This window comes from Procambarus clarkii, chromosome 40, assembly GCF_040958095.1.
Source record: "Procambarus clarkii isolate CNS0578487 chromosome 40, FALCON_Pclarkii_2.0, whole genome shotgun sequence".
NCBI lineage: Eukaryota > Metazoa > Arthropoda > Malacostraca > Decapoda > Cambaridae > Procambarus > Procambarus clarkii.
This window is the reverse complement of record NC_091189.1, coordinates 2,539,028-2,601,094: the sequence shown is the minus strand read 5'-3', so window position 1 is coordinate 2,601,094 and position 62,067 is coordinate 2,539,028. Positions and strand designations below refer to the sequence as shown.

At 41.6% G+C, this 62,067-nt stretch overlaps 1 protein-coding gene across 2 annotated transcripts; it reads left to right on the top strand.

Annotated features, from left to right (window-relative positions):
• The first annotated feature begins 14,106 nt into the window (after nucleotides 1–14,106).
• LOC138349730 (polypeptide N-acetylgalactosaminyltransferase 5-like) lies at nucleotides 14,107–37,374 on the top strand. 2 transcript variants are annotated; one of them, XM_069338605.1, is made up of 7 exons: nucleotides 14,107–14,241; nucleotides 15,184–15,361; nucleotides 17,425–17,605; nucleotides 22,816–22,955; nucleotides 23,637–23,735; nucleotides 28,039–28,173; nucleotides 30,464–37,374. In XM_069338605.1, exons 1-7 carry the CDS (start codon nucleotides 14,201–14,203, stop codon nucleotides 30,608–30,610), a joined length of 921 nt encoding a protein of 306 aa, XP_069194706.1. In that variant the 5' UTR covers nucleotides 14,107–14,200; the 3' UTR covers nucleotides 30,611–37,374. The 2 variants fall into 2 exon arrangements, with proteins under 2 accessions (XP_069194706.1, XP_069194707.1); XM_069338606.1 differs by lacking the exon at nucleotides 17,425–17,605 and adding an exon at nucleotides 16,154–16,334.
• Nucleotides 37,375–62,067: the final 24,693 nt, after the last annotated feature.

Sequence of the window (62,067 nt, the reverse complement as noted above, 5' to 3'; positions counted from 1 at the left end):
AGACGCCAGTCACATTCGGGGTACTGATATAGTGTATATGCTGTATTCCGTGTTTAATATAATTTCAAAAGTAGCTTATCTTATTATACTTGTTTGTGCAAGAACAGATTGTGGCATCCCCCCCCCCCGGGATTACTGAATCGAAGCTGCCACATTTTCCCATCAGCTGTGTAGTGTTTACTGCACAGTGTTGACCAAAGTGTTGATCAGTCTCATACCAGTTCCCGCCCGACCCGCCATCCGCGCCGAGCACATACAATTGTGAAACAAATTCTCGGGCTTGCTCCCCACCTCCCAGTATCGTGTAGCTCGATATGGCCTTGAAATGTAAGACTGTGTGGCCTCTTTATGTCGTGATTTGGTGTCGCCTCCATGTTGCCACGCTGTGGCCTCTCAACGCGAGGGTTCTCTCTCAGAATGGCAAGGACATACTAAGTTGTCGGAGCTGTCGACTTAGCTGTGGAGGTGTTCCTGCAGTTCCACGGAACGTTAGATGGGGAAGAGCCGGAGGGAGGGGGGTCGGAGCTTGTGAAGGGTAAGGAGAGGATTTGGGGGCGGGGGATAGTGGAGAGGATGGGGGGTATCCTTGCAGGAGGGGCGCTGTAGTTGGAGGGGGGGGCTTGCTGAGGTTGACTGTTGGGGGTGACGGGTCGTTTTGGGGGACATGGGGATGAGCTTTATAGAGAGAGAGGGGGACAAGTTTGGGTTCTTCTGGAGGGTGAATGGTAGTTTGTATATTTTTTTGTTTCTGCCAGAGACGTGGTCCTTCACTAACACCAGTATATAACATGTTATTTCGTCTGTGCTAAAATATACAATGTTGTGGGTCTGTTCCACTACACGCGGCGGAGTGAGTTATTGACCACTCAACTGCAGAATGTGATTGAAGTGCTTTTGTAATGGCACAAATGCAATGGGGCCTGACGGCTGATTGGACAGTGCTCGGGACTCGTAATCCTAGGGTCTATCCCCGGTAATAGCGGAAACAAATGGGCAGAGTTTCCTTCATCCTGATGCATCTGTTCACCTAGCAGTAAATAGGTACCTGGCAGTTAGAGAGCTGCTATGAGCTGCTTCCTGGGGGGGGGAAGTTAATCAGTTGATTGATTGACATTTGAGAGGCGGGCCGAAAGAGCCAGATCTCAACCCCACAAGCACAACTAGGTGAAAATACATACATACATACATACATACATACATACATACATACATACATACATACATACATACATACATACATGCATGCATACATTTGTATGTATGTATGATTTCGAGGCAATGCAGTGACTTGAACTCCCGTTCTGGTGCTTCCCCGACTCCTGCCTTAACCGACGCAGCCACGATGGTACACAAGTCAACCACCCCAGAACTCTCCTGAGTTCTCTGGAAGGTTCTGGAGGCCCCCGAACCACCAGAACGCGAGGTCAAGTCACTCCATTGCTTCAAGTTGTTGTTGTTATAGATTCAGCTACTCGGAACAGGTTCCAAGTAGCACGGGCTATGGTGAGTCCGTAGTGGACTTACCTGGCATGGGAGTGGTGCCGTCTCTGTACATTGCCTCAAATTAATTAGCACTGATATATCAGTGCCAGTGTGTTGTATCACGATGAGTTGGGCATAAGAATATGAACCCTAGAGCATTATGTGGTCGGGTGGCTATTCATGCCCGTGCCACCTTTTGGTAGCTTAATCTTAATCAATCAATCGACTATACAACCCTGGTTGGGTTCCGGTTCAGGGGTCTCCAGACCTTACACATTCTCCATAGTGTCACGCTCTCCAGAGTGATCACAGGTGTGAAGTACTTTGTGATAAAATTTACCTCTGTCATTAAGTCCCCAGGGCTGCGGTAGGGTAAGTAAGCTGCTCTACACTAGTGTGTCGTTGTGGCAGCACCCGCCTCTCCTGCCGGCCTTGTCGCTCATAAAATGTTAGTGTTAAATGGGTTAAGTTTATCTTGTTTACTGTTCTTCCTCCTCGCATGCTCTAAGTTTGTATTTAAGGCCTAGTAAGGCTTAGAATTAAACCAGTGTTCTTTGGGGTAGACTTAACCCTCCCTTCGGCCTAGTCCTTCACTCAGCCTTGCGGGATATTTCTTGAGTGTCCCAGCTACCCTGGTGGTGGCTGAGGACGTTCAATTCTCCAGGACAGCCACTGGAGAATTGACGTGGCTGTCCTGTAGTGGGTCCTGGTTGTCTTCACCTGCGGTGTTGCTCCCCGTGGGCCTCCCCTGCCTCCCGTGGGCCACCCCTGCCTCCCGTGGGCCACCCCTGCCTCCCGTGGGCCACCCCTGCCTCCCGTGGGCCACCCCTGCCTCCCGTGGGCCACCCCTGCCTCCCGTGGGCCACCCCTGCCTCCCGTGGGCCACCCCTGCCTCCCGTGGGCCACCCCTGCCTCCCGTGGGCCACCCCCGCCTCCCGTGGGAACAGAGATTGCGTGCTCTGACAACCAGGAGGCGGTTGAGTGAGGCTTGTGACGCCTCTCTTCCGGCTTAAGCTCGGGGGAGACTGTTGTATACAAGGAAGTCACACTAGCGTAATATGAGAAAATGTTTGGAGCAGTAACCCCAAGCGTGACTCTGGGGTTATCCAGGATGCTGGTTCGATCCCCGTCCTACTCTAAAGATTTTTTTAGAACTGTTGTAACCTTCAGGAACCTTTAGTCCTGTTGGTATAGTTAACATATCAGTCTTGTTTAAAGGAACCTTTAGTCCTGTTGGTATAGTTAACATATCAGTCTTGTTTAAAGGAACCTTTAGTCCTGTTGGTATAGTTAACATATCAGTCTTGTTCAGTCTTGATTCTCCATTCTGCATAAACCTAATCTATAGGTTAGGGAAATGTTGTGTTATATTGTAATGACGTCGTTGTCCTGCGGTCAGACTTAAGTTTCAAGTAAACCTTTCCCATCTTGAACTTTGGAGGTGCCCCCCCTCTTCTGTGGGGGGCAGTCTCGCCCCCCACACTTCCACTGGAAATAACACTGTGTAACAAGGAAGGACTTTTAGCCTAAATAGTAGATAAACACACAGGAAGCACGTGCTTCATAGGTAGTGGAATAGCACACACATGACATTAAAGAGAAGCACCACTCTGGCAAGCCACTAGACACAAGAAGCACTCGTTACAAGCACACACTTCAGAACGTGCTACACAATACACTCAAGAATCAAACACACACATTAAGCTGCTGCGAGAAAATTGTTGGAAGACGATCAGAAGTTGGTGGGTCGGGTTAAATAGTTGAGGCAGTGTGTTAAATACTTTGGTCACTTCCTGTGCCTTGTTCCCAAAGTTAGGGCCTCAGTCCCTGGAAGTTGTGGAGGGAGAACTGTTGCTGAGAGGTGTGGGTATTGTGGTCTGTGGGAAGGGTGGGGGGGAATGGGGGAATTGCTGGAATAATGGGGGATTTGATATTGCTGCGTGGAATGGGTAGATGCAGTGTGTCAGTCAAAACAATTTATATTTTATGGCCTTTATGGCAGTGGATTTGCTGGAAATTCGTAGTGGCTGCAGCTGTTTACAAGAGCTGTGCAGTGGTTGTGCTCATCTCGGTGCTTGACTTCCCCATCACGAGAAAAATTAGGAAGACTAAAGGTCACCCTGAGGAGATTCCCAGGATCAATGTCTGTGTGTCTCCATATTTGAAGCTTGGCCTCCTGGTTGGTGGTGGCCTGGTCAACCAAGCTCTCGCTGTCTGACATATAAATTACAGCCCAAGCTTGTCGTTAGCTACGACCGTATATCAAGATCCCTATTGGAAAAAGATGGGTAGACTAGTATCGCCCAATGTGTTTCGCGAGAGTAAGGTAATTATCAGTCGAGTGACAAGCCATTGCAAGTATTTAGCACTTGCAAGGGATACGAGAAGGATTTGGGGTAGGATAATGGTTAGAGCCTTGTGGCACTCAACTGTTTTTTATATGAAAGATGACTTGGCTGTGGAATGATTTTTTGTTGACTGGTGTTGCACTTTCTTCAGAGCAATATGTCTTTCTGAAGATGAAGTCTTCATGCTTTGATTCAGTAATCCAAATGGGGGCGCACCATAGTTGAATCACTACCTTCTTTTCCTTAAAGTCAAAGGTGCGGTTGATTATTCCAAGAGTATAAAATCATCCACGACACCGCGTCCAGAAGCATTTCCTTTCCCGTAGCGAAGGAATTTGCAATTTACGTGGATGTTGTTTTACGCCGCCCAGTGAAACACTTCATGCGAGTGTTGCTGCCGTGTTTCTACCTCGGTGACCTTCATTCCCAGCTTGGTAGCATCTGTAAAAGATAACACTCAAGTTTGTGGTCTCGACTGTGCTTGGAAGGCAAGGAGAAAAACTATTTTTGCTTTGACTATTTACATTTTACAAATTCAAATATTTTCGGGTTTTGTATATTGAATATAGTTTTCCACCCCGTCTCGTGGCCACCCAATGTTCACAGATATTCCCAATTCTCGAACTGTCATCGCACAACTGTCATAAAACCAAACCAAAAAGAAATGAAATTTACGATTTGGGGAGAAAAATGGCGGGTTTTGGAGAGCAGAGGCGCCGTAAACAATGGGCGAGGGCAAGAGCCTTTTAGCGTCCACGATTTATATGTACAGGTGGCGGAGGGCACAACGAATCCAGACTGGCTATAGTTGAGTACCACTTGTTGGCCCCGCCCACCGCCCGCCCTCAGCTGGACTTTCCCGCCCGCCGCCCCCCCCCCCCTCCGCCCTCGGCTGGACTTGCCCGCCCGCCCGCCTATTCATAGTGTGTTTTGGATGTTAGAAGGCTGAGACGGGTGTTGTTAGTGTTTAAAAAGTGAAAGAGATTTACACTTTGCAGGGTATATTAGAACAAGCTACGCAAGTGTACCAGAATCTAGATGACGGCACTTTACTAAGTAGATCTAGATATACTACAAGGCATCACATTTCCATGTTGCGCCTGGGTGTACAAGTACACAAGTGTTCTCTGGGGTAGCGAGACCACGGACACTCGACTGTAATGTTAGTTAAATTTGAAGTAACAAGTAATTGTTTGATCAACAAATTCAGAAGGCAAGCTAGACACTTAAGTACAAAATGCTAGAGCTTGTACTTAATATAGAATTCAAAAAACAAATTAATCCATAATGGTTACAGTTTATAGTTGGCCTTAACTTGGAAATAATTTATTTACGTCGCTAAAAGATCTAGTACTTTATAGCTTCTAAATTAGAACATTCCAATTTTTATCCAAATTTAATAGTATTTTTGGCATTTTATTAAAGTTGGCAGGGAAGTTGAAAACTATTTCCACACGTGAAAGATGCCCGATCTTGGCTTCACTTGGCCTCGTGCAGTAAAAACGTTTAACAGTTCCGTGTCAGAAATTTACCATCCTTAAATGTTTGAGATTTACCGTTGCTATTTCTCCCCAAGTCTACTTGGTTACTAGCATTTGCTGTGTATCTGTCGAGGCGTTCATAATTTACAGAAATAATTTCAAGTTAGAACTAAGAGTACGGTTCTTGAATTTCTCGAAGCTCCTTAAACCGTAATGTAATCATCGCGGCTGAGTCCAGGATTCTTGCTATTTGCAGGAAATAAGTTTGGATCTTAGTGCTCAGATAAAACAATGTAATTTAAGCTTGTTTTAAGCACTCGTGAACGCGTACGTGTCTTTTGATACTCTTCTATTCGATATCATTATCTTTTGCTGCACCTAGGCAGGAAACCCCTTCACTCTGTGGTGACAAGCCTCTCAAAGACGTAACTAGCAGCGCTTGAACAAGTGCACTCGCTCTTGTAGCTTCAAAGTGAAAACATCTAAATTACAAGTCGAGCCTGGCATCAGGCCGGGCTCGGGGAGTAGAATAACTCCAAAGACCCTCTCCAAGCAAGATCCAGATAACACCAATTAATATGCTGAAATAACGATTCATTTAAAGCTTAATAAATTACAATCCATCACAGACTACAAGGGTATTGTATCGGTTTCATTATTTCCAGAGGCGGATTAAAAACCCAGACAATTTTTTAACTCGTATGATAACCGCATTACCCTGTGAGCCAAACATTGACGATGATAGCTGTTTAAGGGCTAAGCGGAGGGTTTCTGGTGATACTGTAGTTTCTCCAGTGTGCAGGACTAGGGGGGGGGGGGGGGGTAGTTAATGGCTTCGTGACAACGACTGAAGACGGTGAGACGCCCAACAAGTCTGTCCTCACCAAATACGTCACAATTTTTACCGACTCGACCAATCCGTTAAGAATGCGACATATTAAGTTAAAATTAAGGCGCCGTTATATTCGCGTTTTCTACGCTTTGGCCTCGATAAGGGTTCGCAAGTTCCTGGTTAGGCAATAGTTGTATTTTTTAAGGAGTGGAAATTGTCGCAGCGGACAGGTTGTTGTGGCATTGTGGTGGGTATTTTGGCCAGCATGTGGGAGAGATCTTCCGCGTTTTGGCATCATGGTGGAGGAACTTATGCTGCGTCGCCTCCTGCTGGTGGGAGAGCCTAGGCTGCGTCGCCTCCTGCTGGTGGGAGAGCCTAGGCTGCCTCGCCTCCTGCTGGTGGGAGAGCCTAGGCTGTGTCGCCTCCTGCTGGCGGGAGAGCCTAGGCTGCCTCGCCTCCTGCTGGTGGGAGAGCCTAGGCTGCCTCGCCTCCTGCTGGTGGGAGAGCCTAGGCTGCCTCGCCTCCTGCTGGTGGGAGAGCCTAGGCTGCGTCGCCTCCTGCTGGTGGGAGAGCCTAGGCTGCGTCGCCTCCTGCTGGTGGGAGAGCCTAGGCTGCGTCGCCTCCTGCTGGTGGGAGAGCCTAGGCTGCCTCGCCCTCCTGCTAGTGGCAGAGCCTAGGCTGCGTCGCCTCCTGCTGGTGGGAGAGCCTAGGCTGCCTCTCCTCCTGCTGGTGGGAGAGCCTAAGCTGCGTCGCCTCCTGCTGGAGGAGGAAGCTGTCACCTCGCCTTGTGCTACTTCCTGTTAGGGGTGCCGTGACAACTGGCCTCCGCTTCAGTCTTATTGGCATTCTCCTTCAAAGTGAAATTAATTCTTGGTGCTGCGAAATTGCTCGCGCCGTGTATTTTATAGGAGCTAGCCGAGCACTCCCAGCACCACCACTCAGGGGCTGGAGTGCACAGAGCCCCGTCCCGGCTTGCTCTAGACAAGGCAAGAGTGCGCCGTCGCCACACAGTTCCCGCGGTTTTCACTCATTATTGTGGCGTTCGATGCTGGCAGTGTTGTGAAGACAAATTGGAGCGACATGAAATTTTAGAGAATCCCTCCCCGCTAAGATTCTTTAAAAAGTTTCCCTAAAATGTTTTTGAATGGTCAGAAAAGTATGCAAATTATATGCAGAATTCAGCTAAGTTCTTAAAATTTTTAATACAAGCTTTGGGGTTTATATTATTATTATTTTGTCAGTATTATTACTAATATTATGATGATTTCATCCTCGGTCAGTCAAGAGCCTTATATCAAGTGTCAACCTGTATACTTAACCTCAGTCAGTGTAAGGGGCGTGCTTCCCTCCCCTAGTTAAAGGCGACTTTCTTGTTGTTGTTGTTTAAGATTCGCTACTTGGAATAAAAAAAAATGCAAGTAGCACGGGCTATGGTCTAAAAGGGGTTTAAAGGGGCTTCGTAGCCTGGTGGATAGCGCGCAGGACTCGTAATTCTGTGGCGCGGGTTCGATTCCCGCACGAGGCAGAAACAAATGGGCAAAGTTTCTTTCACCCTGAATGCCCCTGTTACCTAGCAGTAAATAGGTACCTGGGAGTTAGTCACCTGTCACGGGCTGCTTCCTGGGGGTGGAGGCCTGGTCGAGGACCGGGCCGCGGGGACACTAAAGCCCCGAAATCATCTCAAGATAACCTCAAGAAGATGGTGAGCCCGTAGTGGACTTACCTGGCATAGGAGCGGGGCTGTAACTGTGGCTTTCCTGATTGATTGATGATTAATAAAGATTAAGCCACCCAAGAGGTGGCACAAGCGGCTTTCCTGCACCCACGAGTCCATTATACTCCAAATCCCCACCCCTCGGTGCTCCTATACCCCCCCTCGGTATACCTATACCTCTCCCCCCCCCCTCGGTATACCTATACTCCACCCCCTACAACCCCCCCCCCCCCCCCTCTCCTAATCCCTGACAGCCCACCGTGCACGGAATAAATTTCATTGGCGATGTTTAGGGTCGTCATTAATTGCTGGAGTTGGTTCTCGAGTTATGGCAACTACAGTCAAGCGCCATATTTACAAGGTTGTAGACTAGCCGCTTTAACATGCAGTGTAAACCCGGGAAATTAATTTTGGTGGGGATAGTGGTGAAGACAGGCTAGTAATGGGTCAGGGCAGACACATTCAAGCGCACAGAAAACAATGGCAAGTGGGAAAATGCGTGGTGATCAATCTGGGGGTATGGCGGGGGAGGAAGCTTGGCGCCCTCTCCAGGCTGGCAAGCCTAGTGCTGCCCTCTCCCTGTAACTCCACCCACTAAGTGGTAGAATATTGGGTAAAACAAAGGGTTTATCCGGAGCTATTTTGTGCTGCACCGCGAAATAATTAGTATGATAGATCTTTGTACCTGGGTTGTACGTGGATGGGGTTCTTGGAGTTGTTCTACTCCCAGGCCTGGATTGACTTGAGAGCTTGGTCCAACAGGCTGCTGCTTGGAGAGGCCCCGCAGTCCCACATATCCACTACAGCCCGGTTAGTCCGGCACTTGTTGTAGAAATCTATCCTGCTTTTTCTTGAAGACTTTCAATTTTGTTCCGGAAATATTTAATATACTTGCTGGGGGGCATATTAAGAGCATATTAAACAACCGTGGACCTCTGATGCTCATTCAGTCCTCTGATTGTGCCCATGGCACCTCTACTCTTCACTGGCTCTATTCTTCATTTCCTTCCATATCGTTCGCTCCAGAATGCTATTTTATTGTGCAAATTTTGGAGCTGACAAGCCAGTATTTTCCCATGTATAAATATTTTGGTACCTTTCTTGTCTTCTTTCTAGAATACATTTTGAGAGCTTTGAGACGAACCCAATAGTTCAAGTGCTTGGTCGTATCAATGCCTGTCGTATATGTTCTCTATATTCCCTCTTTCACGAGTTAAAATTGTTGTTGCATTTGAATAGTTCAGAGGGGTAATCATAAACAAATTCCGTATTGAATTCCATCCACTAAGAAGTAAAATATTCATAGCGACAGTACTAACAGACTTCCTTAGGCATTTATGCGAGGGCGTAATGCTGAGCTCCCTGTTGGCCCTGTGCAGTGTAGCTGCTATACCTATCGTACAGTGTAGCGCCCCCTCTCCCCAGCATTGTAGCGACCCCCCGCCCCTCAGTGTTGCCGCCCCCCTCTTTCTCATAGTTAGCCGGCCCCCTCCCTCATAGTGTAGCCGCCTCTAGTACAGTCTTAATTCCACCGTCTCTGGCAAAGTGAACATTTATTATTGTGGACGTTGAAAGCGTTTGTACGCGAGGGATGACATCGTGGCGGGTATCCTGGCCAAACTTGGTGATACCACCCTTCACCACCACCGGCCGATGTGCTCGATAATGTTCAGAAGACCTAAAATTTAATTAAGACCAGTTAATGGATATATTTTTGTTCAGATTCCTTGTTTAATTTGAAATATGTTTAGAGAGAATTACTTATTGGTGGTAAATATATGCTCTGGGACCGTATTTAATAAGTGTGCGTTTTCCACATCATAAACCCCCTGGTGGGAGTTTGGAAAACTATAGTTTTTTGTTTTGAGGAGTTGGGCCAACATATGAAAAAAGTTCACACTACATCGCCTCAAATTCGATATACCTGTTCAAGTGAACCACATAATGTGGGATTTGATAAAAACGTTACAACAAGTGACAAATAAAATTTAAAATCGTGTAAAATTTCTCATTACCCATTTTCTTGCTGCTCCACCTCCCTCTTTCCTATAGTCCAGAGTCTTGCACCCTCGTCCCACCTTTTCCTTCCGTCCCACTTTCCGCGTTGCAAGTTGGCGCCATTATAGCTGGGAGCCGGGGCCCCAGACGGAAGGGGCTGACGGAAGGGACTGACGGAAAGGGCACCTTGAGAAATGTAAATCACGTAAAACGTCGCTTCATCAGTGCGTCCTTATCGCTGCATCTAGCCTCTTTGACTTCGGTAACTGGTAAGGGAGAGAGGGAAATAAGATGCTGAATTAAGGACAGATTTAGGATCGATATTGACATATATAAGGTAAAGACTGGTAAAATTAGGATCGTGGCCTAACCACTTTAGATGGATAGTTGATTTTGAAACTGTGGTAAGAGTTTACCAAGTTTCATTTTACGAGGAATTCGTTGTGGCAAGATAATTAAATTATGAAAGTGCTAAATCAGTACAATTACAGAGCACTTGGAAGGGCTTATAAGTAAAATAATCCTGAACATGATGGAGGAAGGAACTGTACCTAACCACTTAGACTGTCTGAACGCCTGCCAGCAAGAAGCGGAACCATCACAATATCTACCAGTCAAAGTGTGTAGGTCTCCACAGTAACCGTACTTTAGTCAACTGCAGCTGTATTAGTTTCCCAGAGTAGAGCAGGCTACAGGTTTTCCTTTTGAGTCTTAATACGGTAAAATTGAGGTTTAGGAAGTCTCCTTTACTCGAATTTGGTAAAATTTTCTCCTGCATTAATAATTAAACACTCGGTAGCTATCACCGTATTAATTACGGAGCTGTCATTAATTACGGCGCTGCTTACTGTGTGTGTGGGGGGGGGGGGATTAGTAGTTAGTTACAGTTGATTGACAGTTGAGAGGCGGGCCGAAAGAGCAGAGCTCAACCCCCGCAAGAACAAATAGGCGAATACCGTGTAGTTAAGGCCCTAGAAAAATTACAATACAATAGATTTTTAATATTGTTTGCGATATAGTATATATAAAATAGAATATGTCCAAAGTACAGACGCCAAGAACCCAAACGCTTGGGTTCTCGTCCAAATTTCAAAGATAATAAATACATGGGGGGAGGGGGTTGTGAGTGCCATAGACCAGTCAGGGTTGGCTCCTCCAGTGCCATCTTTTAAGACACACTCAGGCATCTATTGCTACCTCACCTCCCCCCCTCCCTCCCTTGCGATTTTCATTGTCTGAAATGTGTTCTTGACTATATTTTTCAGTGCATCATCATAAATATTCTGAAGGGGCAAAGGAAAGAGAAGCGGGAGAAAGATGGGGAGCGGTGAGAGGGGAAGAAAGGTGAGAGGGAAGGGGAGGAGGGGGAACCCCGGGAAACATAAGGCACATTTTACATTATCACTATTTTTAAGCAATCGTTCTTGCGATTGTGGCAAATGAGCAGTTAAGTATTTTATACAAGTTGGTTAAAATCATATTTTCAGATCCGGTTTCCCCATAACATGACAGTGTGACAGGTTGGATAAGAGGCCCTGTAGGTAGAGCTTTCAGAACGCCATATATCCTATGTTTGGCTTTAAACTAACCCAGCTTAATATTAATAATATCTGACAAAATAAACTGAGCCTAACGTGTCCTTAAATCTGCCCAATCTAACCTCGCTTAATTAATCACAACGCAGTGTAATCTTCCCCAAATTTAAACAAACTTTCTGGCGAAGTCTTGAGTTCAAAGTTCAGAGTCAATTAACAGTGCTTCGCCATCGTTAACATTGTACCGGCGTTTATGGCATCTGAAATATGTGAACAATTAACTTAATCTAACCAGTCTAGCGTAATTTTAAAAGTAAATCATATCCTAGTTTAGAGTAAACCTATTTAGCCAAACATGTAGCCTTAGAAAGAGGGGGCGTGGGGGCGTGAGGGGTGTGGGGGCAGGTGATGGTAGCCGCTGTATCGATCTCTTCACCTGAGGATCATCATTCACCAGGCTGTCATATGCCAGGCGAGGCCATCGCCCCTCTCACCGTGGAAACTGGTTGAAGGGCTCTGCTGTTCATCACGAGTGCTTGCTTGCTTTCAGTATTTATCGAGTGGATGTTGATTCTGGTGCTTGATATGGCTGCAGTAGAGTGAAGGTTTAATATTAGCAAAATGTTGTCATTGTTTTGATTTTTTGGATGAATTTAGGCTGAATTTTGTATATTAGGCTGATACGACATTCATGATTAAATTTCACAAATTTAAGTTCGTGCAACAGGAATCACGCAGACGGGGTTGTGGAGCCTGGAGGGTGAGGAGAGTTTTAGCAATTTCCTCACGAGGGCTGAAGGCGGGTTTTTCTTGAATAAGTTGACTTGTAAGCAATATTTTGGTGTGGAGGGAAGGGTGGGCGCTCGTGTACATATGCAAGCACAACCAACTTATAAGTACGCCCACAGGAGCAAATAAGTACGCCCACAGGAGCATGCACGTACATAGTGCCTATCAATGTGTTTGTATGGGGGGAGGGAGATAGAGATATCATGTTGAAGATTATAGAGATATCCTTAGGTAAGGGCAATAACTGCCTTTGCAGATCCAGAGCCAACAGTGCTTGACCTGACTGACAGTGTCATTCGCGTCATCCACTTCGCTACAGCGCCACACACATGCGAACATACACAATTTAGTTATGTGGTGGAGGCTGACTCCATATATAGTTTCAAATGTAGATATGATGAAGCTCGGGAATTTGTACACCAGTTGATTGACGGTTGAGAGGCGGGGCCAAAGAGCCAAAGCTCAACCCCCATAAGCACAATTAGGTGAGGACAACTAGGTGAGTTGCACACACGCACGAGTGCCTATCCATCTACCTACTCGTCTAGCAATCTATATCTGTCTACCCAGTCATCAATATCTCTCCATCCAACCATCTAGTTTGATGAATATGTGGATGGAGAGATGAGTAGATGAATATGTGGATGGAGAGATGAGTAGATGAATATGTGGATGGAGAGATGAATTTGATGGATGAATAGACGATAAATTAGAGGCCGGGCTCCGGGAGTAGAAAAACTCCCAGAACCCGCTCCAGGTAGTTGTACATAACTGAAATTTGAGGTACTTTATTATATACTGTATTGGGCTTATTTAGCATAATAAACTTAATTTGATACATAATTTTTGGGATCGCAAACTATGCATACTACTACTTCATCATCATCTTCATCTTCAAATTCAAATGTTTATTCAGGGAAAAGTACATCAATAGAAGATGAGTTACAAACATAATGTTGGATTTATAGATAGTGCTACTTCATGCAATACCTAAAGCCACTACTATGCACAGCATTTCGGGCAAGAAATGCTGCCTTCATTTTCATCTTCATTTTCATCTTCATCCAAGTTACTGGGATACCTTTTGGTTTCGTAATTTGTTTTCCTTGATTTCCATGAATATCATGAATACTTCTTCATATTGGATTGAAACTTGCTTCATCTGATCTATTTTTACAGAAGGAATGTTCCCACGGTGACTATTTTTTTTTGTTTTTTTATAACCAATTAAGATTTGCTAATGGAAGGAGAATTTGACTGAGCTATGTTGCAAAAAGTAAAATAAGTGCATCTTCAGTAAACGTTCAGCAAATACTCCCATATCTTCACTCCTCCCTACTCACTGGCGAATTTCGTAGTGGTTACTGTTGTTAAACTTTTATGTTAAATGTGTTTATACAGAGCTGTGTATTTGAAGTTCACGGAGACAAAAATCTGGATAATGTTATTTAATATTAATTTATATTTCGATATGGTTTCCATATTTCATTACTCTGAATAGGACCTTGCAGAATAAGTTTAGTCACAATCTGATGTCTGGATTTGTTGTTTTAAGATATGCCGCCATCGAAGGCTAGATACCTAGCTAACTTATTGTTCTATTTTTGAAAATAAATACATTAGTGTCTTCTTAACAATATTGTAATTTCATTGTTACTGTGTACAAGTGCATTTAAAATATACAACATAGCTATAATCCTCCTTGGTACCATTGTTTCCCATTTGCAGAGTTTAAAACAATTGTATTCATTAAAGGTTATTTAGGGATATTTAATAAAATTCTATGCACATTAAATTGTAATAAGGTTGAAGAGCTCACTTGATTTATTTGGCAAAATTAAATCTTATCTAGGTATTGTTTGCTAATATTATTACCACAAGTAAATGAATGACAAGTTAATATAGTATTTCTTCAAAGTCTGTTGCATTGATTCTCGTCACTTTATTTCAGGACTCGTGTGGTGTGTCCAATTATTGATGTCATCTCTGATGAAACCTTCGAATATGTAACGGCTTCAGACATGACTTGGGGCGGCTTCAACTGGAAACTAAACTTTAGATGGTAGGATGAGAAACATGTTTAAATAACTTATCTGCTTGAAGTCGCTAAATAGAAATTAGTATCCTATAGGGCGCCTGACAGCTGTGAGTGGACAGCGCTTCAGATTTGTAGTCCTGAGGTTCCGGGTTCGATCCCCGGTGGAGGCGGAGACAAATGGGTAAAATGTTTTTTCACCCTGATGCCCTATTCACCTAGAAGTAAATAGGTACCTGGGAGTTACACAGCTGCTACAGTCTGTTGCCTGGGGGTGTGTAACAAAAAGGAGGCCTGGTCGAGGACCAGGCCGCAGGGACGCTAAGCCCCGAAATCACCAAGATAATGGTACCTACTGTCATTTACCTTCAGTTCAATTGCCTTTTGACAGAATAACAAACAACTAAGCACGCTACAATTAAAGTTCTTACATTGAGCAAATAAATCCTTACTCGCCTGAATTATTTTTCTCCTGTTTAAGAGCCTGCAATTCTTGCTGTATAGGATAAGTTTTTGCTGTTTTGTGAATTTGAAGCAGATCAGATCAGAACCTATACTCTCTACAAAAGTTTGAAAGAAGAGGAAATTAAATTCCTACAGAAAGTATTAGTTCAGCTGGGTTTTAAAGTGTTAGTCTGCATGCTATGACCAGCAATAGCCTTTCAGATAATGCAATCAAAAGAGAAGAGTTGCATTTCCCTGGGCTGCACGATTATACAAATTTGTGAATGTTGCCTCCAGGTAATGAGGGGGTAAAGGAGGTAGTGTTAAATTGGCAATAATTGCACCTTGCATATATAAACAACAGGCCAACTATGACAAATGAGGTGCTGATGTATTGGTAACTGTGCATTTGGGTTATGGTAACTGGAGATTAAATTTTTCCATTATAAAGTAATGTATTGAATATCTACAGTAATTATTTTAATATATTCTGGAGACTAGTTTCTCATTTAAGTTTTTAATCAGGTACCGAGTTCCTCAGCGAGAGATGGAGAGACGAGGGGGCGATAGAACCCAACCACTGAGGACACCTACTATGGCTGGTGGATTATTTGCCATTGATAAGGATTATTTTGAAAAGATTGGCCGCTATGATGAAGGAATGGATATATGGGGAGGAGAAAATCTGGAAATGTCATTTAGGGTAAGTAATCTTGTTAGTTATATATAACAATAGTACAAGTACTTAAAAACTCTTACTTTCTTTAGAATTTGTTCTTTAATTATTTTAATGTGCACATTTCATACAAAATGTTAGTGTTTACAAGATGCTGAGTATCATCACTTGTTACATATTTATAATTGTTTTTAAATTGTGTTCATTTAGGAATGTTGAAATGGTACATAGGATTAGTTGTGCAATTTAGTTACCTGAATACCTGAAGTTAATAATATAGATTCAATAATAAGTCTTTTATGGTACTGTATTCACATAAGTTGAAGTTGGTGTTATTTTATGTTGCAGAATGGGTACAGTTCACTATTTTATAGCATGTACACAAAAGTGTGCACACTTTGTAATTAGAAAATCACTTATAAAATTAAAACATTTCACCAAAACTATATCTTGGACCTTGGTTTGAGCCTATCATTACTATTAAAAATGTTTTTATTGACATGATTTTACACAAGTATATTTAATTTAGATTGGCAGATTAAAGTTTTAAGTACTACAGGTCTTATATGCATAATGACTTGTATACTGTACATTGATACAAAAAAGCTAACAAACTTTGTAGTAAAGAAAAGTTTGTTTCTGGCAATTAATGTTTTTAAAGATTGTTGCATTAATGCAAGACAAGAATTTGTAATAATGTTTTTTGAATACATCGCTAATACAGTGTTGTCAAAATATGCAACATTAAGATTAAGGGAACTAGAGAAGAATTTAAGAAATAAGGCAGTTTGATAGTATGCTGACATCAATGGTGTTTAGATCTGGCAGTGTGGAGGCACGCTAGAGATCATCCCCTGTTCACATGTGGGCCATGTGTTCCGCGACAAGTCACCTTATTCCTTCCCTGGAGGAGTTGTCAACGTGGTCATGAAGAATTCGGCCCGTGTGGCTGAAGTCTGGATGGACGAGTGGAGGGACTTTTTCTTTGAGATGAATCCAGGTACCCTCCCTTACCCCTAGGCCCCTTGACCCTTAGATTCCTGCCTTCCCATACCCACTAAGCCCACAACCTTACCTACCAAATGGGTTGATGATGACCCTGAGTGATTCACCTCTCACCAGACAAGACCTATCACATTGGTCTCCATTAACACTTTCTTACAGGGTTGCATTGAAAATGTTCACTCCTGACTTTTGGCTGCAAACACTGAAATACAGCATCCTCTTTCTATCACTAGTCCTCTAGTTGTTTGTAAAAATCGGTAATCATTTAACATACAGGTATGTAGCCACTATGATGCGTGTTGTGTGTCTGCTTTCACATAATTTCCTCTGCTGTGACTTGACAAGTTTTTAAATGAGAAGCATTTTTCCCCATCTTGAAGAGTGAAGTTGATAGGGGTTATAGCACACACACACAAATGCAATTGTTTACAGGGCAGTGGATGAGCAGAATGAGAAGCATTTAAAAAGAATTACAATATTCTTGATAACAAAGCAAATAAGTACCTCGTAATGTATATAAAATGGTTATGAAATAATATCCAGAATGTTGTAAATGCATACCACTAACAAATTGATATTGCCTTACTTACATAAATGCATCTCCTACTAACAAGTATTTGATATCCTTACAGATAATAGACTTAGATTAGTGGATGACAATTTAATTAATTGGCTATGGCTGGATGAGAAACTGATTTCTATTGTCGCTTTTTATTTGAGTATTGAATGCGTTAATTTGAATTTAAGACAATTTTCAAATATTTTTCATTTAATAGTACAGTATTATGTCCTAGTTATTTCTTTAATATTATTGATGATAATCAGAGCACCTGAAAGCAATGGCCACTGTATACTAGCATACACTTAAATGTTTTGCAATGGTGAACTGTATAAAATTGTATAGATGTTAAATATAGCAGCTTTGGGAGGTGAAGGACTACTGAGTACAAGCTTAGTCATGGCCTGGGGGCCTCTAGGCACTTTGGTGAGAGGTACTGTACTGTGTATGGATTTCCATCAGTCACAATCTAGCAACCTGTCCCAGCACTGCTTGGCTCATGTGAGGCTGAATCATCATCCTACAGGTGTGGATGTGTGGGGGAACGCTAGAGATCTCCACTTGCTCCCATGTGGGTCACGTGTTCCGCAAGTCTACCCCATACACGTTCCCAGGGGGCACTTCCAAAATTGTAAACAAAAACAACGCGCGTCTCGCCGAGGTGTGGTTGGACGACTGGAAAGAGTTCTATTACAGCATTAACCCAGGTCAGGCTGCACGCTTGCCTTTCACCCTGGCCTCTTGCACATACCTCATCCTTTTACCACCATTACAACTATTACCTCTTCCATTGCACTGCAACTTTCAATACCCCTCCCACTACCACCATAGCACTGTAGATATTATCACTATCACTGCCATAGTACTACTGCAAGCTAGCACACACCCTACCACATGCCCATTCACATTAATATGGCCACCTTCTCACTATTATCACTAGTATCTAGGGTGCAGCACTGTTATTAATTGGCACACCATCTTGTAGTTTGCAAGATTTGTCTTTAGCTGTGTTTTTAATACGCTATACATGATTCCATGATATTTTGTTTCATCAATTTCACAAAACTTTGACTATACAGTAGAGTACTGTTCTGTCCTTTGTTCTTTTTGTTTCATAGCTACTTACTAAAAATCAAGAATTATTTAAAATCAGTTTCTACTTTCATATCCAAAACCTGTAGAAAATTTCAATGATTGCCAATATATGGTGTGCAAATACTGGACTTTCAGGGGAACAACGAAAGGTTCATGAAGTGGGTGTCCACTGGAACTTGCCATAAAGGAATTTAGAAGTACCCCCTGTACAATTTTTTATTACAATTTATGTTGAATGTAATAAAATGCCTCTTTCTGGAGGATCCCCAGTAGCTCCTTGATTCCCCCACCCTCCCTCCATCAGCTCGAGAAATGAGGTGGAAAGGCGACTGAGAGCTGGTGTATGGCCGCCTGGTGGCAATAATCAGTACTAAAGGATTTTGAGGTAGTTTGAGTTAATCACTTGTCCTCTGTGAATAGTTTGTGGAGTTTTGGCCATTTCCAGGCTTCATTTTCTGTGAACCCTCCTGGTGGAGTGGTGAATTGCCACTCAATTCTTGCACCTGTGAGAGGGGAGGGGGATCCTGGTTCTTGCTCTGGTCCCTGAATGGTCAATCAGATCTTTTGTGACTGATGACTCTTTAGTATATAGACTGCAAGATCTGTTGAATTTCCTTGCTTAACTTATTGTATTCACTAAAGCCTAGATTCGATTTAACTTCTTTAGAAGCAATTTTTAATGTGTGGGTGTGTGGGACTGGGTTGTGTGTGGGGGGGGGGAGGAATAGAATTTTATAGAATTTGTTAAAAGTTAGTGCAAATTTCAGTGGAAGACAATATTAGAAAAATGTATAAATGTTTTCCTTGACTTTTAACTACAGTACAGTACAGTACTTTATTTTATAATTTCAGAATGGCTGCAGGTACTATATTACAACTATATTACATATAGTTAATTTCAACTACATGTGAAACACTCATCTTTCAAAATGAATTTCCCCATTTAAAATAATGGAAATAAAATTAATCCATTCTACCACTGAAAAATATCAACATAATATTCGATTTTGTAAATAATGGGGCAGCCTACCTGACATACAGTGAACAAACCTTCCTTTGACATTTTTCTTTCTTCAAATTTGTTAAATTAAATTTTTTTTACACTACACTACACTACACAGAAATCACAATAGTGTGATGCATTAAATGAACAAATCCATAAGGGCCGTGACAAGGGTTCGAACCTATGTCCGAGAACATCCCAGACGCTCAGGTAGCCTGCTCCAATTTTGTATAAAAAAAAAATTTGAAAAAATTTGAAAACAAGAAAAAATGTTATAATGGAGCATACTACCTGACAAACACTGAACGAACCTTTATGACATTTTCCTTTCTTCAAATTTGTTCAATTTTTTTTTTATACAAAATTGGAGCAGGCTACCCGACATACAGTGAACGAACCTTTTTCTATTAAAAAAATGAAAAAAAAAAAATTGTACAAATCTGAAAAAAGACGGTCATAAAGGTTTGTTCAGTGTATGTCAGGTAGGCTGCTCCATTATTTACAAAATCGAATATGTTGATGTTTTTCAGTGGTAGAACGGATTAATTTTATTTCCATTATTTTAAATGGGGAAATTCGTTTTGAAAGATGAATGTTTCACATGACGAGCTAGGTGCCGGAACGAATTAAATTCGTTAATCGAGGTTCCACTGTATAAAATTACTGTAAAATAACTTGGCTGTTTGGTGATTAAACAAATTAACTATTTGGTATGAATGGCACTGTATGTTGTGGCATGGTTTAATAATTAAATTTGTTAAATACACTATCATAAATTGCTAATTACAGATGGCTAATCAGATGGCTTTTAGACGTTTGGAGGTGATATGCTAACTTGATGCAGATTTACTAGCTGTTAATCTGTCACTTCTGAGCTTGTTAATATTCTATAGTTTACTTCATGCTTGCTTGCTTTTTTCTTTTTTTTTAACCCATGCAGTATCTTTTAAAGCTTTACAACTTATGGATGTTGCATAAATACAGCAGAATTTTCCACTTCGTATTTTGTTTTTAAGCAATAACTCTATACTACACATGTTCAAGTATGTACTAGACAATAACTTTAAGAATGAAATAAAGAATTTTATTAGTCTGTACTTATGTGGAACTGTGTCTTTCTGAAAAAGTTCCTCTCAGTTGCTCAACAACCGGGGTCCACTCCCAATATTGCAAAAATGCCAGGTTCTTGTGGATCTTTGACGAGGAACCTTCTAAATTGTCTTGCTACATGTTTAAGAAAACATGGTAGAGTATATGTAATCCAACACCTAAGATGTCTCACTATTATTCAAAAGAGCAGAAACACACAACTCAAAACCCCCCTATTAGATTGTAATTCTAACTATTCTAACTATGATAAGAACAGATTTCTGATATATCTACCACCTGACCACCATGTGGCAGCATCAGCCAACAAGAAGATTGGAGGTACCAACTGCGCTTAGTTTTCACCTGATGGTCTATCTGTATGGGTTCCAATTCTGCGCACACATTAAAGTAAACTGACCTAATTTCTGTGAGTGTTCAGGGTGTTCATTGCATTATTGTTCACTGAATGGAGTGATTTCCACTTGTATATATGTCTCTGGCTACAGTTTCCTGCTTTATCATTTTGGGGGGTTTTCTTCCCTAAAATAATAATGGCTCCTCAAAGTTATCTGCTCTGCAGCCATTGGTAAGCTCTGGTTTGATCTTGATCCTTTTAGACTGGGTGGGGCCTTTTAGGGGACTGTCTCTGGTCGAAGCCTTGGTAGTTCTACAGGTGGATGTTTTGCAAAATGACATAATTTGACTTTATTTGTATTTTCTGGTGGGGTTACTTTTGTCCTTTTCCATCATAGTGTACATGGAGTTAAGTTAGAGCATGCTGAGTCCTCTATTCTCACATCTAGGTTGCCTCTTTTGACTTTGTCTTGGAGCAGGTTGGTCTGGTTCTTGTAATTACCTAAGTGTAGTTACAGGATAAGAGCTTCGCTCGTGGTTTCCCATCTTCCCAGTACTCTCATATAACACTTTAAAACTACTGACAGTTTTGGTATCCACCACCTTTTCGCCTGACTTGTTTCAATCTTCGACAACTCTGTTTGCGAAAGCGGTGCCCAATCACTTGGACGGTCAAGGATTGAACACTAACTCATAAAGCGAGACTGTCGCTCTACTGTCCACCCCAAGAATTTACCTTAACCTTTAGACAGCGGCTATGGAGAAATGATCGTACTCCATAGAGTATGTTTACTCTGTTACTCTATAGAGTAACAAATTATTATTACCCCCTTCATTATAGAATTATATACTTGTACTGTATGCAGAATGTATGAAAAACACAAAAATAGGTGAATACAGTATTTATCGTTTCACTGGGTGGAGACGCTCTGCAAGGCTGCGTCTGGCACTTGTCAACGCTTGGAGTTTGACTTTGCTGACACTTCATGTTTTATCCTTTGATGTCTTGCTGTTCTTTATTTACATCCACAAAGAGCTTTTATTTACGATCTTTTATATCCATATTTGCATCATACATGTAAAACCCAGACAATAATTTTTAACTCTTCATATGATGATAACCGCATTACCCTATGAATCAACAATTGATGATAACCGCTGTTTAAGGGTTAAGTTAGGAAGGCAGCCAACTCCTTTGACATCATTGTATTGTTAATGGTCAGGTAGCAGGCAGTAGTTAGAAGATTAATTTACTGTCCTGGTGACCCCCAATATCATTTGAGAAGGGTTTTGTGTAGTTTTCTGCTCCACTGTATTGCAGCCAATATTGAAAGCCAATTTATAAGGGTTCTTCTTAAGATTCTAATGTTGATGCGACCTGGAATTTATGCAGTGTCCAGGGTAGATGGACTCTGGCTTGGGAAGTCAGAGAGTTGCTGCAAAGAAAGGAATATTTCACATTACTTTAAGTCCTGTTTTTTTTATATATATATTATTCATTCTAATTCCCTTCAGAAACTAAATTGAAGCTTATCCATAAGACAATTTATTAAGCAGTGGATCTAATTGACCAGCTCATTTCACACGACCTTTTCTAATATCGTGTTTAGTCTTGCAGTTTTATTATAAAAAGTCTAACTCTAATCCATTTGAAAAGAAGGTATGCAGTGATTAACATGAAGACCCCATTTTTCGTCACTGAAACAGTTTAGTTAAAGCAAGGCTGCTTATTATCCCAATTATCATAGACACATCGTGCAACTGCAGCTCCTGTGGAAAGTTGAAGAGCAAGGAGGCTGCTTCTATGCACCATGATTGGTTCATGTTTACTTCTGGTGTTAGATGTTTTAATTGGTATGATCATTGGAAGTGGTCATGTGAGAGAGATGTTAGAACTTATCACTATTAGAGTTATTTGATGACAAAACAAAATCTGCTTTATTAATGTAAATTTCTAATTTAATCCCTAAACATACCTTATAAATATTTTTGTGGAATATTAGTGATTGATGAGTGAGATGCATCATTTACAGGGATCATTATCATTAGTCTTCCCAGGAAGACTTGCCTACAACATCCTTATCCTTCCCCATCTTTGTATTTTTTATGTCCTATACTGGTATTGTATTTTTGTAGATGATTTTGTTTGTAAAATATTCTGTTGTACTTTAAATTATTTACAAAGTTTTATTTTGAATTAGTAGTAGTTTAGTTTTATCTGGTAAATATTATAAATAATGTGATTGTATCTTCTAAATGATCTTTGAGATTTTATTGATAAAATATTAGATTACTGTATATAATACAATTTATTCAGTACTGTATTTCAAAACTTGCAATCCTGCATATAATGATATACATCCAAACAATATTTAGGTGCACGAAGCGTTGATTATGGTGATGTTAGTTCCCGCCGAAAATTACGGAAAGACTTGAAGTGCAAGAGCTTCCGATGGTTCTTGGAAAACATTTACCCAGAGTCTCAGATGCCTCTGGATTATTACTACTTAGGAGAGGTATGTGTTTTACCATGTATTATTGATGGATTTTATACTATATTCTAATTCTGGCAACTTAAATAAAATATTTAATGCCAAAAAATTGAAATTTTGGTGAATTAAAAATCTGATTTTTCTAAATGATGTAGTAGGCATGTGCAGTTGTTCAAATTATATTTTTCACGTTACAGGATTTTGGATGCTTTAATATTCATATAAAGATATTCAGGATTAAATTGTAATTTATAAATATGTTTTAAGCCAGATTGTTCATCAGTAATGAATGCACTTGCCACTAATAACACCAATCATAGATGAAATTAATTAATAAAAAATGTGATCACCTAAATGTATTCCATGGTAACTACTACAGATATTTGGCTAAAAATTTGCAGTCATTATATTAAAACAATTTGCTACTTATTAGGTTAAGCTAATGCATCTGATAGATTTTTTTTTATCATCAAATAAGTGTGGCATTGATTTTTTCTTAAAGTAATCAACTAGTAATTTTACAAGTTATGAAATGAATCAATAAATTGTGAATTGCAGGGTTGACATAGTAATAATTTAATTAATTTCATATTTTTATGGCTTTAGGAATAATCACTTTTTGGCATTGATGTTTTATGGTATGAAAAATAATTCAGTATTGTTGAAATTGCTGTTCTTACATTTATTTAACTTGAATTCCTGTAGATTCGAAATGCAGAGACGCAGAGCTGCTTGGATACTTTAGGTCGCAAGAGTGGAGAGAATCTTGGCACCAGTTATTGTCATGGCCTAGGTGGCAACCAGGTCTGATTATGGAAGAATAATTATATTTATAATGTTCTATGGATCTTTCCAGCCTTTGCCTCTTATCAGTTGCTTCCGTGCATGCTGTTCGATGGTTAACAATGGATCTTCATGATTTCTTATTGTGTTTACTGACATAGTATAGCACTGTGTAGTAATATAAAAAACCTATGCTTTTCTAAAATAGATGGAATTCTGCACTGATGTTTTTTATTGTAACTTGCATGGGGTATTTTGCATGAATTGGGCAGTTTCTTAGCTATTGGAAATCTTTGATACATGGAAACACATTTATTCAAAGAATTTGGAAAATTTGTAAAAGTTACTGTAATACTACAATAATTAATTATTAAAAATATAATTATAATCCATTGTTTTTTGAGATGTTTATCATAGGAAAACTGTGAAGAGTGAATTTATGAAGATAATTTTCTTTAAAGTTAATAATTAAGTAAATCATTTGTTGGGAAACAGGCAGCCATTTTATACATACAGTACAAGTTAGGCTTATATCAGGGTTCTGCCCCCCACCCCCCATCAAATGACTGACTTTTCCCAGCATTCAACCAACAAGAAGCAAATAAACTCCTGAGGTACCGATTTATTGTTAGGTGAACAGGCCCATTAGGTAATAGGAAATGCACCAAACTATTTGTCCCATCCAGGATTCAAACCCAGAATTCTCGATTGTGTGTTGAGAACGAACCTGGTACCGTGTTGAAAAGTCTTGGGCCTTTGTTGTTGAGTTCTCTCAGCATACCTATTGCACCTCTGCATTTCATTGGGGATCTTTTGCACATCTGGCCATGCCATCTAGTCTCGTGTGGTATTATCTTTGCGGATTTGAAATGATATAAGCCTAACATATATACATTGGCTGCCTATCCCCTGGCACAATGAATTATAATTAATTATACATAAATTCTCTTTATATGTAGATAATTTTCTCATTGGTACTAGCCTATTGCTTGTGGGTTGGCTTTATTTTTATCAGATTGTGGTATGCAACTTTGCTCTATATTTAGGGCTCTGTCATGCTCACACCAACAGATAAAATCCCCAGATGACTTGTGCCTGATTAATACTCGCCCCAATCTGAAATTATCAAAGTGTCAGAAGCTGTCGGGTCAACAGGTCCGTATGTGTGGTGAACATTGTGTGCTGTTTTCAGTAGGGGTATATTGTGAAACTGATATTCAGTATTGTATTAGAAAGGGTTAGTTAATATTTTATTTTATTGTCTTGGCTTAAGGAACATCATGCAAAGTAAAACAAAATTAGTGCAGCGTTCTCTTTGGCAAATCTCTGGTTGCAACACATTACTGGCTAGGTTTTACTCCCCTGCGTTGTTGAACAGGTATTTGGCAAAGCAGGTGATATGCGAATTTGCTTAGGATGTAGAGCCAGAGTTCATGAACATGTGGAAAACCTGATAGGTCTGGTTCATTTACATAATTTTTGGGTCATGTCGCCACCTTTAAAAAATAATATAATGGGGCTGGATCCTGAGGAATACTGACAATGAGGGTGAAATCTCTCTTTACAATCAGGTCAGGATGAAATTAATTTTGCTCACTGAAATCGACTCGTAGATCATAGGAAAAATTAGAATATGAGTGGTAACTTCTTAAATATGGCTCTGATCACACTTAAAAAAAAATATATAGATAAATTAAACACTGATAGGAACAGGAATAGCAACCAGTTAGGCCTTTTCCATATATTTTGCCGAATCAAGGTTGTACTGTAATTTTCTCCTCAAATTGGGTTATATTAAATTTTTAAATTTGTTTATCTTAAAATCAATATTAGCTACTATTTCTAAGATTCACATAAAGGCTTAACCACTGGAGTGCTTGATTCTTTCAGCCCTGGAGCACCATTCTGTATAGTTCTTAAAACATTTGAGAAAATAAAAGTACCATATTTTTGGCAAAAGTAAAAAACAAAAACAAATTATGTACACAGTTCCATACAGAGAAACCTCAATACGGTGGCGCCTTGACTTAAGACTGCCCCTACTTACGAATTTTTTAGTTACGACATAAATTTTGTTGGAAAATGCAACTCGACTTACGACCTTTGCCCTGACTAGCGACTTTGTTGATACAAGTTTGGGTTGACCGAGGGGGTGGTGCCTGTGGCACGGGCCGACCCGGCCTCAGTTTACCAGAGCCACCCACTTTGTGACGATCGCACTTGTAAAGAATTTAAATGTTTTTGTGCTTTTTTGTTTATAAAAGTAATTATTATATATCACGCAATGAGTCCCAAGAAATACGGTGGTAAGGTTCAACCTAAGAAAATAGTTGTGAGAAGAGGCAGATGATGATGTCCCTTCCTTGTTAAGAAAATGTGTGAAGTATGTGAAGAACTGCAAAGTTTTGTTGAAAAAAACTCACCCAGATAAAGCTGTAGCATTGACCTTTTAAATGACAATGTGATGTCTCGCTACAGACAAGTATTAAAATGTAGGGAAAAACAAGTGTCTTTCGACAGATTCTTAGTAAGACGAGCAAGCAGTGAGCCACATACTTAGTGGTATGCATGCAAAACGTAGGAGAGAGTGTACCTCAGAGAAGTCATCACTGCCTGATGTTATAATGGAAGGGGACTCCCCTTCCAAACAGTAACACCTCCTCCTCCCCCTCCCCCTCCCCCCCTCCCCCTCCCCCCCTCCCCCCTCCCCCTCCCCCCTCCCCCTCCCCCCCTCCCCTTCCCCCTCCCCCCTCCCCTTCCCTCTCCCCCTCCCCTTTTAAGTCACAGACAAAAACAAATGCTGTATGGACAGCATTACAAGGACAGGTTTCTTGTAAGAAAAGCATCCAGTGAGTCTCAAGAGGGAAATAGAAAAAGACACGAGAAAATGCCAGAAGCACAATTACCTACCATTTTTATGATGGGTGGGGGCTCCCATACCAAACAATAATCTTTCTCCTCTTCCTAACCACCTTCCATATATTCCGTGAACTCTCCTCAGTTCAGGTAAAGTGAGAATAAACATTTAAAAATATTTTTGGGGTGCAATGGTGCCAAAATTCTCCTGATTAATTATTTTAAATTTATAATAAGTAGGCCTATAATTTTAATAGGCAATAACAGCCAGAGATATGTCAAATCTTAGTAATTGCAGGAATTTATTAGCAAACACCAATTTCCTTAAATTTCTAAAGTGACAAATTTTGTTAGACATAAGCCATCTTTACCTTGGGTGAATCCTCATACTGTGTGTTTGTCATAAGCAATTGTGTAACGGTTGATACTTGCTGTAATTTTCCTCCATGAAGAAAAATGTTAATTAAAAATTTATCAATTTAACCTTCAAACTGGACACCCAAAAATTAGATATATCTTATAACAGTAGTGCATAAAAACAAATACTGCTTATTTTTTTTCAAATACTACTTATTATTTTACAAATAATTGCTTATTTTCCAACATCAATAACCAATGCTTAACAAATTTTTTTTTTAATTAATTAAAAAAAAAATTTGTTAAGCATTGGTTATTGATGTTGGAAAATAAGCAATTATGCAGTACTTATTTTAGCTTGGCAGTAGAGAGTGAAGAATTATTGTCAGTCATATTCTAAGGGATATTTTTCAAGTTAATTGGAGGATGGATGTCAGTCGATGGTGCTACACCAAACTTTGTGCCCATCTTTTTACTAAGGCCCAGGAAGGTAACGAAGGGTTTTTTTAAGATTTTTGTCCAATATATGGTAGGCAAATGATTGCCTGAGGTCTCTAGTCATAATCATAACTTTATAAGCGAGATTCTTGAATATTCCTGGGCACAACTAGGCTCCATTGTGTGAGTGGGGCAATGGCACTTATCGCTTGATGGAGCAGTAGCAATATAACGTTAATAAGGCAGCTAAATTTTTTTTGTGATTAGTAATTCATTTTCAGGAATCATATTTGTATATATTCAGGTTCATATTTGTTAATGTATGCTGTAGTGCTTTTGTAGTGTCTGCTTTTATGCATGAAACACATTTGCATGAGTGTGCTTGGTTTCTCTCTTCCAAATAATGTCTTTGTTGCATTTTCTGTTTTTCTTGGTCTTAATTACTGTAAGTGAGTCTAAATTTTTACATGATATATTGAAAATATTGAACATTTGGTTAGTGATTTTAATATACTATTAATTATTCTCAGAATAAGAGGGTATTGTATCAGTTAACAATTTGAATGTCACCCTCTAGCAAGTAAGAAACTGTATACAATTTAAATATTTTACAATGTACAGTATAATTATTATGAGTTTTCAGCATACACTAATGAAAAAATAATGTTCTCAGGTGTTTGCTTACACAAAGAGGCAACAGATTATGTCCGATGACAACTGTCTAGATGCCTCCAACCCTAGTGGGCCGGTGAAGCTTGTGCGTTGTCACGGCATGGGTGGTAACCAGATGTGGACTTATAATGATCAGGTACTGTGAATTCTGATAGGAATAATAACTTATATCTATTTGTAATAAAAGTTCCCACCCAGTGTCATGTAAAACACCTGCAGAGTGAGTAGCTTGATTGCTTTTCTTGGGCAAAGGAAGCTCCTTGGTGGCTCGCTGATGCATATCACCGAGATAGCTTTACATTACTAATTCACATAAGTCATACTTATCCTGTTGGCCTACTAGAGACCAGAACCTGGTCCCCTTGTATAAGCGGAGAGAGCTGGGTATTTTTAAGATTATTCAGAGGAAGAATCCAGAAAGTAGACAAAGCAATACAGACAAATGCATGGTTTACAAAAGTGAAGAACTTAAACAACCAACAGACTGAAAATGATTCACTAGAATTGAAATGCCTACTCAAAGATGGGTTCAAAATCTCCTAGTACTCAATGCCACAACAAACGAAATGAGTATTAGCGTACACACTATTAACACTTTCGTGCACCCCGCCCGCCACCCCTCAACTGTGCGATATGGGACCCAGGGTGTCACGGGAGCGCGCGTAAATTCTGAAAAGTGTATACTCTCTTCAACTTTGTCACCTTAATTCTCGTCCTACGAGATTAAATTTTGTATCATTGTGTTCGCAATAGAATTTTCTACAGCACTAAATGCATATAAACTCCAAAAGCCCGGCTAATTACCCGCAGCAAACAGAGAAAGTGCGAACGAGTTACCCAGGAGCGCACAAACGCGATAAAATGTTTTCACTATTTTCACTCTGGTCACCCCAATTTTCGTCCTAGATTTTTCATTTTGGTCTCAATGGGTTCGCAATAGAATTCTCTATAGGAACATTAGCATATAAAATAAAAAACCTGGTCACGCTCCAACCGCCAACGAGTTGAAGACGGGCCACGCGTTAGCCGCAAGTGAGCGCTCAGATGCCTTCCAGCTACACTCCCAATTCCCGCCCTTTTCAAGCCTTTCTTTCGCAATTTTCTTCCTGGAAGGGCCTTGTTCATGATCACTATCCATCGTGGAGTAAGCGTAGATAGTTTCTAAAGCCGCAGTAAGAAATATAGCCACGGAAAATAGCCGAAATGTTCACACGTTTGAGATGCGAGGGGAGGCAACATTGGTCACAACAGTGGAGCGAAAACAATGGGCCCACGGCGTGTGCCAAGCCGCCTGAGGGCCACGAGGCTCGACAAAGAAAATGGGAAGACATCGGCGCGCATTTTAAAACCAGTCCCAAAAAAAATCGGATAAAAACCTGATTTTTGGCGATTATTTAAAGTGGATGACGCAATGCTGCGTCATCCCCGGTATTACCGCCAGTAAACGGATGACGCAATGCTGCGTCATGCCCGGGCGAAAGTGTTAAACAGTACTTACAGTGAGGTGATCTAGCTGGAAAGACCCAGAAGCCTCGGTGGGATTGAGAGGCTCAACTGCCTCTGTGCCCGTATCGGAAGGGGTAAACCCTGGATCCACCCTATGTCACATCCCGAGGTAAATCCTGCCCATGCTTCCAAAACCCTCAGATTTTTGGAGCCAGAAGCAGGGCGAACTTTGTCGACCAGGAAAGGAACAAGTGCAGACAGAACCATGGTCGATTTGACCAACACCCCTAAATTCGAGTCCATTATTTTGTCCAGGTCTACTTGAAGGGCATGACAGTCGTCTTAAGTTTCTTATCTTACCTACTAGCTTGAGGTCATCAGCAAACATGTTTCATATAATTTTGTATTTCTTCTGGTGTAATGATTATTAAGTTGTAGATATACAGTACAGTATTACAGGGATTCAATAGAGATTGACATAAAAATTTGCGATGTTAACATTCAGTTAAAATAGTAACTTTTGGATACTCCACGATATTTTTATCAAAGTTTATCCCTCTTAAAATTAAAAATAAAAATAAAATACTATAGTTCAGTAATAGTGTTATCGAGTGGAGTATATTTTTCAATTAAACATTTTTTATTTTCACCTTGCATTAAATTTTTCTCATTACCTGGATTCTATAGATTTTATACTGCTTTGTGAATTCATAGGGGAATTATACCTCCTAACTTACTATTTTTCATAGAGTAATTGTTTAATATGGCAGGGACTGTTTTGTTGTAGTTTTTATTAGCAAAGTACATGTAGTACATACTGTAGTTTCTTGGTTTAATTTATATTGGTGGAGGAGGAGGAGCAGTGGTATGTCATTTTTTAGTAGTTATTTATTTTATAATATAAAAACAGGTATAAGTCGGTGTTACATTCCTGTTAGTTTAATTAAATAACTGGAAAATAATTTGTATTCTATTTTCAGGATGGATCAATTCGCCATGTAAACTCTGGGCGATGCTTACAAAAGCCTGATGCTCGGGATGTTACCCTGCCTGTCCTCAAACCGTGTGACGGCTCAGTAACTCAACAGTGGATTATGAATGGCTCTTTTAAATGGCAAGCCAATTAATTTGTGGTCTGTGTATTTTTTATTAAGTGAATTGCTTTTTTTTGTTTGTTTTTTTACATGAAATGATGCAAAGTGATGGTTTTGTGTTCAGTACAGTATGCAGTAAATGCTCCAATACCCAGAACTCGGTGATGCTTTATGGGATTATCATCAACAGGGTTTTAGAGCTAGGTCTAATATTTTTGTGATTTCAAGTGAGAACATAGATCATAAATGTTCAGAATTTGTAAACTAAGCGTATTTCTATCATGGTTGTGAATGACAGATTGTTACTTAATTGATGCCCAGTTAAAGATGTTGCAAGAAATACTTCTGTAACTGGAAATTACAACAAAAATACCATCCATGATGAAGCTAGAAAGGTTTTATCATTTGTACTTAATGTGAACTTTAATGATAGCCAAGAAAGCATATATAAATTGTGCTGTCTGTAGATAACATACAAATTTCTGTGTAAAACAAGAAAATGTAGCTTTGTACAAACTGCTAAAGTCCTTTACCCTGATGTTTAAGTGTACTTTATAAAGTTAGGCATTTTGTGAGCCTAACACAGCATTTAAGAATCATGTACATACTGACATGGATTTTGTGAGAAATAGAAAAAATTCAGTAGCTAGTACCAGCCAGTTTGATATAAAGGCTAATCAGGGAATTTATTAACTATATGAAGTGTCTGTGAGTAAAAAGCACAAGAAAACGATGCTACTTGCCTCGAGCAAATATACCATGAAAGAGGTGCTAATTTAAGGGAGCAGCACTGAAATATAGTAGACTGCTTGAAGTTGTTCAGGCATAGTCGACTTCAGCTCGAGTAAACTATATATATTGTAAATATGACATTATCCCATAACTTCCAGAGTTATATCTTCCTGTATGATCTGTCCAGGTGAGAATGTGAAATCAGTGCCTTCTAAGAAATCCAGAGAAGGTTTTTTATATAAAAATGTCACACCTGGTATAGTGGTATAGCGAAAGGGCAATGTTGCTTATTACATTACTGGTAATATCCTCCTTAAACCGAGAGCTCGATTGATATGCTATGTAGAAGGCTCATTGGTAGCTGGTAATATGCTGGAGAAAGAGTTCGTTTGTTGTACAGTAATATGCTGAGGAGAGAGCTTATTTATCTTATGTTGGAGAGCTTGTCTGATAATTGCTATTGCTGTAGAGTAGGAAGCTTTTCACATAGAACATCAATGAGCTGGTGTGTTTTTCAGTTTGTAATTATTTTTATACATGTATAGTTACTTTATATGCATTAAAATTCTGTGCTAGATGTATGGTTAATCAGACTTGTGGAGGGAATGATGTAAAATTATTATTACCAATATAGGGTGCAGTAGCTTAAGGCCCATGTTCTGTATTAACAAGCAAATGGTAAATGGGGTAAATTCTTTACAGTTAACTCTATATTAAATGTTTGTTATAAACCTTTGTAAGATTCAGGTGATGGCAATATTAGCTATATATATATTTAACTAATTAATTTTGTGTAGACATGGCTCTTTCCTCAGAACAGCATTTATTGTACAGTCTATTTAACTCAATTTTAGCTTATCAGCCTATCTTTATTGCTGTATGTACAGACCTGTATGCCTTTAAAAATTGATTGAACTTCCAGTACATTATAATTCAAGACTCCATCATAACTGCAGGCTTAGAATTGTCATAATCTTTTTCTTAGATGTGGCAAAACCCCATTTGGTTTATTTTAGATTAAAAATCTTGGTATTGGCCATGAGCAATTGTGATTATTACTTGATAAATAAAAGATTTGGGTAAATTTACATTTTAAGTGCAGTTAATGAGATTCCAAGTTAAACAAGAGCAGTATATACTGTAGTATGTGTTCCAGTATAGGCAAATGCATAACTATTCCAGGTGGTTAGGTAGGGTCTGTTTTAATGGCGTGGTCAAGCTGTGATACCTGCACAAGGCTAACAGGCACATCAAATTTTATTGGTTAATTGTATGGAGTATCTCTTAAACATTCCCAAGAACATATTGGACTAGTTTAGTATACTACCAGATGCACTTCGTAAAATTGTTAGCTCGTAATTTGCTCAAAATTGTAAAAGTTTGTTTTATTCTAAGGCATTGTACTACGATACACTGCAGTTGCAAGTAATGGCTCATGTTTTTAATCGATTGTTGGATACCATTATGCAAGTTTTGAGCTTGTGTCAGTGAATTGCTGCAAGTAACTCCATTTTGATTTTCATATGATAAAATTGTGACAATGAAAGTGGAGTATGAGTTATTCTTGGAATTAAATAATGTAATTTTTTATATCAAATATCTTTTCCATTGTTTTCTTACATGGGATCAAGGGATAATTTATCACCATATCAAACTCTCTCGATTAAACAAGCATGTGTGTGAGAAATAACAGTGCTGAGGATTGAATAGTGGAGAGGGTTATAATCATGATGCATTATTTTAGTTAACATTGCAGGTTAATTGCCGGTTGTTATTAAGTCATTTAAAAAGTTTCTACAACATAACATCCATGTATTATTCACAGCACCTATAATTTTTAGCTAAGACTGTCATAATTCCTTTGTCACTAAGATATGACACAATAATTATTTTGAACATTCATTGGTGGAGGGATATTACTTTAAAATGGGTTTAATATAGTTTTATAATATGGTGGTGGGTGCTTCTTGTTACTTCAGTGTTAGGTTCATAAGTGTAGCGCATTAAGTTTCAACAGCATCTTTAGTAGAGAAGTTTTATTAGTTATAATGACCATGAAACCCTGAACTGAGGCTGTGAAGCTCTTGAAGATTAATGCAATTTAATTCTTTGTATATTTTAATGAATTGATGCATAATTAAATACTGTAATTGATTCCCAGAAAAATGGAAGTCTGTGCAGCGTGTGCGTGTGTGTGCGTGTGTTCGTGTGTGTGCGTGTTCGTGTGTGTGTGTGTGTGTGTGTGTGTGTGTGTGTGTGTGTGAGGGGTGCATGCTTGTACCACTCGTGTAATTGTACTTGTGGGAAATGAGCTTCACTTATTTGGTCTCGCCCACATCACTTCACTTTATAAGAGTATTTTCTTTGTTCACAACTTTTGCAATTTTTTTTCCAAATGTGTCTATGGCACATTCGGGCACTTTATTTCTATTTGTATGCCCTTGCTTGTGTCAACCCTTGTCTTCCCTGCCTATTCCTCTTAGTATTTTGTGTGTGGTAATCATGTGTCCTCATTTCTTCTCATCTATTGACCAGTGATGATATAATTCCTTTAATCTTTCCTCTAAACCTGCACCTCTCAGTTCTGAGACTAGTTTATTGTAATTGCCTAAGTGTAGTTATATGATGAAAGCTACTCTTGTGGTGTTCCGTCTTCCTTGTAAGCTTTGTCATATGACGATATGAAGCTTCCAGTGGTATTGTCATCCACTACCCCTCTCATTTAATATATTCCATTGGTGTAACACTGTTTGCAATAAGAACTTTTGCATGTTTTTCAACACTTTTTTCTCTTAGCTTGAATCTCTGGTTGAATGCTTGAATCAGCATTCTTAAAGTTGTGGGTTTAAAAAAATTCTATTTGTCAACTCTGTCAGATCAGGAAGTCTTTGTATTAGGTCAGGAAAGCATGTAATAGCATGTCTCTGCATCATTTCTAATTTATTGGTATACTTTTTAAAATTTGGATACAAAATTTGAGACTCAAATTAGTATATGTATTTTTCATGAATAATTACTGTAGTATTTCTTCAGCCATGAATTTGAAGATGATTCTGAAATTGCCAAGTGTAGTGTAAGCTTTCTTAACTGTATTAACTTGTTCCACACTCCATTACATTGAATTTATCCAAATTGACTTGTATTTGTCTTGTGTTCATACATGCATGTGTGTGTGTGTGTAATTGCCTAAATAATTAAGTGTAGTTACAGGATGGGAACTATGCTGAGGGGTTGTCCTGTCTTCCTTATAATTGTTATATGGTGCTTTAAAACTGCTGATGCTTATGGTATTCACCACCTCACTTAAATTGTTTCAACCCAACTGTTTGTAATTTTTTTTTTTCTTTTTTTTTTTCTCCACCTTTATTTCTTTAGCTTAAATCTTGTTCTTAAAGCTGGAGATTTAAAAATTCACTGTTCAATTCAATTTAAGTTCACTGTCACTATTTTGTAAGTGGTGAGCATATCTCCTCTTTTTCCTTATATCTTCCACTTTGGCATATTTAACACCTTTAGCATCTTCTCATAGCCTTAGTTTTTTTTTTTAATTCCATATGCCATTTTAGCAGCATGTCTTTGTAACCTTTCTAGTGCATTGATATCTCCATGAGATACAGACACCACAAAACTGCTGCATAGTCTCTCAATTTCACTCTCTCAAATGTTATGAAAAGTTATAGCATTTTTCTATCCATATACAGCATTTAAATGTGATTCTGATACTTGCTACAGTAACATAAGCTCTTTGCACAACTACTTTGATGCGTTAGTGTATGTAAGTGCGAGAAAGTATGTATGTAAATTCATGTTCACAATGCTTAATTGTGTATGTCTACATGTATGCATATACAGTATGTATATATTAATATACACATGTATATGCACATCTTTGTTTACATGAATGAACATGTTTTGATGTTTATATGTTGAAACATTAACTTACACAAATGCACACCCACACATGCACATAAGCATGCACACACATGTATGTATACACTCAGTAATAAATATTTATGAAAAGTATGGCTAAAAAGTGTAAGAGTTGTGAAGCTCTTCCACAGTTTAATTGCACTACTGTACTAATAATCAATAATTTTTGTGTAGATTCTCTTATTTCTTTAATCTTGTATAATGTATATATATATATTGATATATTTTATAAAAAAAAAAAAAAATTGAATGTCATTTTTACTTAGGCTCTCTTCACATTCCATTTGTTTTCACTTCCATGGCAATTTTTTTTTTTTTTTTTATACATTATTATTCTATAAGTTTCCCAAAGTACATTAAGAATCAGTTTAATAATTGTTTTAAGTCAGCCAGTAGCTGTAGCTAATTCTTTTCTCTGTTTTCTGCAAACTAGGACATAATTTATGACTGACATGTGCCAAGTACTTAGGGAAAATAAGCTTTATCACCATATACTTACTGCGCTAACAGCATTGTTAGGTCGGTATCTTGGAGTGGGGGTTTTGTAGCTTGATAAAAGTATGAATAGGAGTCGAGTATCTACAAAAGTCAGAATACACTTGTTTATGTATGTACTGTATTATATTCGTGACTTATATATATCGCTTTATTATTCACAGGTACTGGTATAACTTAAGGTAACCTTACTAGTACCTAAATTTTAGGCCCTGGACAATCAGTACTAAAGAGGTCACATAAATTATGTAAAATAAATGAGTATGCAGGTGCATCTGTCTTTTTCCCAGTGGTATTCTCATTATCTTTTGCCACACATTTCATACATGCCCATTTCAATCATAATTTAAATGGCTATTTTTTAATCTAAACCTTTAAGTATTATTTATTATTATTTAAAGTCTGCGGGATTGTAAGGTAAAGGTGTCGAAATTCTTTTGTGGGATGCTCTTAAAATTTGTAGATCCTAATGTCTAGCGCATCAATAACTTGATTTTACAACCCCACTTTAGCACCTAGTTATTTATTGAAGCATTAGAAACTTGTCCAGAGCAGGTTCTTGCAAACACCCCCCCCCCCCCCCTCCAAGTTTTAACAGATTCATTTTCATTGATACTTGGAAATCTTTACACATGCAAAGTAATTATTAATTTGTTAGTTTCAGGTGAGGTAAATCAGGAGCCGGATATCCTGAGAAGCAAATTTCATAATTACTCTATTGCTTTGCTCTACATATGTAGAAATTGATATTAAATCAGTGATGGTAAATATTGCTGTAAAATTACTGAAAAAATACACACGACCATGTGTTTACTTTAAATATTAATTACCTGTTTCTTTCCATATAGTTTTAATTTTGAAGTGTGGGACATAAAGGGCATAATAATTATAAAGTAATGAAGACACTATATTGCAAGTTGTCTTCTTCCATGATGTCTTGAGAAGGAGGGTGTTTGGATGCATCATTGTTATGTAAGGAGGTTCTTTTGTGATCCTGGCCATATTTGATGTATTTTTCTTTACAAACTACTAGCTTTTGTCCCTTATATATTATATATAATATATATAATATATTTGAAGAACAGTGAATGAAATATTAATGTTCAAAGGCAATTGGCTTCAGAAAACAGGCATAATTGTCAAATTGGATTGGTTATATGCTGTATTTGAAGACGGGATTCATATAGACGTTTAAGGTAAGCCAAGATTACCAAGTGTCACATTTTATTTGTCCTGAAAAAGGTGCTTTGGAAATGAAATACATATAGGCTCAAATGAAAAGGTGAAAGTAAATGTTTAACTGTGTGATCATACGAGTCTATAGAATGAGTGACTCCATTTTATATATTAATGTTGATTATGTGGATGTAAAAAGAGTTCTGAAGTAGTTACAGGTTTTTAAGAATAATTAAATAAATTTAGCATAGTAATTTAAATGTAATTGTTTCATTTGTAATTTTGTGCATGGGGTCAATTTTTTTTTTATTCTTGCAAAACGAGCCTTAATTTGTCAGTGATTTCATCGGTAACAATATATGAATCATAGAGCAACATGTGACTGTATGCATGTGTATGTATGTGCGTGTGTGTGCATGGTGGTGGGAACCTTAAAATGTTTTTAATAAAATGTTTACAGTACATACATTTTTTTAATCACCATCCAGACTGTAATTTAATTAACCTCATCAGTTTATAAAATGTTCATAATACATTAGATATAGTGTTAGAGTGGAGGTATGGTTACCATATCATGCTAATGCTCAAAATTGGTATCCAGGCATTAATATTCAGTTTGAACTTCCACTGAAGGGGCAATATTTTTATTTCTGCTAAAGTTACCTTGGAGAGTGAACTTTTACATTGTCCTTCAACTTGCCTACAATAATCTTTGGGTTGATTAGAGAGCGGTTGTTGTCATGATTTAAACCATCGTTATCTGGGTTTTACATTGTAGGATTCTCTGGTTTTGCACATATGTTGCAAATAAGAATATAATAACTATGTAAATGTAATGGAGTTTACTTTGACCCATAAAAAATCCTGCAATTATGTTTCAAGATCATGTTACCATGTGATTATCATTATCATGTTACTAGGCAAATGCGGTCACTAAAAAATTCCATCACTTATTTGATATGCATAGTGATGATGATCAAGTGGTTTTTCACAGCTCCATATGGTTGTAATGAAGTATACCATGTAAACCAATTGATTAAACCATTATCATGTTACATGATGGCCTGCTGTCATCTAGGTGGCACATTGGTTTCTTGAGCCTTTTTTTCAATCCACATTGTCACCTTTATGATGCCAATTAAGCCTTGTCATCACCCAGAGCCCAACATGTGTACTCACCTAGTTGTGTTTGCGGGGGTTGAGCTCTGGCTCTTTGGTCCCGCCTCTCAACTGTCAATCAACTGGTGTACAGATTCCTGAGCCTATTGGGCTCTGTCATATCTACATTTGAAACTGGATGGAGTCAGCCTCCACCACAACACTACTTAATGCATTTCATTTGTTAACTACCCTGACACTGAAAAAATTCTTTCTAATGTCTCTGTGGCTCATCTGGGTACTAAGTTTCCACCTGTGTTCCCTTGTTCATGTTCCACCCGCACTAAAGAGTTTGTCTTTGTCCACCCTGACAATTGTATATTATGTTCTTGTACGATTTTCAGTATCACTGTACCTTACCTTGAGGTGCTTCCGGGGCTTAGCGTCCCCGTGGCCCGGTCGTCGACCAGGCCTCCTGGATGGGAGTGATGAAATATACCAGGTAAACCAAATCGTAGTTTTTGTAAATTATGTGAATTTAAGTTATTCAACACGTGTACTCTTGTAAATAAACATAAAAAATGTGATAAACAATCGGTGAAATATCCAAGGAGAATATGGGAGTTGTTTCTCGCATACCTCGGTGTCAACAAACTTGCTATAGTGTATTCACCTAGGTTGTGCTTGTGGGGGTTGAGCTTTGCTCTTTCAGCCCGCCTCTCAACTCTCAATCTACTGTTACTAACTACTAACTCACTCGCCCACCCAACCACTTGGGCTGGACGGTAGAGTCTCGCTTCATGCAGGTCGGCGTTCAATTCCCGACCGTCCAAGTGATTGGGCACCATTCCTTCCCCCCGTCCCATCCCAAATCCTTACCCTGATTCCTTCCAAGTGCTATATAGTATACACACACACACACACACACACACACACACACACACACACACACACACACACACACACACACACATCCACGAGGCGGGACCAAAGAGCCAGAGCTCAACCCCCGCAAGCACAATTAGGTGAGTACACACACACACACACACACACACACACACACACACACACACACACACACACACACACAATATCGAATTTACTCAGTTTCTATGATCGGGCCACAGAGATATTACAGGAAAGAGATGGCTGGGTTGACTGCATCTATCTGGACCTAAAAAAGGCTTTCGACAGAGTTCCACATAAGAGGTTGTTCTGGAAACTGGAAAATATTGGAGGGGTGACAGGTAAGCTTCTATCATGGATGAAAAATTTTCTGACTGATAGAAAAATGAGGGCAGTAATCAGAGGCAATGTATCGGAATGGAGAAATGTCACAAGTGGAGTACCACAGGGTTCAGTTCTTGCACCAGTGATGTTTATTGTGTACATAAATGATCTACCAGTTGGTATACAGAATTATATGAACATGTTTGCTGATGATGCTAAGATAATAGGAAGGATAAGAAATTTAGATGATTGTCATGCCCTTCAAGAAGACCTGGACAAAATAAGTATATGGAGCACCACTTGGCAAATGGAATTTAATGTTAATAAATGTCATGTTATGGAATGTGGAATAGGAGAACATAGACCCCACACAACCTATATATTATGTGAGAAATCTTTAAAGAATTCTGATAAAGAAAGAGATCTAGGAGTGGTTCTAGATAGAAAACTATCACCTGAGGACCACATTAAGAATATTGTGCAAGGAGCCTATGCAATGCTTTCTAACTTCAGAATTGCATTTAAATACATGGATGGCGATATACTAAAGAAATTGTTCATGACTTTTGTTAGGCCAAAGCTAGAATATGCAGCTGTTGTGTGGTGCCCATATCTTAAGAAGCACATCAACAAACTGGAAAAGGTGCAAAGACATGCTACTAAGTGGCTCCCAGAATTGAAGGGCAAGAGCTACGAGGAGAGGTTAGAAGCATTAAATATGCCAAAACTAGAAGACAGAAGAAAAAGAGGTGATATGATCACTACGTACAAAATAGTAACAGGAATTGATAAAATCGACAGGGAAGACTTCCTGAGACCTGGAACTTCAAGAACAAGAGGCCATAGATTTAAACTAGCTAAACACAGATGCCGAAGAAATATAAGAAAATTCACCTTCGCAAATAGAGTGGTAGACGGTTGGAACAAGTTAAGTGAGAAGGTGGTGGAGGCCAAGACCGTCAGTAGTTTCAAAGCGTTATATGACAAAGAGTGCTGGGAAGACGGGACACCACGAGCGTAGCTCTCATCCTGTAACTACACTTAGGTAATTACACTTAGGTAATTACACACACACCCAGGAAGCAGCCTGTAACAGCTGGTTAACTCCCAAGTACCTATTTACTGCTAGGTAACAGAGGCATCAGGGTGAAATAAACTTTTGCCCATTTGTTTCTGTCTGGTCCGGGATTCGAACCTAGCCCACAGAATTAAAGAGTCCTGCGCACTGTCCACTGAGCTATCAGACCGCCTATGTGGGTTGTGTTGACAGATGCCAGACCATATGGCCACTGTGCAACCTTTCACAGCTCCTTCCCCCCAGTAATAAAAAAAAGGTACCTATTCATATATTTTTTTTCTTATTTTGCATACAATTTAACTCTTAACATTTTTGTGACTGCAGTCATCACTTGCTCAATATGCCGGAACATTCAGATGATGACTGTAGTAATTTTCAATGTCGTGTTGCCAAGATTTAACTCGCTTTTGTTTCGTTTTGCTTGGTTATCTTGAGATGATTTAGGGGCTTTTTAGTGTCCCCGTGGCCCGGTCCTCGACCAGGCCTCCACCCCCAGGAAGCAGCCCGTGACAGCTGACTAACACCCAGGTACCTATTTTACTGCTAGGTAACAGGGGCATAGGGTGAAAGAAACTCTGCCCAATGTTTCTCGCCGGCGCCTGGGATCGAACCCAGGACCACAGGATCACAAGTCCAGCATGCTGTCCGCTCGGCCGACCTCTCCCATGTATTGCATTTTGAAAATGCCATCATAAAGTACAACTCCTTAGCTTAAAAATGCAACCAAATTGAACACTTTACCATGCATAGTAACTTCGCAGTATGCATTGGAAGCAAAATACCAAACAAATTTGCACAAGGGCCAAATCATTGAGATGCTGGTAGCACCCAAAACTCATAAGGGGCAAAAATATGAATGGGTTAATGTTTAATAATGAACATTTGTCCCCTCCCCCCCCTGCATTGCCAAATGTCACCATTTTTCAATAACAGGTTGAGGGTAAACAAAATATCAAATGTAGTCTCCGTGGTGTAGTTATAAGACACTCGCCTGGCGTTCCGCGAGCGCTTTGTCCTGGGTTTGTATCCTGGCTGGGGAGGATTTACTGAGCGCAAATTCTTAATTGCAGCCTCTGTTTAACAACAGTAAAATGGGTACTTGGTTGTAAAAACGATTCTTTGTGGGAGTCATATTCCAGGGACCACAGGATTAAGAACTTGCCCGAAACACTATGCGAACTACTGGCTGTACAAGAATGTAACAACTCTTGTGTGTGTATATGTAATATATATATATATATATATATATATATATATATATATATATATATATATATATATATATATATATATATAATATATATAAATAAAGTATCAAAGTAGTAAGGATCTGGTCTGTGAGTAGTTACAAAGCAGATCAAGATAAAATAGGAACAGATTGCTTTGTTAAATTTGAAACTACTATAAAATAAATAGAAAACTATATTCTATTACACTATAGTAATTGTCATAATCTCTATCAATGTTCAGCCCAGCCACAGATAAGATGTTAGTCATCATGGTGACAACCTATTTTTGAGCATTGAACAACAAGAACATTCCATAATCCATGATGGCATAAATGCCAGCCCACCACATGGCAATCTGGAAATCTTAATATTGCGAAACATTACCTATGAGAGAAGAGGTCTACCATCCTTGGTAATTAATGTATAGAAAAAGTGTTATGTTAAAGTATAAAGTACAGTATGTCATTGTAATAATGGGTGTATGATGTTGCCTCATGGAGTAAACTGCCTTACATATTCTCTGCAATCATTACAAATCAGAAAAGTTACTGCTTGAACTTTAAACTAATATTTAATTCTTAAAAAAATACTATTCTTTACAACAAAACAAGGCCTCTGCCTATCCCCAATTACAGATACAGTACATTAGGTTTTTAATTTAATAATTTGTTTTTATTTTATGTGCATGCCTCCAAGAACCACTGCTTACTGCTCATTCTGCTTGAATTTCTGGTTATGACTTTTTAACAGTTATCCTAGCACCACTTCCCCTTCTGGGCTGGCACTTGGTATCTTTCTGGTGTTTGGCTCTATACAACAGAGAAATACTGTATAAACAAGAGAGGTCCATAGTTGTTAAATGTACTTCCAACGAGTTTAAGAAATATTGCAGGAACTAACGTGGGCATAAGGAGAAAACTATATAGTTTTCTTAAAGAAATGCTGGACCAACTGGGCTGTGGTGGATATGTGGGCCTGCGGGCCACCCCAAGCAACAGCCTCTTGGACCAAGCTTTCACAAGTCAAGCCTGGGCCCCGGGGCTATGATTGGGGAGTAGAAGAACTCCCAGAACCCAATCCAGGTAACTATAACCTAACCTAACCATAAGGTTATGATAACATTAATTAGGTAATTTTAAGTCATTGCTTCCAGCTGATCTCCTCCCTAAGGACAGGTTGTGTGTGTAAGGGGTTTCTCATTCATAAATAGGGTTTGGCAACTGTATGAAATGAACATTTGGTCTTTTCTGATGATGGAAGAATTGTTCAACCGCTAACAGTAAATGCAACTACCATGGAGCAAATGCTATGTGAAATCTTGTGAATCTTGAGACTTCCAGACTTCACTATCATCAAAAGTCTCACAATTGTTTTTTTTTCCCATGGTCAGCGAATGTATTCTAATAATATTGAGAATTTTTTTTCTTGTGTGTTGTGGGGATGTTGGCTATACAATGGCATAGTGCACAGGTTAAGGTGTATTTCAGGGTCCCTGTTCAGTTTGGGATTCACTTATCCTTTGCAACTTTTAGCAGTCCTGCCATCCAGCTTCCCTGATCTGGCATAACTTACTCAAGTTCTTAATCAGGAATCAAAGTATTTCCTTAGAAATTGACCAAATTCATTTAGATTCAGTTTCACAGCTGTTTCTTGGTACTTTGAGATACCAAGTTCCTCTTGGTTGGCAAATTCTGTAATTCTTGGAGAAATGGGCTCATTTCATTAGTTGTTCATAATTGTTCTGGATTAGAAGAAAGTCACCCAATTCTTCAAATATGTTTAATGGGCTGGGGTGGGATTATTTTTTTTTAAATGTTTCTGCCTTTCCTCGTGAAGTGGGTTCATGGCAGTTTTCCAAATTCTCAGGGGTTTACTCACTGTGGCATCTTCACAGCGGAACTTTGTGCTATTCTCTATGCTCTTCGTCTCCTGCTTTCTCGTTGTCAATCTTCCATTGCAGTTGTTGTTGACTGTCGTAGTGCCCTTATGGCTCTCGGGTCCTTTAATCCGGTTCATCCAGTGGTTGTCGAGATCCAGCATTGGCCGTTTCTTGTTCACAGTAAATTTAAGTCGGTTGAGTTTTGTTGGGCTCTCAGCCATATTGGTGTCTCTTAAATGAGCGTGCGGATGCTGCCGCCAGGGAAGCTGTCCGCTCTTGTCCCATCTCTCGTAAAGGTATTCCTTATTCCAACTTTTACCCGGTCATCTATTCCTCCATCCTTACCCGTTGGCAGGCTTGTTGGTCTTCTGTTACAGGTAACAAACTGCGTACTCTTAAGAGTTGTGTGTCCTCGTGGCTGTCCTCCTTCCACCATAACCGGGGGTGAGAAACGGCTCTGGCGAGGTTGTGTATTGGCCATACTCGCTTAATTCATGGTCACTTGATGGAGCACTGCCCTGCTCCTTATTGTCCAAATTGCATTGTCCGTCTTACAGTCATGCATATCCTTGTTGAATGTCCTGACATCCGGGACGAGCGCGTGTCTAGTTTTCCAACCGTCTTGTCCCTCGATAGTATTCTTGGTGACTCAGATACTTTTGATATCGTTCGCCTTATGCGTTTCTGTTCTCGTATTGGCATTCTTGGTGATATCTAGCGCCCTCTGATTATCCCTCACATTTGATAATGCAACATAGCCTTCCCGGTTCTGTGTCTTCTTTTGATAATGAATTACTTACTCACTGTGGACACGAGACTCAACCAGTTTAGCAAACGCTCTTCACTTTTATGCCACTGAAAGTTTGGGTTCCTCCTCTTACTTATTTACCATGGAATTTTCTTTGAGTGCCTTGCCAAAGTTTTTTTTACTTCACTTCTCCATAACGCTGTGACATTCCTATGCTGCACATAGATCATGCTGGTGTGCAGTTATGATAACCTTGAGGAGCCCACTTGGTCACTATTTACTGTTTGATTCTCGGTTTTTCCATGCTATGGTTTCCTTCATGTGGTGCATTGGGCAATAACTAGAGCAAGAGCATCAATCTGGCATCTTGCTGGTATTGCAGCTGTAGTCTGGCTCAATGATCTCTTCTGCAGGCCACCATCGACAGTGTTTTTCTAAGGCTCCTGGCCGAGATAAGGTATAGATGTTGGTGTATGTTTGGCGTTGGCACGAGCTGAGCTGCCAGTACACTTATAACCTTTGAGGTCAAAGTCTCTCTCATGATGAGCTTCAGTGACTTCCTTCCGCTACTTTGGTTCTGTGGCGACCCCCGACAGTATGCCTCCCTACTCACAACCCCCGACAGTATGCCTCCCTACTCACAACCCCCGACAGTATGCCTCCCTACTCACAACCCCCGACAGTATGCCTCCCTACTCACAACCCCCTACAGTATGCCTCCCTACTCACAACCCCCCAACAGTATACCTCCCTACTCACAACCCCCGACAGTATGCCTCCCTACTCACAACCCCCGACAGTATGCCTCCCTACTCACAACCCCCGACAGTATGCCTCCCTACTCACAACCCCCGACAGTATACCTCCCTACTCACAACCCCCGACAGTATGCCTCCCTACTCACAACCCCCGACAGTATGCCTCCCTACTCACAACCCCCGACAGTATGCCTCCCTACTCACAACCCCCGACAGTATGCCTCCCTACTCACAACCCCCGACAGTATGCCTTCCTACTCACAACCCCCGACAGTATGCCTCCCTACTCACAACCCCCGACAGTATGCCTTCCTACTCACAGCCCCCGACAGTATGCCTCCCTACTCACAACCCCCGACAGTATGCTTCCCTACTCACAACCCCTGACAGTATGCCTCCCTACTCACAACCCCCGACAGTATGCCTCCCTACTCACAACCCCCGACAGTATGCCTTCCTACTCACAACCCCCGACAGTATGCCTTCCTACTCACAACCTCCGACAGTATGCCTTCCTACTCACAACCCCCGACAGTATGCCTCCCTACTCACAACCCCCGACAGTATGCCTCCCTACTCACAACCCCCGACAGTATGCCTCCCTACTCACAACCCCCGACAGTATACCTCCCTACTCACAACCCCCGACAGTATGCCTCCCTACTCACAACCCCCGACAGTATGCCTCCCTACTCACAACCCCCGACAGTATGCCTCCCTACTCACAACCCCCCAACAGTATACCTCCCTACTCACAACCCCCGACAGTATGCCTCCCTACTCACAACCCCCGACAGTATGCCTCCCTACTCACAACCCCCGACAGTATGCCTCCCTACTCACAACCCCCGACAGTATGCCTCCCTACTCACAACCCCCGACAGTATGCCTTCCTACTCACAACCCCCGACAGTATGCCTCCCTACTCACAACCCCCGACAGTATGCCTTCCTACTCACAGCCCCCGACAGTATGCCTCCCTACTCACAACCCCCGACAGTATGCTTCCCTACTCACAACCCCTGACAGTATGCCTCCCTACTCACAACCCCCGACAGTATGCCTCCCTACTCACAACCCCCGACAGTATGCCTTCCTACTCACAACCCCCGACAGTATGCCTTCCTACTCACAACCTCCGACAGTATGCCTTCCTACTCACAACCCCCGACAGTATGCCTCCCTACTCACAACCCCCGACAGTATGCCTCCCTACTCACAACCCCCGACAGTATGCCTCTCCACCCACAACCCCCGACAGTATGCCTCCCCATTCAACCATTAGAAAGTTTAAAATATTTATTCCATTTTCGTGTAGAGTTTGAGGTCGGGGATAAAAAATGATCATTGGTAAATTCTTGCCTCCGAGGTATTAGCATAAGACATTAATTAAGTCATCTTCTCTAAGCTCATTTAGTCTTGCTAAAAATGCGTCAAGTAGGATAATTAATCAGCGTTACTTGTTCCCGTTGCCGATTTTGTCCAGCATTTCTGTTGGGTCTCCCGTTGTGTTCCTGCTTCTTATCTCGTTGCTGACGGGTTGCGTTATCTTGCTGTCAACCCCTTCACCCCCCCCCCTTGTCGTTTGTGTAGCCTGAACCGTTCAACTGGTTCGTTGCCAAATTAAACGGCCAACGTCAGTTCCTAAAATGATCGACCAGCCTCCGGACTACAGCACGGAATTCTTTGCTGTTGCCTGAAATATTTTAACGTTGCTTGGAATGCATTTTGTTTGCGGTTGAAAGGACTGGAAAACCTTGCTGCTTCTTGCAGTATCTTTCTTCTATAATATTTTGCACCACCTTCAATATCTCACTGATGCTTGGAATACCTTAATTAGCACTGCCTGAAACGTAAGGTAACAACCTTACGGAATATCTTTATACTGTCTGGAACAGATTTTGGCTTTCTGGAACAACTTGTGTTGCTTAGAATATATATTACTGGTGCCCAGAATAGCTTGCTGCCGCCTTGTTGATTAATGATTATGGTAATTTGATTATATAAACGAGTTGTTTGTGTAAGTAAACACATTTTAAATGAAATGTAGATTTTATAACCTTAGTATGGGGATTCAAACTGCTATATTGTTGCCCGAGAGTGTGAGTGTGGAATGTTTTAAGGTTTTTGGTTGGTACAGGTTTTATAGAACTATGGAGGTACACAAATTTTAAGGAATGATAAACTTTACGGACTGTACATGGCATATTTCATATTCATCGACTCTCCACTGCGTCTCCAGTCACCCCTCAACTCTGTCCACCCCCCAGTCACCCCTCAACACTGTCCACCCTCCCGTCTCCCCTGTGGTCTTCTCCGCCCTCCACTTCACACTCCATTTAATATAATCCCATGTTGCCTGTACACGTCACGAGCTCTTCCCTCGTCCCCTCCCTTCGGCCTCCACCCCTCGTCCCCCCTCGGCCTCCATCCCCTTCCTTTTATTCCACACGTCTCACCTCCCTATCCATCAATGTCCTTCCATCATTTTATCTACCAATCTCACCATCTACTCCACCGTAGATCTCAGAAGTGGACTGGGCGGGCCAGCAAAGAGACAGACAAGCAGGCAGATAATTCGAGAAGAAGGCATATAGAGTGGACGGGCAGGCGGGCAGGCAGGCAATGGTGCCGTTAGTGTGGGAGCAAGAAGGCAGACAGACAGACACTGGAGATGGACTTTGCAGTAAATGTCAGCTTTAAATAAAAATGCAACAAGGGGACATTTTCACGGCTATCTGAGTTTTCCAGTTAATCTCGTCGTTTCCATTATCTCTGCCGTGTTTCCTTTGACACTTTTAGCGCGCCATGCAAATGCAACAGTTTATATACACTCAAATTCTTCACAAGTCGAGACTGGCGTTCTATAAAAAGAGAAAAATCAATGTTTATTTCTCACACCGCTACTACTCATTTGTATATTTCTCACATAAAAGGGGATACAAACTACTCACATTCAGTGGGTGTATAACATTTATAGATGTAAAAAAAATAAAAACAAAAAAAAAATGCGCACGTTATATTTTGGTGTAGAGCGAAAAAGCATTTATATATTTTTTTAATCAAATTCTCTCCCCACCCCCTCTCACTCTCTCTCTCTATGCACCCACTGTATACTATACCGTAATTGTCAGAAAGACAATACAGTTCTCGTAGCTAGGTTACAACAAATGAAGGACACGGCGCCCTTGTACAAGTCCGTGTTTGAATACAAATGCAAAAACGCACCAAATTGTTCATACCCGGAATGTACTTGGAAGGGGTTCTGAGAGTTATTCTACTCCCCAAGCCCGGCCCGAGGCTAGGCTCGACTTGTGAGAGTTTGGTCCAGCAGGCTTTTGCTTGGATTGGCCCGCAGGCCCACATACCCACCACAGCCCGGTTGGTCCGGCACTCCTTGAAGAAAACTATCTTCACCGGTTCTATTCTGCATTTTCTTCCATATCGTTCTCTCCAGTACTTTGTTATTTTACTGTGTAGATTTGGGACCTGGCCCCCCCAGTATCTTCCACGAGTATATTATTTGATATCTCTCTCGGTGGCCTATTGCGCAGTGGGCTTGCAGCCTAATGATCTCAGGTTCGACTCCTGGACAAGATGATACATTTCCTTATACCTGATGCCTCTGTTCGCTTAGAAGTTTATAGATAGCTGGCAGCTAGGCAGCTGTTGTGGGTTGCATCCCGGGAAAGGTCAGCCGTTAGCCTAAACAAGAAGGAATGCTGTGGCAGAGTCTATCCAGAATTTCGTATCGAAGGAACCAGGCGAATACAATCAAAGGACGCAATTGTGAATACATCAACACCCATACACACCAGAGTTATTTTCGTGCAAGTCGAAAAAAGAATGGCGAGAAATGTCAAAACTTGACCGCCAACTGTGTCAAGTGCCAGGGAGGACACACGGCACTTCTTACCGGCACCACACATACTAACACCACATAAAATACTCAGCACTTCCACAAATACGGTAACATCTCTCGTATTTTCCGTCATAAAAGGTATCAAAACATGCAACACAGACACAGACACACACACACACACACACACACACACACACACACACACATTCCATTTGTCAACCACTCTGACACTAAAAAAGTTCTTTCTACTATCTCTGTGGCTCATTTGAGCACTCAGTTTCCACCTGTGTCCCCTTGTGCGTGTTCCCCTTGTCTATTTAACACAAGGGGAACACGCACAAGGGGACACAGGTGGAAACTGAGTGCCCAAATGAGCCACAGAGATATTAGAAAGAACTTTTTTAGTGTCAGAGTGGTTGACAAATGGAATGCATTAGGGGGTGATGTGGTGGAGGCTGACTGCATACACAGTTTCAAGTGTAGATATGACAGAGCCCGATAGGCTCAGGAATCTGTACACCTGTTGATTGACGGTTGAGAGGCGGGACCAAAGAGCCAGAGCTCAACCCCCGCAAACACAACTAGGTGAGTACAACTAGGTGAGTACACACACAGTTCACTTTGTAACTGGTGTCCTATATGAGGCAAATATAATGTTTGCAGCTTTAACTATGACTTACTCAAAGGCTTATTATGACAGTGAGATATGGATATCAGAATTATTATCTTTTTCACATGTGAGAGGAAACACAGGCTACAGGGTGGGGTCAGCCAGGGTGGGGGTTAACCAGGGTGAGGGTTATCCAGGGTGGAGGTCAACCAGGGTGGGGGTTAGCCAGGGTGGGGGGTCAGCCAGGGACAGGCAGCCAGAGAGTATTCATACACGGGAGGATGATATCCTGGTCCCCCCTCCCACCACAAGCTCGAATTGCAACCCCATCGCAGGATGCAACCCCACAATAAGCTTACTAACCTGAGTACCTACTCAGTGCTAGGTGAACAGGTGCATTAGGTGATAGGAAATACACCCAACCATTTCTGCCGCGCCCGGAATTCGAACCCAGCGTTCTCGATTATGAGTCGAGAACGAACCAGACTGTACTACCTATCCCGGTAGTACAGTGTACTTAATCAAGATAGGTATCCTAAATGTGGTAATTATCCTCGTATATAAACCACTAAATTGAAGAACTAGAAAAGAAACAAATCCCAGATCGCCTTTCTACAATGATAAACGTGTTAACAACACAATGATTACAAATATTTGTGGATCAGGTTGTGATTCATTAAGTTCAGACGAGCATCAGAAACAGCCCCGCGCAGCGAGCCTCAAATTCCAGAGGAGGAGAAATTTACCAAATTCAATTGTAATCATAATATGACCAACTGAAGGCAAATAAACAAAGACCTCACAGAAACTGACTGGGAAAAACAGCTAGATAAGGTATTATATATATATATATATATATATATATATATATATATATATATATATATATATATATATATATATATATATATATATATATATATACATATATATATATGCTCAACCCTGCACTGGGTGACATTGCAAAGAACCTCTTGGTGGAACTAACCAGATTCACCAACACATGTCTAGCTGGCAACATACCAGCGTCCATAAGACCTATCTTTTTTGGAGCATCTCTCTGTGCTCTAAAGAAAAAGGATGGAGGGATCAGGCCAATAGCTGTGGGCAATTCTCTCCGGCGTCTCGTCGCAAAGGCAGCTGCAAGAACAGTTAGTGATGCAGCGGCCAACATGCTGAAGCCAAAACAGCTCGGGTTTGGCATTCCACAAGGGTGTGAGGCGGCAGCCCATGCAGCTCGAGCCTTCATCGCCAACATCACAGACGAAAAGGCCCTTATCAAGCTAGATTTCAAAAATGCCTTCAATTTGGTGCGGAGGGATGCTGTACTCCGTGCGGTTCATAGTCATTTCCCTTCCCTCTACCCTTTTGTACATTCATGCTACAGTATGGATCTTAAGCTACTTTTTGGCGAACATGAAATTGACTCGCGAGAAGGCGTCCAACAGAGTGACCCCCTCGCTCCTCTCCTTTTCTGCTTAGTCATCAAACAAGTCACAGAGGTCCTGTCCAGCGAGCTTAACATCTGGTTCTTGGATGATGGTACCCTAGCTGGTTCCCAAGACTCCCTCCTGGAGGACATCAGAAAAATCCAGGAGCAAGGTGCAGTTTTAGGCCTCACCCTGAACCCTTCTAAATGTGAAATAATATGTTCCAACCAGGGCATCGTAGAGAGAATAGAGGGTCTTCTGCCAAATATCCATAAAACTAAACCTGAAGACAGCACACTCCTAGGAGCTCCCCTGGGGTTGAAAGCCATCGATGAGGTCCTTGATAAGAAAATCGCCGACCTTAAGAGGATGGATGGGAGGATTGAGGATATTGATGCTCATGATGCACTCTACCTCATCACCAGATGTCTGTCCCTCCCCAGGTTAACCTACTTTCTGAGGTGTTCACCATCTTACAGTAGCCAAAAACTAAGTGAGTATGACCGGTTACTGAAATCAATGCTAGAAAAAGCCCTTAACCTCTCTCTCGATGACCTACAGTGGAAACAAGCCTCTCTTCCCGTAAGACTTGGGGGCCTCGGAGTTCGAACAGCAACGCAAATCGCTGTTCCAGCCTTCCTGTCCTCCTTATCAGCATCCGACGACCTTGTGAAGGAAATTCTACCTGCCCACTTACATCAGCTGGCAGGTGTACATGATCCCAATTTTACACGCTGTGCCACAGAGTGGGCCTCTCGTGCAGGCCAATCACCTCAACCACCATCCCCAAAATCCCACAAGCAATCCAGCTGGGATGGTCCCATTGTAGACCAAGTTGCTGCAGAGTGCCTGGGTGCTGCAACAACACAACACGACATTGCTCGCCTCACAGCAGTAGCAGCACCACATGCAGGGGATTTCCTGTTAGCAACCCCAATGTCGGCAACTGGCACGCGTCTCACACCACACGCCCTCCGAATTGCTGTGGCCCTCCGCCTTGCTGCCCCAATCCACACCAGATATAGGTGTATTTGCGGCGAGGTGGTGGCTGACAGGTACGGTCACCATGGCCTACTCTGCCAAAGCACAGGGGGATGGCACTCGAGGCACAGTGAAGTTAACGACATCATCAAGAGGAGCCTCACTACAGCTGGATGCCCAGCTGAAAGAGAGCCCCGTTACCTAACGCCCCGTAACTCTGATGCTCTTATTGGTCGCCCGGATGGTATCACAGTGAACCCCTGGAAGAATGGCAAGCAGTTGGTATGGGACTACACGTGCGTATCAACCCTGGCTAACACCTACATTAACCTCAGTGTTGCACAACCAGGTGGCGCTGCCACCCACAGGGAAGCAGCCAAATCCCGTAAGTATAGAGAACTGGATCACCACTACAATTTTGTCCCCATTGCTTCTGAGACGCTCGGCGCCTGGGGTAAAAGTGCTACCAGTTTTTTGAAGGAACTGGGTTCTAGGCTCATTGAAACAACAAGGGACCCGAGAGCTGCAAGCTTTCTTTTCCAGCGCCTCAGTGTGGCGATACAGAGGGGAAATGCGCACTGCATCCAGGGTTCCTGCCCGCCATCTGAGGAGCTGGAGGAACTCGACAACCTATGACAACCATCTTTGTAACCCATATGTAACTCCTTTTTTTGTAACAAAGTTCAAATAAAGTAAATATATATATGTACATACAAAAGAATGGGGGTGGTAGGAGAAGATAATATTAGTGTTCAGTGAGAGACCACAAGGTCTCCTCTGAATACTTTTTATTTTCTTCTCCGAGGCTATGGGTCCCCACATTGGCACCAGAGGTGGTACCCTCACAAACTTTATATATATATATATATATATATATATATATATATATATATATATATATATATATATATATATATATATATATATATATATATATATATATATAATCCCTTTGTTTCAACACGTCCAGGGCCAGCCCTAACCTTACAAGTGACATACCCAAAGTCACATAACAGAAATGTAAATTAATCTTAAAGAATCCAATTTGCATAGTGTATATTCGGCAAGTCCAGAGCCAATGAAGTGACAAGCCCTCACAAACAAACATACACACGCACGCGCGCGCACACAAAATCAGCCTTGAGTCTTTGACTTTCATCCGCCTTCTGAATTTCAAAGGACTCGATCGAGCCCCCTTGCTCGCCAAGGGATGAAAGAGGTGAAAAATACCAGGTGTCCAAATTATATTGACAAGTCATTGGAAATGCATGAGTTTCCCCGTGTGAGCTGAGGACCCGGGCCACCCCTGGGTGAGAACCCCGGGCCACCCCAGGGGGAGGCGCCCCCCGGGCCACCTCTGTGGGGAGAGACCCGGGCCACCCATGTGGGGAAGGACCGGGCCACCCCCTGGGGGAGGGACCCCCCGGGCCACCCCCTGGGGGAGGGACCCCCCGGGGCCACCCCCTGGGGGAGGGACCCCCCGGGGCCACCCCCTGGGGGAGGGACCCCCGGGCCACCCCCTGGGGGAGGGACCCCCCGGGCCACCCCCTGGGGGAGGGACCCCCCGGGCCACCCCTGGGCGGGAAGGACCCGGGTCACCCCTGGGGGAGGCGCCCCCAGGCCACCCCTGGGGGAGGCGCCCCCAGGCCACCCCTGAGGGAGGCACCCCTGGGGGAGGACCCGGGCCACCCCTGGGGGAAAAGTGTCAGTACATCTGGGGAGGAAATCAGTCCACGCAAGAAAATGCAACTCCCGCCCGTTTCCTGCCCCCGTCGTGACCACCAAAGATGGGGAACCTCAGGGAAATTCAGATTAATATTTTTCCAGATGTAAATAATTTAAGTTCCAAATCTGCACCTGGAGGCATTTGCGAGATGTGCAGGCACGGCCGATGGGGCAAAATAAACCCATTGAAAAGTAGGGAGACCAATAGGTACTCCAAGCTGAAATTATAGCTATGAATGTTAGGAGTTAAGCTTTTCCAACACCCTCCAGAGATGTGGGGGCAAAACCAGCTCTTCACTTTCACGCCGAAATCACTTTCGGCGTTCAAGATAGAACTTGATAAACCCCTCCAGTTCCAAAGGATACCTGGAACATACCTGGAGAGGATTTCGGGAGTTCTTCTACTCCCAGAGCCCGACCTGGCGACTTGTGATAACTTGGTCCTGCATAATCCTTGATAACTTGGTCCATGAGATATGATCAACCGAGCTGTGATTCAAGCCACGTACAGCGGCGTCCAGACTAGAGTTGACCAGCCACGTCAGCCAGCAGACCCGGTCAGAGGCCACAGATATATTGATCCTCAGAACCAGTTCTAGATACAAAAGGGTACACTACCTAAAGTTCCTTTCTAACAGCCAATTCAACTTAAGAGACCATTTTAAGCTTGGGCCTATAATACCATTGTGCCCAAGCGGCCTACTGAGGCTCACGAGCCCTCTGGCATGTAAGCCTCGCCAACCTAAACAAATGACAGATACACACCATTGTGTTTACAGTTGAAAGCGCCAGCACTCTGCTCAAGAGTGAAGCCTACTGATGCTACTTTTATTTCGCGTGATTTCGTGTGTATTATTGACAAAAGTGTTGATGTAAAAAACGCGAGCGCCATACACCACACGCTATTGTTATGGAACTGAACGGCTTCTGTCTTTTGTGTTAGAGAGAAAGTGAGAGAGAGAGAAAGCGAGAGAGAGAGAAAGAGAGAAAGAGAGAGAGAGAGAAAGAGAGAGAGAGAGAGAAAGAAAGAGAAAGAGAGAGAGAGAGAGAGAGAGAGAGAGAGAGAGAGAGAGAGAGAGAGAGAGAGAGAGAGAGAGAGAGAGAGAGAGAGAGAGAGAGCGAGAGAGAGCGAGCGAGAGAGAGAGGGCGAGAGAGAGCGAGAGAGAGAGAGCGAGAGAGAGAGGGTGAGAGAGAGAGGGCGAGAGAGAGAGAGGGCGAGAGAGAGAAAACGCACTGCATATTTTGTGAGGGGGGGGGGTACTGTGATTAACACGACTGTCCTACAGCTAAGTCCCTGTAATTAAAGGGAATGTGTTGCCACCCAATATAAGCCAAGCGGACGAGGAAGGGTTTAATTTACGACACGTTCCTCCAAGACTAAGCTTTAGACACCACAAGAACACTTGAGTCTGGATAATTTCTTGTGTAATTGAACACAACCTAAGCCGAGGGTCAGAAATTATGTTCAGAGCGCTGCCCATCTGAACACAGTCAGTGACTGGTCCAGCGTGACATCGTCGGGAGAGAGAGAGAGAGAGAGAGAGAGAGAGAGAGAGAGAGAGAGAGAGAGAGAGAGAGAGAGAGAGAGAGAGAGAGAGAGAGAGAGAGAGAGAGAGAGAGAGAGGATGATACATCACACACCAGCCTCCAGCAGCATCTGTTGATACTAATAGTAGTAGGCATCCTGTATTCTCGGGAGACTATTGAGTTGCTATCTGTCGAGATTATGTAGTGTCCTAACTGTTTAAAATGCTAGATAACTCTACGGAAAACACAACCTCTACTTCAGACTTCATGAATATCGCAGGAAAGGGGAGGGCGGGAGGAGTCGCCATTATAATTAATTTAATTTTCTCCCGAAGGGCGAGTTTATTTGTCTATATTCCTTGTAGTGTAGTACTGATGCCACCCTGACTGACCCATGTTGCTCACATACCCCCTATGTGTCATCTTGGAACGTTGGCTTGTGATTTCTGTAAAGTTATTTAGCAGTTTCAGTGCTTCATAGTCGGCTCTGTATGACTGACCATCCTGTGAGATTGAGACTGTTTTAGCGTCACACAGATCTACGGGCCTCACCATAGCCCGTGTTACTTGGAACTTTTTGTTCCAGGTAGCGAATCTTTAACAACAACAACAGTCACACAGAATTAGATGGGAATGGATGTGAATAATTACTAATGTTTCTTAATTTAACTTAGGCCTACCCTGACCAGCCTATGTTCGCCTCGCACCCGAGACCATTTTTCCTACAGATCTGTGTAACGCTAGCCGCAGGCGTCTGGCACTTTGGACACATTTTCAGATTTCAGATTTTACATTACATATATATTGTACCTAATAGATCAAATTGCCTAACTTGTCTTATTATTGGCTAGTTACTGAACTAGCCAATAAATCCTGCTCATTGGCTAGTTGAGTAACTCTCTGCTTGTCTTGAACACAATAACGCGAACTCTCACATAAAATGAAGTCACACGAAAACACAGGTCAGGGCAGGGCAGGGCAGGTCAGGTCGTGTGGGCAAAACGCGGCCAACGAACCACTGGGGAGCATAACAGACAGGTAGGCAAGAGGGGACACTGTGAGGCAGACAGGAGAGGGGAGTGTGGGGTAGACAGGAGGGGTGTGGGGCAGCAGGAGAGGGGGAGGGCTGGCAGACAGGAGGAGGGAGTATGGAGCAGACAGTAGAGGATAATGTGGGACAGACATGTGGTAGGGGGAGGAGGGGGGGCAGACAGGAGGAGGGAGCCACGGTCCACTGCAGGTACTGCTTGTTGCCAAGGGACGGGTGGGAGGGGAAGGGATGGGGTGAGTGTCACTTCCCTACCTGTCCTGTGACAGGAAGTGACAAGTGGCACACTACACCAGAGTGCCCCACACTGTTGATGAGAGAGTACAATGGTGAGAAAAGTACAATATAGCCTATTGTATTAGAAGAGTACAATACAGCCTATTGTATTACACGAGCGGAGGGTACAATACACCCATTGCATAACACGAGTGAGAAGGGAACAACAACAACAGCCTACTGTATTACAGTGGCGAGTAAGGCAGTGCTGAAGAGGAGAATGGAAATATCAGGAGAAACCACCAAGCCCCAACGACTACAGAGCACGTGGAAGGGATCAGGACAGACTAAACAGGACTACACAACACTGTAGTGAGGTTAGGAACGATCGAGAGGCCACCAGATGAACACTACAGAACACCAAGGAGACAAGAAAACAAACACACAGGCTCCAGGCAACACATATGCCCCCACATACAAATAAGACTACTCAGAATAACTACATTCACCAGTTTATACCAGAGACACGTTTACCAACATCATGCATCATGTTCCTAGATGAATTCTCTCTCTAGCATTACATATTTACGTCCATAGCGTGTGATGTTAACCCCCCTTCCCCCCCGGAGTAGTCACAAGATTGAATCTCTGGTCACACCAACGGCTATTTTTGGCCGTAGTACATACGAGCGAAAAGCGACGTAATTTGTAAGATGACGGACTGGCCACACCAACGGAAAACATTCTTCAACTAGTATACAAATAATTGATAAACAAAGGCTAAGAGTATATACCCCGGGTCTTGAAGCTCCTCATCCAGTCTTGTAAGACTGTGGTATGACACGAGACCTTGCAGAGCGCCGCTCCTGTGCCAGGTGAGTCCGCTGTGGGCTTGCCATGGCCCGTGCTATTTGCCCCGCTCCTGTGCCAGGTAAGCCCACTACGGGCTCACCATACCCCGTACTACTTGGAATTTGTTCCGAGTAGCTGAATCTATAACAACAAAACGAGACCTTGCAACAAGTTACAGCCCCGCTCCTGTGCCAGATAAGTCCACTACGGGCTCACCATAGCCCGTGCTACTTGGAACTTTTTGTTTCCAGTAGCTGAATCTATACCAACAACAACAACAACAACGAGACCTTTGAGTATAAGAAAATATAATACATGACAGCAACACGCTCTTCATTATTGTCGTGTTCGGTAAAGTATATGTTCTTTTGTTTAATTAAGTCTTAGGATTTGTATGTTTTCACTTGTCAATGTTTGATAATTGGAGGTGTTTGCTGCCTAGTGCACACTCTCATACCGCACTCTCTCTCTCTCACGCAAGCTGATTATACCTACACGCACACACAGAAGTGGCACACACACACACACTAGCATAGGTACACACTTATGCACACACATGAGATACACACGCACACACACACACACACACCATGGACACACACAGCCCAATAGACTCAGGAACCAGAACACCAGTTGACTGACGGTCGAACGGCGGAACCGAAGACCCGAAGCTCAACCCGAGCATGCACGACTAGATTAATGTAACTAGGTGAGCACACACGCGCGCACGCCACCGACCAAGGGGACGCGGGACTGGGGCTCCCGAGACACCGACCAAGGGGACGCGGGACTGGGGCTCCCGAGACACCGACCAAGGGGACGCGGGACTGGGGCTCCCGAGACACCGACCAAGGGGACGCGGGACTGGGGCTCCCGAGAGTATATGTAACAGTGAAATCTGTGCACTTGGCGAGAGTAAAACTGTAATCACGAAGCTAAAAAGAAAGTATGTGCATTTTGAGTTCCTTCACAATTAGTATAACTTTAGGACAACTTTACTACAACTTTTCCACAACTTTAGGACAACTTTAGCACAACTTTGGCGCACTTCAATTGATGTTTAGTGTATCCATGTCCCAATATATAATGGGCATGTGTTAACTTTTCAATATCTAGTAACTCTTAGTGTTCCTATATTTAGTTTGTGGACAGGAAGTGCAACCTATTTAACTTGAGAACATCTAGTAACAAGAGCCAGTGAGGTTAACTTTGTTGCAATTGTTGTCTTGTATATATTGTAAATTGCTGTTGTCATATATGGCAAGTTCACCCCAGTAAACTGGTGGATTTGGTGGTGAACACTATGAAGTTTGGATTTGCTTGAGGCCGAGAGTGCCAATCACGGAGTGGATGGCACTCTTCACAATCAGCAATACTTGGGGGTCATGACCTCACAACCCGGGAATTTGTTCCATAGATCAAACAACGTATTTTCAAACAAGCATTTACCCATCTTTCCTGAACCTAAACATTTCATTATCTGACCAAAGTGAACCTAGCCTAATTTATTCTAACCTAAGCTTACCAAACCCAACTTAGCGTTACCCATCTTTAACAAACGTAACCCAATCTAATACAATCTAACGCAGCCTAACCTAATGATTTATACAGTTATAATTACAACACGAGGTGTGCGCTCCTGTACAATGTGACTGGATCCTACCTGGAACTGCGGTAGGGGCCGATAAGGAATTGCCTTTGTCAGGTGTGGAGGCAGGAGGGAGGCATCAGGATGACGCAGAGCTGGGAAGTTGTGTGAGAAGTTGTCAACGATACTTCTACCAGCAGACCGAAGGGAGTTTGGCACTTGTCTGACTTTAGTCTGCGGCACAGCAAGCCAGTGCAAGCCTCTGCTTGTGTGGCTTGTATCAGGCTTGGTTGAGCCCTTGCTGGTGAAAACCCTCAAGCCACGATAACTACCACCACTACGCCATCTAGACATCGGAGCAACAACTGCTCCCATCATAAACTATGAAAAGCTTGTACAATTGACATCACAATATGGAAAATAAATGTCTCATGACCAGGAAACGTTCTCCCAGGTCAGGAGACCTGACTTAGGTTGAACTTTAGCAGCCATTTGTTGAACCATTCCTTCAGTTTGTCTAGGTCATCTTGTAGCTTCTTGTTATCTTCCTCGGTCTTAATCCTCCTCATAACGTTTGCATCATCATTAAACATCGAGAGGAATGAATCCATTCCCTCCGAGAGTTTTTTTTGTTCTTTCTAACGCTTCCATGCATTGCCTAATGAACCAAGGGTGTACTTCTTCATCCATCTCTTCCTTGAGAGGTACGAACTGTTCCGTTGCCTCGGCACATTTCTCAGCAATGAATTCCACCGCCTCATTTGCCGTCTTCCCATTTCTCATTCCCACTGGATTTCCTGCAGAAAGTTCCTCATGGTGTTGTAGCCCCAGTGTCTGTACTGTCTCTTCTTCGTCAAGAGTTTCCTTGTGTAACCCGTTGACGTAACCTGCTGCCTCAAAGGATTCATGGTAGGATGTCATCTGTGGCTACAGCCTCAGAGTTGCTGCTGTTGCTGTGTACACGATGCTGTGCTCAGCCTTGCGACGTCTGGGGACAATTCTGGTTCCAAGCTGGAGACTTCTGGAGCCTATCAGTTAGTGCTTCATACAGCTTGTAATTTTCTATAAACAATTTCTCTCGATCACTGTAGTAGTTGAGAGACATCTTTCTGCTGATGTAGATATGTAGAGGCATGGCTCGATCTTTTTCTTTTGTGATATATATATATATATATATATATATTCATATATATATATATATATATATATATATATATATATATATATATATATATATGAATATATATATATATATATATATATATATATATATATATATATATATGAATATATATATATATATATATATATATATATATGAATATATATATATATATATATATATATATATGAATATATATATATATATATATATATATATATATATATATATATATATATATATATATATATATATATAATATTTTAGATTTTCTTTTTCTTAATTCCTAGATATTAATTTTCTGTTTTTTTCAGAAATGCTGTGGTTAAACTTTTTCTGGTCACTATTTTCCCCCATTCTCCCTTTGTTCTTTTTGCCATCAGACTGGCTGACGAAATTTTAAATTTGACGAAATTTGAGAAATTTTACATATAAAAATATGAACTCTTATACAAGAACAAACCATTTTTAATACACATTATATTAACATTGATGAATGCGTCTTTGGGGGGAGGGGTGGTAGATAGCCGCCGCTTTAACGAGCCTGGGGCCAGATTCACGAAGCAGTTACGCAAGCACTTACGAACGTGTACATCTTTCCTCAATCTTTGACGGCTTTGGTTACATTTATTAAACAGTTTACAAGCATGAAAACTTTCCAATTAACTGTTGTTATTATAAACAGCCTCCTGGTGCTTCGGAGCTCATTAGCTGTTAAATAATTGTAAACAAAGCCGCCAAAGATTGAGAAAAGATGTACAGGTTCGATGTACAGATGATGTACAGATGTACAAGTGCTTGCGTAACTGCTTCGTGAATTTGGCTCCAGGTTCGTAAGTGCTTGCGTAACTGCTTCGTGAACCTGACCCCAGGTCTGAGGATGGGTTGGTCACCGAGTCGTTGAATTCAATGATTTGTGGAACTGCAATCCTGTTGTTCAGTGTAATATGTTTTACCTCTTTCTCGAGTCATTCTTTAAACCTGACAAGAGTCTCAAGAAGTATCCATGTTTGGATATCTTGAGTTGTGCAACGAGCCCGATAGTTGGTGGTGATGAGGACAATGATGATGCTCAACATCGTTCTGACGTCGCGTCCATCATCACTAGCACGTTGTTGCAGACGTTCATCAACGTCCATGTGTTGTTGTTTTAAGGCTACGACGATCGCCCCCTTCCACATGATGACCTGGTTCAGCCATTAAGTGATACCATGTGCGATCACGCGACAGTGCTCTCGTTCCTGATTGGCTGATGGACTGGCTTCCTAATTCTGCACTCCTAAACTCAACCAGTCTAGAGTGCCCCAACAACGCACGCGCGTGTAGAGCCGAACTACACGTCCGTCTAACAGCCGCACGCAACACCGGCTGGCGGAGCTGGCAAGCTTGACCAGGGGCGACAGAGGCAGCACATCTGCATATAAAGAGATCGTCTTTCAGGAGCAAGCGAGAGATGTGTCACTCAAGTGGGAGATAGTGGAGGAGAAGCAGGGGTGTGGGTGGGAGTGGGGGTGTGGGAGTGGGGGTGTGGGAGTGGGGGTGTGGGAGTGGGGAGTGTGGGAGTGGGGGAGTGGGGGTGTGGGAGTGGGGGTGTGGGAGTGGGGAGTGGGGTGTGGGAGTGGGGGTGTGGGAGTGGGGTGTGGGAGTGGGGGTGTGGGAGTGGGGGTGTGGGAGTGGGGGTGTGGGAGTGGGGGTGTGGGAGTGGGGTGTGGGAGTGGGGTGTGGGAGTGGGGGTGTATGAGTGGGGGTGTATGAGTGGGGGTGTGGGAGTGGGGGTGTGGGAGTGGGGGTGTAGGGGTGTGGGAGTGTGGGAGTGGGGGTGTAGGAGTGAGGGTGTGGGAGTGCGGGTGAGGGAGTGGGGGTGTGGGAGTGAGGGTGCATGTGTGGGAGTGGGGGTGGGGGTGTGGGGCCGCGACCGGTAAGTTTCTTGGTGGACCTCTTCCTTCACTGACCCCCTGAAATACAGCCTCTAACTTCCTTGCCAATATACTTCAGAGAACACACACACAGAAGAATATTAACTGTATGACATCTGGACGATGATGGAGACGACGACGAAGAGGATGAGGTGAAAGTGATGTAAAAATATGAACAGTAATGACAAAATTGAGGGCTTCCACTTTTGTTGTTTCAACT

Excerpts from the sequence above, each read along its gene's own strand:
- LOC138349730 (XM_069338605.1), top strand. The coding sequence starts at position 14,201 with ATGACTTGGGGCGGCTTCAACTGGAAACTAAACTTTAGATG. Across the intron at positions 14,242-15,183 it reads TGGAAACTAAACTTTAGATG|GTACCGAGTTCCTCAGCGAG; the intron begins GTAGGATGAGAA and ends GTTTTTAATCAG. Across the intron at positions 17,606-22,815 it reads CTATTACAGCATTAACCCAG|GTGCACGAAGCGTTGATTAT; the intron begins GTCAGGCTGCAC and ends AACAATATTTAG.